This window comes from Zophobas morio, unplaced genomic scaffold (genome assembly GCF_036711695.1).
Source record: "Zophobas morio isolate AGI-343-1 ecotype UQ-CSIRO unplaced genomic scaffold, CSIRO_AGI_Zmor_V1 ptg000024l, whole genome shotgun sequence".
Lineage (NCBI taxonomy): Eukaryota > Metazoa > Arthropoda > Insecta > Coleoptera > Tenebrionidae > Zophobas > Zophobas morio.
In genome coordinates, this window is record NW_026972129.1 from 18439685 (window position 1) to 18511773 (window position 72089).

Consider the following 72089-nt stretch of genomic DNA (forward strand, 5'->3'; position numbering starts at 1 on the left):
GGATATACTTTTGTCTGTCTTAAACTTCTCTTTTCCTTACTGTTTATATTCCATTGGTGATTTTCACTATATTTTTTTCCTTTGGTCTTTTCATTTTCCTTATAATCCCTGTCAATAACCGGATTTCCTTCATGCGTTTGAGGTTATATTCTCCCCCATATATATATATATTGTATTATACTACAATTATCCAAACTCCGCCAATGTCTATGATTTGAACGCATTAGGTTATGAATACACACATGTTTATATTTGGTTTGGAGGGCACTTAGGAAACCCACAGGGGCGTATCAGAACTTGAGAAGTTGATGAAGCAAAGATGCGTTTTTTAGGAGTTCAAATGGAAAATTTTTCACAAGAAAAGAAATTTTAAAGACATTAATTACGTGAAAAATATGTACTTTTAAATTTAATTTGTATTTGATTAATTGTAATATCAAAAAATTCGGAAAAGATTTGCCTTAATTTCTGCTGTTTCATTTCCCATCGACATCCAATAGAATTCTGAAGTTGTGCTATTTTCGGACTTCCCTTGTTATGACTCGTACTTTTTTTTTGTGTAAAACATAATGAAATGATTATGATTTTTTTACTGTCTAAGAGGGGTGCTTTTAACAATAAATATAAGTACCCTACCTGAATTCATTCATTCATACAACCCATAATAGGAAAGTTTGAAAATGGCACAACTTCAGTTTCTAAGCGGTGTCAAACGGAAGCATCCAAAAAAATAAATGATGACGCTTTTTCATATTGATTACCTCAAAGATAATCCTCAATTTTTTCGTCAAAATCAAAACTAATGGGGCATATTTTTTTATTCAAATTTGGTGCTTATTTTAAATAAAACGAATAATTGCTTCAAAAATATCAAAAAAATATAAAGGACAAGATTATGCCTATATTTCTAGAGTTAGAAAATGTTCCGATTAACATTATTTCAGCAAGGACACGTATGTCAATTCCAACACGTGCAGTACAATGATATCAATAATAATGATTTAATAATGATTGTAGATAATAAATTATTTCTAAATTTTTTGCTAACTTAATAAAGTAAGTAATAAATTATTTAACCTTTTTATAACATGAGTAGCATATGCTTAAATTTTAAATATTAATGTTTATTCCCCTTTGAAAACCAATATGTTTGTATTAATATTATCTTGTTGAATATTATCCCTCGGCGTTTTTTTATGTTAATAGGAGACATCTTCCGCGTCAGTTTTTTTTTCCAGAAATGTGGTGATGTGGGTAGTTTATCAATAATTTATATTTTCCGTTTTTGTGGGCAATTCCCTCAGCATTTACCAAAATGCTCCTACGCCTCCCGTGCACGTCTCGAATAATTAATTATTATTGAGAAAAACCATTACCCACAGCGTCGTTTCCTCTGTTTTACGTTGCTTTTTAGTGCAAATTTAACGACGTACGTTGCAATAAAAATGGTTTCTGCTCTTAGCCTCAAGAACAAATTACATCTTCACATAAAAATCAAAGCTTTGAAAGTATAACGTTTATCTGCGACTCATAACGATAACTTCAAAAGATATTCTGCAGAAAATTTCTGAAAGGAAATAAGAAAATGCACAGTAATGTGGCACTTCTGTGACGAGGGTGCTTCAGGAAGATGTGATATGACACGGGATCGCATGCTGCTATGTCACCCGCCATCGTGGGTTTGACGGCTCTGAAAAAATGATATTCGACTGCAACAGAATGCGCGGAGAGACCATTTGCATCATATTTATTTCGAGTGTGGGAGTTGTGGCGATGAGCTAGACACGATCGATGAATTCTTCTTGAGCGTTAATCCCGCAAATTTGGCCCAAGTGATTGATGGTGAATTCTGACCAAAGACGAACACGATTAGAACTACATCTACATCACACACTTCACTGTGTCTTTCAATTAAAACTCGGCTCTATCGACACGACCGAAATTTATGGTCTTATAAGAATGTGCTGACATAAAAATAATCGACGCTAAAAAGCAAAAAGTGCAATAGTGAGATTAATGTTCGCCCTACTTCAGTTAAAATTATCACAAATTATCGCTGCAAGAGCCGTCACCGACAATTGGCTAACCGTTCGTTTTCAAGTTTTAGCACCTGTGGAACTCTGGAACAAATTCTGGTATGTTAACTAGTAGTCGAGGCGTAACGATGTTACGTATGTGGATATTGAAGAGTAGCATAGTTGTACGTTGTACGTTTGGATCTTTAAGCACAATACTATTATGCAACGGATTGCTAAAGCGTAACAATGTTATGAATGTGAATTATTGTAGCATAACTATACTATATGTGGAAAATCAAGCTGAATACGTAACGACGTTATACCTTGTACACGAATATTCGTTTCTAGGTATATATATTCTTGAAAATCTGACATTTATATTGCTACGTAAATTCTCAACATTAAATTTGTTAAGTTCCAATTTGTTTGTCATGCAGTTTGTAAATCTTATTTTTGTAAGTTTGACTTAAATGCGGTATGTCATTTGTCTACTAACTGTCAAAATATGACAATATCATAAACAGAGTATAGCAATTGTGTGACAATAGATTCAGGTTTCTTATTAAAATATTAGTGTTAAGTTATTTAGACAGAACTTCTCTTGGTCCTAAAGTACAATGAAACAAATATAGTTTCTTAGATGAATCATAAAATTTGATTTTGCAAATAATACTTTATTTTATGATATTCTCTTATAAGTTAAAAAAATTGGTCTAAAGAGTTTAGACAGTCCTTCCCTTGCTGTCGGAAACGTGACGACTGCATGCCTATTATCTTTTTTTTCGCATTACTTTTTTGTAGTGGGGCATTTAAAATAAATTGAGTATTAATTTTTTCAATTTTGTTATTATTTGGCATTGACATTTTTGTCATTTTTTTTCTGTGACTACTATGATTGCTTATTAAAAAAAATTAAATTGGACGAAGTCGTCGATGGGGTTTATAATATGTTGCCTATGTGAGGCGTGAACAAATCCCAGTATAGTACTTGTAATTTAATACAAATAGCCGTAACACTTATCAACTTGTAGACGTGACTGTGAAACACAAACTAAACTAAAACATGTTTTCTACGAACTGCCATAACCGGATGACAATGCCGACGGTCCAGACTTTTTTATTGCTCTGACTTCCGTTTATTGAATAAAACACTACATTTTATTTGGTTTCTGGATGCTGTAATTCACATTTGGTTAATTATAACTTGTCTAGATCTAGGGGAGCATCCTCTTTCGTCCCCCTAGCTACGGCCTTATGAAATATCGACAAAATTTGAAAGTACCAAATTACCCAATGAACTCCATTACTGTACGTCCTTAGGTTATCCTCGAAGAAAAACAACTTGAAAGTGTTTATGTTTATACATCGGAAGAATGTCACGTGGAAATTAGTTTGATTTTCAAAATAGAGGATCAAAATAATTAACTAGTAAGCTACAATCGACAAACTGTTCTGAATATCCTTTTTATAATTCTTATTAAATAAAGACGTTTGTATTTTCACTTTTTCGGGAAATTGGGGTGACTCATTCTTAATTTGATTAATAAAAAATATGAATTCTATGATGAATCACAAGTAAAAACTCATCATATTTTGCACATTTTGGGTAGAATTTATTCGGCAAACTTTTGAGGTGACGTCATCAATTTTTTGGAGGGAACAAGTAAATATATTTTGAATAAAAACTTATCAGGCTTATCATAACTATAAACCATCTGCAAGATTTCAAAGCATTCGATTTTGCAGATTCCAAATTAAATGTCAAAATGTTGATTCCTACTTTTGATTTTTTTTCCAAAAATCTGGACGTTTCGGGTAAAATCTCAATTCGGAGTCATAAACTACATGTGTAAGACTATGTTATTTGATACCATTTAAAACCCATTTACTATGTACCTACAATTTTGAATTGTCGTCATCACATTAGTGGTGGGGATGATTAGACAAATTTTGGTTAGCGTTTTACGATCTACATGATATACCTAATATAAATACAAAATTTGACAACAATCGGCCCAGTACTTTCGGAGATTATCTATCTAATAAAAATCCGGGACGGCAGACAGACAGACGGAAACGAGAGACTTATTTCTTCTTCTGCAGAGTCGGCTGACGGACTCGATTACAATACTTCCTTTGCTTACGCTCGGGAAGTAAAAAATATGAACGTATTGATAAACCATGCGTGTCGTTCTATAACACTTTGCACATTTCAGATAGGTATTCGGTAAAATTTTGACCTGACGCATGACGCCATGAAGTTTTTGGAGGCCTAACATATACTTTTTTATTAGCGATACTTACCTTACCTTAAAAATTAAAATTAAAAAAGATTTCAGAGCATTCGGTCTTCTAGTTTCTAAGCTAAATTGGAAAATGTTCTTATTTAAATTTTTTTCCAAAAAATCTGGAAGACTAAGTAAAATAATAATAAAGCGGATTCGTAAACCACAGGTATCGAACTGAACTGGTCCAGTAGTTTCGGGAAATCACGAATACACGACATTATAAAACGTCGATAAAATTAAATTAGCCTTTCGCCGAATGGACCCTTTAATACGTTACGCCATAGAAATAATATTATATGGAAGTAACTTAGAGAGAGACGCGCGTTCACAGTGGGACAGAGATAGGGCTCTCTGGGTGGCAAAACATTGACGCGAAGCTGCAGAGCACTGTGTTTCTGGCGGTTTCTTTCGTGCTGTCGCATGGTGTTTAAAGGTGTATTTTTGCAAATTTACGCTTTTTAGGCTCAAGTTACCGTATTTAAATGACTACAGTCTTCTTAAGTTGTATTTTATCGAACTATTTGTTAAACATCGTGAAATCGTGTTGTGCGTATAATTGCAAAGAACGTGCAAAGAAAGCAATCCTGTTTCATTTCATAGGCAATAATCACATATAGAGACGAAGGATTTCGTAATTATAATTTAAAAATTTTGTTAGATTTCCTAAACATTCCGAATTACGAAAAAAATGGATTGTTGCTACAAAAAGAGGGAATTTTATATCTATTGATTATTGTTTTAGTTATTTGTACGTGGATTTAGAAAATAGATTTTGCTAGAAAATTCCACCCTCTTTAATATGTTCAATTTAATTAGGCACTCTGTCACTTTTATCGAAAGTTTAATTAATTTCATCCTAAAAATTTCAGATTTACCAATGAACATACACTACAAAATTAGTTAACTTGTAGAAGATTATTGTATTAACTGAATTCGTAATATATTGTAGATTGTGTATACATTTTATTTTATTAAAAGACTATCTCCACCACTTAACATGATTTTTGTTGTTTAATATTTCACATAATTTTAATGTAAACTGTAAAAATATAGTTTTCATTAACAAACGTTTGTTATAATTGATTGTTTGAACAAATTCGTAAGAAAACGTATTAATTCCCGTTCAAATGAAGCGTTTTTTGCCACCCAGCACGTGCTAGTGGTCAGCCGTCCTTTTCCCACTGATGCCATAACAACTCTTGCTATTTCTTTCTTGTGTTGATTACACTCGCTCGCGTATGGAAACGTATACAAGGCTCCATCCACTCCTTTATTAGATCAATGCGTTACGCGTACGTTCAACAAGTAAAAAGGAGAAAAGTGATATCAGACGCAAAGGTTTTTTTCTTAAGAATTTTCAAAATCCTTAAAAATAAAAAAAATACAGATATGTCTGGACTGTTTGCTAAAGTAGAGGTAAAGGATCTTGCTATGCATATCTTTCAAGTGAGTTTTTCCGTGACAAAATTTGATGAACATTTTGTCAAGTAAGTACATGTATAACAATTTGGATAGGTGCAGTAAGAGTAATAAATAATAACAGTATTATATACTCACATTTTTCATCATTTTCCTAATTCATTAATTATGTTATGTCGCCCTGCGTAAGTAATATTAAAAACTATGAATACACTAATAAACCAAAAGTAAAGAGTCATAATATTTCGCGTATTTTAGATAAGATTTAATTATTCAACAAAATTTTGAGATGATGTCATTAATTTTTTGGGAAAATTTTGATTACAACTTCACCATGCTTAACCGCAACATGTTTGCGAGATTTCAGAGCGTTCGGGTTTGAAGTTTCTAGGTTCACCTATAAAATGTTATTCAATTTCGATTTTTTTTTCAAAAACCTGAAAATCCAAAACGGATTTATAAACCACAGGTGCAAGAATATCTTATTTTACAAAATTTAAAAAATATTTACTTTTGAAAATTTTGTTTGTTGTTTTTTTTAATATATAGAATTTTCCTGCAACAACAGGATAGTTAAACATGTTTTCAGTTTTGTGTTGGCAAAAGAAGACTTCGTATATTAAGAAAAAATGGACCAAATATAAGCCCCGCCCACCCACCCATTCTCAATTGTGATGAATGCTTTATTCATCGTGCGCTGAAGGGCGGCATTTATCTGCAAACTCTTTATTTCTCTACAAGAAATTACCATATGAAATATGTTTTTAAAATGGTAGAATTTTTTAGAGAAATATTGATGTTACAATTAAACTCCGCCCTTCGGTCTAACAATGAATGAAAAATTCATCACAATTGAGATCGGGTGGGTGGGAGGGGCTTAATCTTTGTTTGTTGTTTTTTTAATATATAGAATTTTCCTTCAACAACAGGATAGTTAAACATATTTTCAGTTTCTTGTTGTCAAAATAAGACTTCGTATATTAAGAAAAAATTAACCAAATATAAGCCCCGCCCACCTACCCATTCTCAATTGTGATGAATGCTTTATTCATCCTGCGCTGAAGGGCGGAATTTATCTGCAAACTCTTTATTTCTCTACAAGAAATTACCATATGAAATACGTTTTTAAAACGGTAGAATTTTTTAAAAAAATATTGATGTTACAATTAAACTCCGGCCTTCGGTCTAACAACGAATGAAAAATTCATCACAACTGGGATAGGGCAGGTGGGTGGGGCTTAATCTTTTTGTGTTTTTTTTATTTATATAGAATTTTCTTTCAACAACAGGATAGTTAAACATGTTTTCAGTTTCTTGTTGGCAAAAGAAGACTTCGTATATTAAGAAAAAATGGACCAAATATAAGCCCCGCCCACCCACCCCTTCTCAAGTGTGATGAATGCTTTATTCATCGTGAACTGAAGGGCGGAGTTTAATTGCAAACTCCTCATTTCTCTACAAGAAATTACAATGAAATATGTTTTTAAAAGGGTAAAATTTTTAGAGAAATATTGATGTTATAATTACACTTTCGTTATTAGAAAATTTTAATTTTTTACATTTTCAGAATTTCTATTACAAATTTAGTTTGTGTCTTATAACATACAGGAAGATATCAGATTTTGAGGAATGTAATTGAAATTTAAGTTTCTTGTTTGTATATTTTTCACCATTGTTGTTGGGGATGATGATTAGACATTTTTTTGTTAGAGTTTTACCATCTACACAATATTCCTAACATACATTTAAAATATGATAACAATCGATCCAGTAGTTTTGGAGATTAGGCAATTAATAAAAATTGACACAGACGATAGATGGACAGACAAACAGATAAGCGCAAATACGAGACCTATTTTTCATACCCTTGGGATCAACCAACGTCGAGAAAACGTGAAAGTAGCCGGATGCTAATCCTCAGCAAGGCTTTGATAACGTCATATAAACATTAGAAAATAAACCCGGAGATACAATTTGATTTGTGTTTTGGTTAAATATTTTTATTTTTACTTCTCTAGCGTAAGCCAAAGCTAAAGTGTGAAAGAACAGGCCTCCCGTTTTCGTGTACCTGTCGTCTTCTGTTGACGATTTCATCAAATAGATGATCTCCGAATCTACTGGAGTGACTGTTGTGGAATACGAAATGTAGTATCGCTAATTAAATTTATATGATCATCCTCACCAAAATTTTGCAAAGTAGACCCTACTTAAATTCCATAATATACAACTCGTTATTTATGGATCCTTCTTTATTTTTTTACCTCATCCACACTTTTGAAAAAAATTACGATATCGCGTATACCTAACCATTTTACAATTTAACTCGGAAACAAACTGTAAAACTGAATCCTTTGCAATTTTGTAACGTTTTAAGGTTATGTAAGTATGGTTAATCAATAATCACCAAAGAAAATTGATCTTCCTTTGTTATTTCCTCCAAAAAGTTAATGGATAAATTCTGTCCAAAATGTGCAAAGTATTACATGTTTATGCTAATGGTTTATCAGTATATTCGTATTTTTTAAAATTGCTTATACAGAGTGTCTCAAAAAATTAACGAACGAAGTGATTTATTTTACCGAAAAAATAATACATGTATCACTGGATCATTAAGGAGTTTTTCGAGAAAAAAAAATTGGTCGCGGATTATTTCTACTGAACTTTCCGTCCAACAAATTACTGTTTTTTGAAAAATTGTACACTCTGATTTAGCGACATGTTATTTTTACGTAACAGTTTTCCCATCCGCGCACCGTTTTCTGATAACCACGGTGACCAGTTTGCTAGAGAACTGTCCTATTCACCTCCGCCTAAAAAGTTTGTTATACAGTTGAAAGTAACAAGTACAAGACTATGTTAGTGCGATTGTCTGTAATAACGAAACAAGGATTATCATAACAACAACTTACCCAAAGTAATATTCAAAACTTTTTGCTCTTTTGTAGCTTAATTAATGATTTTAATAGCCTCCTCTATCTTGAGGGAACTAGTTTGGTACGTACTTAATGGTAACATTTTTCGATATATAAACATAAACAATCGAAGTTAAGCATGTACTCATGAGATATTTTCCCCGTTGGTTATTCGTAAATTTAATAATTAATAACTTTACGGCAATTTTGTTACCTGTAATTTAACAGTCCACGCCTATATTTATTGTAATTCGCAAAACCATATCTTATAATTTATCTGAGAAATATTAAACTTTAAGGGATATCTCGAACAAACTAATAAAATTTGTGATTTGTTTTGTTCAAAATCAAAGGTTTAGTAAATTGTTACCTTTTTTATTCCAAAACATAGCATATGACACCGATTTATCATATCCATTATGTCAAATACAACTCCTCTAATTTTTCAACTCGCTAGTGTTATAATTAATGTTATCTACGTGAATGATTCCCTTCAATAAATTGATGGTCATCCAAAAAATCAAAACTGCTTTTACAGTGTCTAGTAAAATCGATTCATTTGTGTCCGAAGATATATTGGACGGTGTTTAAATTTCACGTAAGGTCGCCATAGCCCGTAGGTAATATAGTTTTGCTAAACAATAATTAATTTTAGAAGCATACTTATATCAGACGACCCGAGCAGTGTAATTAATAACTAACAGCATTCGCATGCACGATCCGGTGAATCCCCGACGCCCTTCATTAATTAGCATAAGTGGAGGGGGTGGAGATATAAATGCGCATATACCCACAATAGTTTTGATTAATGAAAGCAATTCACAGATGCTTATTTATCGAGCACGATGTCGATCAAAAACAGGAACCAGGAATCGGCCTCTCTAATAACGGAATGGTCAGTGCTCGCCGTGATTCCATTACCACAACAATTATGTAAAATGGGGCTGGTCAATAAACATCACTTCACCGCAGGAATGCGACACCATTTGGCTATCACGTCAAGCGAAACTCGATGAACCGCAATTGTCGTGTTTGTTTGTCATAGACACCCTTATGAATGCAAATCAGTCTTCTATCTAGCGCTAACCAAATCTTAGTTTTTAGCTTTGGAAAGGTGACTTTTCTACCACGCTGTGTATATTTGAGATATTTATCAGCCTGTGCAATGAAATTCAATCCTTTTGGAGTGCTCTCCATTTAAAAGTCTCTTATCGTCGATGTTATTTTGTTGTCATGTGAGATTTTGTTAATGGTTTTTAATCCTCCAACCCCTCTGCTTCGTTGCTTTATATTTTCGCCGTTTTTTAGCGGCGTTGTATTCTGATACTATTGTTGTGTCTTTTACATTTATGACCAATGAATTTTAAACATTTTATCCGTTATGATGTTATGATTCCAAATTTTATTGGCGTAAATAAAAATAAATGTCTGATGTATCCGAATACACTTATGTCAAAATGCGCTTCGGTGCATTTTAAGTTGAATGAAAAATTTTATGGGTTTTCTACATATGAATACCTTGGCCTGTAAAATTTTATGTGTTTTATAAACATATATTTAGTCACATTCGGTTCAATTTTTTGATTATTATAAAAACAGCTACAGTTTCATTTTAATGTGAAAATGTATGCTGTAAAGGTTAATTAGAGGCATATAATAAAAAATATTCATTATAAAGGGTCGATGCGGCGGTAAAAAGGTCAGACTTTTTTGGTACACGAATGTTGTGGTCGATTTTAATGATAATAATTTATTAATGTAAATCTGACCAATTTTCGTTGCTTAGCAACACATTTATTAATTTATTTATAAAACCGACAATTGTTTCCAACAAAATGCAGTACAATTAATCGATTGTCATCAGTCATGGATCGCGTATACCCAGTTTAAAGGTTGAAAGGTGAGGCGGCGCAGATTTAATGAACATAACTATACGTACAGGATGTTTCATCCTTAACTGATCGAATTATTGGTCGTTAATGAACTTGACTTTACTATTGACCACTTTAATTTGATCGAAAATAATATCATTTCAAAAATCAGTGTTTGCACTGTTCCTAGTAAGCTTTATTTTATGCATTTTCTAGTTAAGATAAATCTAATATTTTAATAAATGTTTAAATGTGCAATAGAGGGTGTGCTGCATGACGTAAAATAAATGACGTAATAACACACAAACAAGTTGATAATGTGTGAATGAATTTGATTAGCACGGATTAGATAAACAGTAGTGGTTAAAGCATAATAAATGTTATACATGTGGTTGTTTGGGGCCTAACAGATGCGACCCTTGTGAATAGTTGAACCGTAGTAATGTTATATGTATTTGAATTGTTGAAGTAAAACGAGATTACACAATGTTGAAATTGTATGCGAAATAAATTCACCGAATGCAAAGTTTAATATTAAACCGTTGGCAAAAATTTCGATCAATAAACTGTTTTTCTTAGTTTCCTCTTTAAGAAAATATGCACTTCCTTCAATTTATGCAGTTTTGTATGTATTGTCATCATTTTTTTTATTATGTTTAAATGTCATTACTCGTTCATTCAGTATCACGACAATGTACATTCATCTAGGGTTTATTTAAGAAAATTTTGAGATAATGTCATCAATTTTTGGAAAATCTTCATAAACTATTTACAAAGCTTGCAAGACTTCAGATCAGCGGTTTAACAATTTCAATACAATTATGATTTATTTTTCCAAAAATCTGGATGTCTAAGGTAAAAACTCGACACGGATTCAAAAACCACAAGTGAAGGAGTATCTTATTCTATAAAATTTAAAAAACATTTACTGTTGTAAATATTGGAGATGACGTCATTCCATTGTCATTGTTGGGGACGATTATTGGAAAAATTTTTGTTGGTGTTTTATTATCTACACGATTTTCCAAATAGATGACAGGCATAAGGAAACGTGGGACCTATTTTTTCGTACTCTGAGGGTCATGAAACGTCGAGAAAACATGAAATTAGCCACTTGTCGGATGAACCCCATTACAATATTTCCTTGACTTACGATCGGGAAGTAAAAAAAGCAGAAAGCTGAGTTTTATTATTAATATTAATTACATAATACTGTTACGTTGTACAGGTATTTAAAATCGGCGTGAGTAAACTCAACAATTTTATTTTTTAGTAACTCGGATTTACACGACTAACTATTACAGCGATAATGTACAAAATAATTCCGGCACAACTTGATTGAACTCTCTTAAGTCTTGACTCAACTGGCCGAATCATCATCGTTCCTGAAGGTGGCCTCTATTTAATCCCATACTTCGGCGATCGAGGTCTTTCTCGAATACCCATCGCGACTTCCGCTTCCAAGCTTTTGGAAACGCCACTCGGCCATTGGCGTAGAAAGCTCTCGACGGTCCATAGGCGTCGTACAATACTAAACTTGATTTTTATATCTCAAATAATACACGCAAAATATTCATGTCATGTCACTACTATAAATATGCAACATCTAATATAGAGGTGATGAACGAAGCATGTTTACCGAGGCTAAAGGTTAATAAAATACAGGGTGCGTCAATACGCGTTCCTCGAGATCTCATTAATTATTACAACTAGAAAAAGAAATCATTGAACAAAGTTGTATGGTTCTTTGTGGGCTGTACTCAAAATTTTTTTAACAGTTCATAGTGTTCTGTTTTTAAGGCATAACACACAACTTAGGTTTTTTTTTAATGAAACACCCTACATATTCGTACATATTTTATTTTACCTTTTCTTAGGTTTTACAACCATCGTTTACTTTTGCAATTTAGATGTGACGTTACCAGACCATTCCAATTTTCTTGAAATTTTTTAATAATATAGGTACTTTACAAGTTCACAAAAAAATTGCAGCAAGCTTCCTAATATAAATACACGGCGGACTCGATTACAATACAAAGTAAAAATGGATAAAACGCAAAAAGATCGAAAAAATGAATTTGCAATGTTTGCACAGTTGACGTAGAAGCGGAACTAAATAATTTTACCGAAAAACTTTTTAAACCCCCTAGAATCGCGTATACTTGGATTCCTTTGGGAATTATATCCCTACTATTGACAAAATTACGAATAAGGAGTTTCGAAGCAGGTGATATGAACGCATCATCTACTTCCAAGAGAAATATTATTAAATAAAATATATATTAGGTATGTTATTTTAAGATTTATTAGAAAAATATATTTATTTCTATAGTGTGTATTTTTTATTATTTATTATTGATTCATTAGTAATTAACAATGAAAAGGATTAAAATCCAAAGGTTGTTGTATCAAAGTTTTCTAGAATAACTCTCTTGTCATAAACAAAACCAAATTCTTTTGTTTCTAGTTTATTTAAAAGTTCTTTAGTTTTAGTTTCTCTGGTAGGTAATTCGATGATATTGTGCACTGATTTTCTTATGTTTGTTTTCTAAAATATTATTTATACTATCGGAGTTAATCTTTTTGGACGTGTCATAGTTTAATATTCTAGATCCTTTTATTTTACAAACAACTTTACCTGTATTAGCCTTATTATAACAATAACTCTTTGGACCTGATGATACCCATCAGTCAGCAATCCTGTATCCTGTTTTAAAAGTGTTTTTGCCATTATCTATATATACAATGCTATCTGTATCATAACATACTACAGCTTCTCCTAATATATCTAACATTTCGCACAATCTTAGTCTTTCATTTGCAGTTGTAAAAGCAGCTATGAATACATTGGTACTAAAATCGTTCTCTACATAGCAATAATAGTTATTTATGTACCAAGGGCACAAAGAAGATGTTTATATTCGAGGGCAACGTTTACAAAATCGAGGGCCTTTGGCCCGAGATTTTGTAAGTTGCCCGAGATTTATAAACATCAAGTTGTGCCCGTGGTGCATACAAACTTTTATTTTTCACGAGAAAATCTAAAAAAAAGACTAATTTATATAATTAATTCGTAAAAAAAAAAATTACGTGGCGTTGATTTTGTTGTCAAGGAGATTCTATGTTTATTGCAAACACGGCGTCTATTCACGGTGTCAACACGTATATTTTCGACCGCGGAAATGAATGAGGAAAATTGTGAAATTCCAGAAAACATTGTGAAGAAAGCCCAAAAAGCCAATGAAAATGTGTTACCTGGAACATCAGGATCCATATATGACAAAGAATACAAAATTTTCCTTAATTGGAAGATTAAGAAGTGGCTTACTTCCAAGAATTGGTGAGTTATTCTGTTTATAAAATAATTATTTAACTGTGTTCTTCATTTTTAGTCAGAAAAATATTCACCCAGTTCCTTATGGTGAAAATACTCGATGGTCAAGACAACTTTAAGAGTAAACGACAACATAGACATTTCTAATTATCATCGTTTGACATATTTCTATAAAAAAAACCCAAAAGGTTATGTGGCAAAAAAATCCCAAGTTTTGACTGGCGAACAAGTCATGCAATTTCTAAAAGATGCTTCCGACAACAGATATTTACTTCAGAAGGTAAACTAAGTTATTTTTTGATAATTGTAATTAATTTAAATACGAATGTTTTATGCTGTAAAGGTAGTTGGAGGATGAGTGAACACAATTCAAGATTTTTATATAATACGTTATTCGGTGCTAGCAGAATGGAAGCAGTGGCAGAAATAATTCCAATAGAGGCACCTTCGAAAAGTTTAAGTTTACCTGAATAGTTTGGTATGAATAGCAAGTTTGTAAATTGTAATTTGTATCTTCGTTATTAAATAAATTGTCAAAAAATAAATAAGTAGTTAAAAATAAACAATAATTTTTTTTAATTTTTGTTTAATTCGGTTTAGCAAAATAGGGCATAATGAGAGGGCGTAATAACTCTTTATGCCCGCTCATTGTGCCCCGGATATAAGATGCCGCTTTACGTTTATCAAATCATGGATATAAAACAAACATTATATACGAGTGAAAAATAAAATATATTTGTAAAATATTTTCATTTACATCATTTATATGTATATTATCAAGTCTATCATCTAATAAAATTTCATAAAATCTTTTAACATCTGTAACATTTTTGTTTCCCCCATATTTCGTCTTTGGCCAAATTTACCCCATAAAGAATTTAAGCATATTTTTGCTACAGCGATTATCAATATTAAAATTAAATTTTATATCCCTAATTTTTCGACTGAATGTCATAAGGTAACGTTTATCTTTTTTCAGTAACAAATGATTATCTACACACCATTGAAAGACTTTATCCATGGTAGAAGGAGACATGGTATAGGCATCCGATGTACCAATTTAAAAATCGTCTGCGCATCCATTTGTGACGTTAGGTGGCATCAACGAACTTGTGACTCTTGTGAGCTTCGCTAAGGAAGTCTAGGGAATATCAGCTTGAGTTGTGATTGCTCTGTCCAGTACGTCAATTAGTTGTCGGCTAACGAAAGTTAATGAAATTAATAATGATAAAAATGTAATTATTGAAAGTTGAACGGTCCAAAAATGTGGTTTCGTATCAATTTCGATAAATGTAGGACATCAGCAAATGCAAATACCAATTTGCTCTTATCTCTTGAGTGTTGAAAAGAGGTTTTTGACATATTTATGCTCAGTTCTCTCCATAAACCTAAGTTCTGCGATCACATCACACATACGACTGCAACAACTGAATAATCACAAATAAATTTTTGCAATTTAAAGAATGTATTTTAAATTTCGCGCTAATTTCACCCCACTTGACGTCACACCCGATGCGTATGCCTATACCATGTCTCCTTCTACCATGACTTTATCAATGCTTTGTTGCGAACGGAGGCAGTCATTATATCATTCAGTAACACAATAGATCTTAAGGTCATCGGCAAATTAAAAAGAACAGTGAAAAGTTTCTGAAGTACAACTAACCTCGAATTTCAACAGATGATCTATTATACTTAAATACTGATTAATTATTTTTCACAGGCTACGCAGACTTCGATAAACCACAACATTCGTTTTTCCTCATAGTAGAGTCAATCTGGGTATGAAACCGTGCATTTTGGATAACCAACAGTTTATTTTAGTCTCGTAGAGGCTCTACTACCCTTGTTTAGCACATGAGTTAAGTGGTAATTAAGTTCCTCACTTTCTACTTCCGGACCCACGTAATTTGCGCCACATTTTTTTAAAAGTAGTAATAGATCTAGATACTTTAGTGGTGTTGTGCTTTGACCACCATCTTGAAAATACAATACATGCAATTACATATTTTTTTTATATGTGTAACCACAGAAGAGGACGCACACACAAACATTTTTCCAGCTTAGTACCATGATCGAAAAAAGCTCCTCTAATAGGCCGTGTAATTTATTTTTAAAATAATGATGCTGGGCATGCTTTGACTGTAACTGTCATTCGTGTGGGCGTGGCAAACACAAACATTTATGAAATAATAGTGTACATAACTTTGTTAATAAATCGTTTAATGGACACTAAAACAGTAATTATGTCATACAACAATACACTACAGTTAATATATTAAAAAAATACATAAATATGGCTAGTTAATTTACTTTGGTGGTGGCATTGTACAATAAGTTTTGTTCTTCTTGGCAACCGTTTTAATTTCTTTTACTTTGGAAGCAAATCGTAAAGAATGTATGCTTTCCAAAAAACACTCCTCAAAAGGTGAAATATTAACCAACATTAATGTCTTAGAATTACCACCAAGACAAGACTGCAGCAAAAATGTCAATTTCGAGTTTCTGTAAGGGATGTGTTGATCCTTATTATGCAATGCTAACATTACATTTCCCAGTGTAGACAAACTCTTATTTATGTTTTTGGTTTCGTTCAGTCTTTCTGGGCCGCTTGTTCTAGCACTTTCAGAACCCGCCAAATCCACTAAATTTATCGACCCTGAATATTTCGCTTTGGTTTCCGCATTATACCCTTCGAGATGAATTTTAGTTATTGCATGAGATCTCGAACTGTGCTCATTAAAATTTGTCGCTGCAACTGCCCTGTTCTTCTGCGCTTCTTCCATAACAACTTTCAGTTCTTCCGCTGAGGAAATTGGAACGATTTCGAGATTGGTGACTGTTACCCCGCGTCCTTCATTGTAGTGCACTTCGTAATTGTGTGTACTATTTGGAACAAGAAGGTCTCGTATATTTTCATTGTATATTTCAAGGAAACTTGCTGACACGGTGTAGGTCCAATCCGAGGTTGAAAGTTTCTCAATCTTTTTGAAAATCAAGTCCACAGTTCTTGGAATCATGCCTGCACAGTAAATCATACGTTAATAAAACTGCTTACACTAACTTTAAATTCAGCTTACCAAAATCGTTCGACGACCCTTGCATTGTGTATGTTTTTCCAGATCCGGTCTGTCCATAAGCAAAAACACACACGTGGTAACCGTCCAACGCTGACTGAACTAACTGCGCCAGCTCTTCAAATACTTCGGCTTGATTAGCTTCAGGCGGAAAAACTTTATCAAAAGAAAACTCTTGTTTTAGATCGACGGGTTTTCCGCTGATAACACTAACGCTTTCTCGAGCTTTTCGGATTTCCAGGGACGTTTCGTTCGGGAAAAAGATTGCGCAAAGTTGTCTTTCTGTCTCTTCACTGGTGACTGGAGGCCGAACTCTGCAGAAAACGCGGATATTCCCTTTCATATCCTGGATGGTGTTATGCAAAGATCGTCTTAGGGTATCGTGCTCCTCTAAATCTTGCTTTAATTTCGATGTTAAATTTTCTAATTGTTGGCACCGATTTTCTAAACGAATGTTGTTTGATGTTGATTCTTGAAGCATGTTTTCGGTGCTAGAAATTTTTCGCAAGTACTCCTTAGATTCTTCTTCAAGTTTATTATAGGCTTCTGAATGGAGACGACATGCGGTTTCCTGCTGTGACAACTTTGTTTTTAAAGCTAAATTTTCGTTAAAAAGATCTTCTGCTTTCTGTTTAGACTCCTTTTCAGCTTCTATTAAGATGTTGTGTTCTTTTTGAAGACTTTTATAACTGTCTGCAAGACCTTGGTACTCTTTTCTATGTTTTACAACCGCTTCAATAAGGGAAACGTTTTCTTTAGAAACAGACTTGAGGCGATCTTGCAACTTTTCCTCGTTTTCCTGAATAACTTCTATTTTCTGGAGGTTGCGTTGGTTTTCGGTTCGGAGACCTTCCACTTCTTCCTCTAGTTGTGGTACATCTGTAAACATGTTCAATGACAAACTTTACCACAAAATAATGTCTATATACTGACTTGCAACTTTGCTCTTGAGTGTTTTGTTGTCCTCCAATTCCACGGTGTATTTTTTTTGCAATTCTAAGAACCTGGATTTATAATCCCAACTTGGAATCTTCACTTTAGCCACCTTCGGTTTGTTCTCATCGTCGTTTTTTTGCAAGGCGGGCCTTTTTTGTGCAGGTTTAGTTGAAGCTACTTTTGACAGCATCATCTTTCCTATTGTTATTGGTTTTGATTGCAGTGCTAACAAATCCGATGCAGACTTCGAACGACGTCGAAGCATAGGTCTCGGTTGTACTTTCGAAGCCAAGGCAGGTTGTTTTAGTCCGGTAGCCGATGCAGCAGGTCCAAAGGGCTTGTTTTCAGAAATGGTTGCCAGAAATTTCGGATTTATGTCCGCTTTCACGATCCTAGTAGGTGGTTTAAGGAACGATTTTGGTATTCTTGAGTCCATCGTTGTAAACTGTGAAAATGAAAAAAACTTTTTTTGCTATGGGCTGATAAGCATTTTATAATGTCACCATAAAATTTATTATTACAATGCCTATTGCCTAGAATTTAAGAAAAAGAAATTTAAATCAAAGAATTCGGCCGCCATCTTGAAAATAAGATATATTATTACAACAATTGCCCACAAATATTACTAATAACTTTTCAGAGTATCGTTAATAATAAAAAAGTAATCAGAAAAAACATAACAAACTAACATGAAAAAATATGTAACAAAATAACCCGTGCATTAAATCCCATTAAAAAATAGTACCTCTTCGTGTTTTTTTCTAGCATTTCCTTATAAACGATTACTATTTACTCTATTTTATAAGACCGTAAGCTGTATAAATCGTGTACTTGAAAAGTGAAAATTTCCATAATAAAATTTTGGAATAAAATAAAAAAATATATAAAAAACCTTCACTTTCTTTCTACCAAATCCACATCTTCTACATTTGAAAACCTATCATTCTTTGAGAAAAAAAAATATATAAACCAAAAAACTGTTTTTACAGAGTTCAATTTCGAGTCTCCTCAGTAAATTTTCAAAATTAATATTCCAATACAAGATTAAGTCAACCACGGCAAAAAAAAGTTCTAAATCTTGTTTGCTACAGTTAATTATAATTCCCCATTAGCCGTCTTACTTCTTGTCCCATTTCCATCCCTCATAAATCTTCCCTTTTCTCCGTTAGCTAACTAAATTTTAATTAATTCAATGCTTTACCTTTTTCGTTAACTATCAGTTTACCATCTGAAACTAGTTTACAACATAAGTGTGGAATCCAATAATAAATCCATATTCTTGTGTAGGATTGAAAACACTTTTAAACGTCCCCTAGTTGTTCAAATTTTCCGCTCATAACTTTTTTAGTATTAACATTACACCGAAAAGTTGTTAATAAAAGTTGTAAATAATTATATTGTGTACAAAATTACTCCTTACAAATTTCTTGCCAGACTTACGGTTACGGAGATAATTTAAAAAAATCACCCTTACTTTCAAGATGGCGGCTTATTTCATTGACGAAAGCTCAGTTTTGCTTGGTCTCTGCAATCGACTTTTTATATTACTTTGAAAGAAAAAAAAAAAAAAACCGGTTACAAAAAGGTTTGATGTTTTCTTGTATTCAGTTCTTTTAAAAAGGATTCGAATCAATGTTAACTTGAATGTCTGTATGGTGGGTATTTTAAAAATCTACTACATGATTGGCTATTAATGTCAGCTGTCACTAATTTTGTAATTTTTGTCAGGAATGTACAATATAATAACGAACTGAATTGTTACAGATATTTTAGTGAGCTGGATTGTAATTGAGTACAATCAGTGCACAGAAGAAATGTTATAATTATGGAACTAGAGCATAATATGTTAATATGAGATAATATTACGATAATAAAAAGATAACTAATAGTTACTTACGGATTCTAAAATATAACTTGGATAAGCGAAGAAATTAAGGTTGCACACGCAAATTCAGGGTCGTTGTCGTATACAATAAAACAATAATGTTAACTTAAATCACTTGTAAACTGTTTAAAATAATTCCCGGATTAAGAAACTTGAAAAAACGACCACAATCCACATAACCAAGCGCCACTCGCGCTGTCTAAAATTTACTCGAATTGTCGTTACGTCGTTGAAACTTTAAATTCAAAATCTCGAGCTGTGATTGGTCGACCGTGGTATTAGGCGTCTGCCCACCGAACTAGTTCACTGTGTAATATTGGTTGCATATGTAGATCATTTCGATATGTATTATAATAATGGTAATTTATTGCTGCTGAGTAGTTTATTTTTTATATAAAACAATTTCTATAATTTTATAAAAAAAATATATACAAGTGCCATCCCATTCGATGCAGAAGTAAAAGAATTAGAGTTTTCTGGTTTCACTAAATTAAAGGTTAGTTTACACGTTGCCAATGTCCACGCAAGCTGAAAATGCAACCCAAACTACATTTTCAGAAATTTTGTAGATTTATTTTTCAATTTATTAAAGAGATTAAACAAGTTTTGGCTTTTGAATATTATTGATTGTCAGAGAGTAAAATGTATTCAGTTGATGTATTCTTGGCTGCTCAGCTTAATGCAGAACATTTTCTTGATATAACGAGTACCAGTACGTACAAAACTGGAAACTTGTTTTGGAGAAAATTGTTGGTCGCCTAATCACCTCTTAAAAAACTTCGAGAAAGAAGAACTACAGGCGTGGTAAATGAAATCACGATTTTGGAATTAGTGAACAATAATCATCATGTAAACAACTAATAGAGCAGCAAGTATTAATTAATTTAGTATTATTACAAAAATTGAAATCCATAGATCGTCCGAAAAGACTAATCCTTTGAAATTTTTAGAAAACATAAAAAATTTTATCACCACTTTTACTAATTGGGTCTCTTTACGGAAGAAGCAAAATGTTCAAATCATGGTGGAGTTAACAAGCATAACTGTCATTACTACAGCCAAGACAACTCGCACTAGTTTAAAGAAGCACATTTTCAAACGTTTGGTGTGGGATCCTCGGGAACGAATTTATTGATCCTTATTTTTTTAGACATATGTACTTCCAACGGAAATTCTTGTTTAAATTTTATTTAAACTAATTTACCATTATTTATCGAAAACGTTAGCACGGTGCCTCTGCGCATTGTCATAGCGGGGTGCAGGATTAGCTTGAGTGGACTGAAAATGGTGTCTGTTAATCCTTGGCCACCAAACTTCAGTTGACAACCTAGAACATTTGGAAAATAAAATAAAAGAAACCACCATATAATCTATGTCATCAGATAGTTTAATGCGGATAGAGATGGGTTTCTGGAGTTGTTTACGGCAGTTGCGAATTTTTTTCATGGTAATTTGTCGTTCAAAAATAAGAATTTTTCAATTAAGCTTCGCCCTTCGGCTCACAACCAATAAAAAAAATCATCAGAATCGAAATAGAGCGGGCGGGCGGGCGGGCTTTATATTTTGCCTATTTTTTCTTAATATGTGTACAATTATTTCGACAATAAGAAACTTAAAACATGTCTAAAATAGTAAATTTTTCTTGTAATCAACTTAAATCCTCTACTACTCTTCTTATTAAATAAACGAATATGTATGAATCCTATATTAGGTAAAATACCACATTTCAGTTTTTTAATCTTGATTAAAATATTATGAGATACATTTTGTAAACCCCACTCATTATGCTTTGTAAAACGACGCTTTAATTATAATCACGATATTGAAATTTGTTGTTGACCTCAACATCATTTTATTACAATTATGTCGCTAATAATATTATTTTATTCAGTTTTGGCCACATTTATTTAGAGGCTATCACAACATTAAATCACAGTTGGTTGTTTGGAAACAATAATCACTGAAATTGCAACAAAGCGCTTAAATATTATTCGCAGCTTGTACCATGAAAAAGCAAACTGATACTCTGCTATTTGAAACACTGGAGCGACTAAAAAACCAAAAATAAACCGAATCAATTTAACGGAATGAACGCAACATTTTCCTTTGAGTTTTTCCGTGAGTCCTTTGATGGAAACAAATGTAATTTTAGATTAAGTACTTGCACAATAGAATTCTAGTAATTCCTGTTGCCTGTAATGTCGTTAGCCAGCGTGCAGTCAACGTAAAGTGGGTTGATGTTATCAATTTCTCCCAATAAGCCGCCATTTTCGAAATTCAACCGCACCAATGAAGGTAATGGAAGTGTATCTTTTGTGAGAAAATCGGCTCAGGTGTCCCATATGACCCGATGGCTTATGTTCTTTTATAAATTGAATCTTGTCGATACTGTTTCGCAAGTAATAAAAGCAGTACTACTGACGACGATGGAGCCAGGAAACTCTAAATGCGTTTTAGGGAGTGCACAGGTGTTCTCTTTTTTAAGTTAGATTTAATATTATTTCATATTTTTTATGTCGTAGTTAATTTTTTATTGTTTGAAAGCATCATATAACAGCGGCTCAAATGCATAACGTGCTATTAAGAACAAACTACCTTGTTATATAAAACTTGCAGGGATAAGAATGTGTTGTAATTTCGTTACGAAATTTGGACTACTTTTTGATTTAATATGAACAACCGATGTAAATATGTACCTATATCGGGCGATCAATTCGAGTCAAGCTTGGAAAGGATTTAGCACACTGATTAATGCTAAAAAATGTCAATGACGCGCTGTAGTCTCATCGTGTTGAAAATAACCTACGTAGTTCCATTTCATCGTCGTGAAGGTGAGGTATAAAATTTGTAAAAATTTTTTGGTGATATTTATAGCTCATATTTTTAGGGTGTGGATAAAATTATGCAACATAATATATACAAAATAAGGGTGACCTTGACTAAATTTATTTTCAATTCTATTCGAAAATGTGTATTCCAAGAGTACATGTTGAAATAAATGAAACAAAAAATTTTAGGTTAACAATAATGACATTTTAAGAAATTGTTTAGGGAAAAACGTCAATGTTGACGTTTATTTTTTTTTGTTACAAAACACACTAATTCAAAACAGTTTACCACATATGAAAATTGTTGGGTTAACTGTGAAATTTTAAATAAACCATAGTTTCATCTTCTCAACTTCTCAAGAATTTCATGTCGATTGCATTAACTCCTTTTTTTGTTTTTTTTTCGCTGTCTATATTTCATACTAAGCATTAGAGCTGGTCTTATTACCATTTCAATTTGTTTCGATATTTTCCTTTTTCCGTTTTTTTTTTTCATTTACCTGTTGAATTATTTTTCCGATGCTTTGTACTATTTTTTTCGTAAATATTTGTAACTCTGCACTTATTCTATTATTTTTCTTTGTAGTCTTATGTTATGCATTTTCTTTTCTCTTGAGATTATCATACTTGTGGTTTCTTATTCGAGGTGTATTTTCATATTTATTTTTGATATCTCCCTGTTTAAGACTTTAAAATTCGTTTCTAGATTGTCTGTTCTTTTTGATATTATGGTCAATGCATATCCACAAATATTGTTTTGTTCAGGTACATGGTTGCATCTGCCAGCACCCCACTTTTAGGTTTTTCATTGTCTTCTCAACTTTATTGCTTGGTCCAATACCATTGATTTATGGGAGTCGACTCAGCCTTTATCCCTGCTTCACTACCATCTTTGTTTTAAATTGTTGGTTCTGAATATATCTATTTGTGTTCTTTTTATATATTTCTTTTGTAGTTTTTATTGTTCATTAATCTATTTATCTTTTTTCTAGGGTTATCCACATCTATTCTCTTCTTGTACGGTCAATCGATTTTTCCATGAGTATAAATAACATGTATCTTTTTCTTCTTGTATAAATTTTTGCTTGTCTAATCATAAATATTATGTGTCCTTTTTCACTTCTCCACCCACATTGAGAGTTTTCTATATATTGGTTTTAATCTTTTTTTAATTCTCGTTTCATTATTTTTGCTAAGATTTTTCCGGAGATTCTCTTGTCCCGTTTTTTATATTTCATTAATTTTTCCAAATCTTGTGTTATCTTTATATTCTGTATTATTGCATTTATTCGATTCTTTGATTGTTCTCTTCCTTTTTCTGTTATATATTACATACATATTTCATAGTTTTTGTGGTTATATTATCTCTCCTCGGTGCTGTCCCTAATTTTGTCTTTCGTGTGGCTTCTAATAATTCTTCTTATTATATTATTTCTATTTTATGTGATTCATTCTGCTCCTCCTGTTTTTTCTTTTCATCTAGGTCATTCTTCAACAATTCTTGGAAATGTTTTTTCATCTGTCCGTTATTTTCTCTTATGTTTCTATCTTTCTCTTTTATGTTGGTAATACCACTTATTTTTTTCTTTGTTTAGCTGTTTTTAAGTCTTCCGGAAAATAGTGTTTGGTTTCCTCTGTAATTTTGGGTCATTTCTTTATTGTCTACTTGATTTTTTTTTTGTCTTTTTTTTGTATGCCTCATAATCTAATAGGCTTTTTGTGTTTATATATCCTTTTCATCTACCTTTTTTTTATTCTTTGTTTATATTTCTATGGTTTCTCTTCATCTAGGTCATCCTTCAACAATTCTTGGAAATGTTTTGCCATCTGTCCGTTATTTTCTCTTATGTTTCTATCTTTCTCTTTTATGTTAGTAATAGTATTTATTTTCTTCTTTGTTTCAGCTGTTTTTAAGTCTTCCGAAAAATAGTGTTTGGTTTCCTCTGTAATTTTGGGTCATTTCTTTATTGTCTACTTGATTTTTTTTTTGTTTTTTTTTTTGTATGCCTCATAATCTAATAGTCTTTTTGTGTTTATATATCCTTTTCATCTACCTTTTTTTTATTCTTTGTTTATATTTCTATGGTTCACCATTCTGTTTTCTTATGTTTTTGTTTGTTATTCTTGTAGTGCTACAGCTGCATCCAGCAAGTTATTTTTGCATTGGTTATTTTTCTCGGTATTTTACATTTTTTTGCTGCTTTATTCCGTCTTCTTTTTTTACTTTTTCTTTCATTATCTCTATTTTTACCAAATAGTGATCACTTCCTATTTTCGCTTCTCTTTTTGCTTTTACATTTTGTACGACTTCATTTTCTTAAATTTAGTGTTCCTTATTTCTAAATCTGCCACTTAAGCTTTCCATTATTATCACATTTTCCTCTGCCCCATCCACTACTTTTTGTAGTTCGCTATCGAGCTTATCTTTAGTTTCTTTTGTTGCGTCTTCGTTTTCTCAAATATCATTTCTGTCTTAAAAATTCTTTTACTTATAGTCTTCTTAATGATGTTCTTTAACTTATCTGGTGTTATTTTTAATCCTACCCCTTCTTTCGCTCTTTCCTTTTTGGTCTACCTCGGACCAGAATATCCTTAATGCAATTTTGTACCTGCTAAGATAACGCTGATTTTGGCAAATAACATACGCTTTAAGAAAAGAGAGGATGGGTGGGCGGGGCTAGTAGCTGCTAAGATAAGAGTGATTTTGGCAAATGAGATCCCTCTAAGAAAATAGAGGGCGGATGGGCGGGGTTAGTACTTGCTAAAATAATATCGATTTTGGCAAAGGACATACCCGTCAAGAAATAGAGGGCGGGTGGGCGGGGCTAGTACCTGTTTAAATAAGACCGATTTTGGCAAATGAGGGTGGGTGGGCGGGGCTAGTTCCTTCTAAGATAGGAGTGATTTTGGCAAATGAGATACTCTTTAAGAAAAGAGAGGGCGGGTGGGTAGTGCTAGTACGTGTTAAGACTGGTTTTGGCAAATGACATAACTTCCACGAAAAAAGAGGGTGAGTGGGCGGGGCTAGTTCCTTCTAAGATAAGAGTGATTTTGGCAAATGAGATACTCTCTAAGAAAAGAGAGGGCGGGTGGGCGGGGCTAGTTCTTGCTAAGATAAAACTGACTTTCGCAAATGACATACCCTCTAAGAAAAGAGAGGGTGGTGGGCGGGGCTAGTAGCTGCTAAGATACGACGGATTTTAGCAAATGACATATTCTCTAAGAAAGTAGGGGACGGGCGACTGGGGCTAGTACCTGATAAAATAAGACTGATTTTAGCAAATGACGTATCCTCTAAGAAATTTAATTAAATTATTATAAGAAAAGACACTAGAGGCTCCAAAACAACAAAAGTCTCCCAAATTCAAACAAAAAAAATCCGACACTCAAGGCTTTTCAAAATTATAAAAAATAAAACATTAAATGCTCAAAAGATTTTTTTCAAGTTCATCCAGCAACAAAACACCAGACTCCTTTAAATTTATCCGGAAAGAAAACACTAGGGGACCTAAAATTAACTGCTAACATTTTAAACGTAGGGTTTTGAAAACTTTGACAATTTTTGATACGTCAAACATTTTTAACTGCTAAATATCTTTACCCCACTTTATATTTTATGATTTTTTCACCAATTCCTCTTCTCTTTCTTTTGTATTGTGTGCATTACAAGTTACTATATTTAACGTATTTCGTTTGTTCGCCTTTTGCATTTGTAACAGATTATTCACAACATATGAATGTTGTATGGGTTTGCTCCATTATCTCTTTCAACATTTCGAATATTCTCTGGATTTTTCTTATTTTTCGATCTGTCCCTCCTCTCCTTTCTTTGTAGAGACAAGGTTTCTCGAAACTTTGTCGCACATCGTTTGAAAGAGTTGCAAAAATTGGGATAGTCGACGATGTTGGAAATTCTTGCCGGATTTCATCCCAAATCGCTTGAATAGAGCACTCACCGTTTACCTTCTGTTCATTTCGAAAATACGACTTAATCATAAACGCTGTCTGCGGCATGGGAAATGCCAATTTCTAATGTAAACAAGGCGGTAACTATAAGCAATATAACAAGAAAAGTGAGGTTAAGTCAGGTCAATTCAGGTCAGGTCAGGTCAGGTCTCTTTTACTTTAAATTTAATTATGTCCTTTAATTTATCTGGTGTTCTTTTTAATCCTACCCCTTCTTTCTCTGTTCCTTTTTGATCTACGTCGGACTAGAATAACCAGTATTCTTAATGTAATTTTGTTATATCTCAGGGTTAGGACCTGCTAAGATAAGGCTGATTTTGGAAAATGAAATATCCTTTAAGAAAAGAGAGGGTGGGTGGGCGGGTTTAGTATCTGTTGGGATAAAACTGATTTTGGCAAATGACATACTCTCTAAGAAAAGAGAGGGTGGGTGGGCGGTACTAGTACCTGTTAAGATTGATTTTGGCAAATGACATATTCTCTAAGAAAATAGAGGGCGGGCGGCTGGGGCTAGTACCTGCTAAGATAAGACTGATTTTAGCAAATGACGTATCCTCTAAGAAATTTAATTAAATTATTATAAGAAAAGACACAGGCTCCAAAGCACTTTCAAATTCATTCCAAAGAGGAAAACCTAGAACCCCAAGGTTGTTTTAAATTTTTCAAAAAAAAAACGGGGTCCCAAAATGAACTCAAAAACAGGTCACGTCAGAATTTTCCAAAAATAGTACACCGAATTCCCCCAAATTATTTTAAATAATTTACGAAAAAAACCTCCATGATAATATACTATGGGTAAACAAGAGTCTCCCGAATTAAAAAAAAATCAGACACTCAAGACTTTTTCAAAATCATAAAAAATAAAACACTAAAAGCTCAAAAGATCTTTTCAAGTTAATCGAGCAACAAAACACCAGACTCCTTTAAATTTATCCGGAAATAAAACACCAGGAAACCTAAAATTAACTGCGAATATTTTAATGTTTCATAATTTTCTTCATCTTTCTTTTATACTGTGTGCATTACATCTTACTATATTTAACGTATTTCGTTTGTTCGCCTTTTTCTTGTTACGTTTTTTATTCATTTCCTTAATGGATGAATATTCGTTCTATTTGCCTAACTTCGCTTCTTATTACGTAGTCCCTTTGGGTTCGCTTGTTGTTTTCCTTTAGACTATTTTTTTTCCACATCTATGACAATTTTTTGGTGTTTAATTTTGACTTCTCTTTCCGGTGCGGCTGCTTGTTTCAATTTTTTAACGTATTTCATATTCCTTTTTGTCGATTCGTTTTTTTCCTTCCATTGTCATTTCGTTTGAATATTTTCTAGAGCAATCTTGCGTGTTTTTGGTCCTGTCGTGATTGTCTCCTACTTTTATTTCTGATTTTTGTGTTTCTTAATTTTTCTCTGTCGTTTGTTTCTATGATCAATCCAGTTAAGATTAACTTGTTTCTTGTTATATCTTTTTCTAAGTTCTCAATTACCTCTCATTCTGCATGTCTTATTCAAGATTATAGATATAGTTGTTCTTCATCAACTCTGTCAATTTATCCATTCTGTTTCCTTCTTCCTCATGTTTGTCTTTGTTCGGGGTTCTTATCAGCTTTTTATTCCTTTTGAATACATCCTCCTGTTTTTTACTCTCCCTTTTTCTTTTATTTTCCTCAGATGAGATTCATCCATATCCCCTTATCACTCATTATTATTTTAAATATTAGTATAAATGTTTTCAAAATATTGCTCTTCAAGTTGCATACGATAATTCAATTTCCTACGATACATGTCGTATATTTTCTGGATTTCTCTTAATTTTCGACCTGTCCCTTCTCTCCTTTTGTTTGTAGGGACAAGGTTTTTCTAAATTTTGTTACACATCGTTTTAATGAATTGCAAAAGTGGGGATTGTCGCTGATGTTGTTGGGAAATTCTGACGTAAAATTTAAATCAAAGTAAAAAATTAGTTTATTTTAGTTTTTGCCTTTTTGGGAGTCTATTTCAGATATGAAATTTACAAAATTATAGGAAATTAAGATGAATTTCAACTGCCAACAAAATCTTCTTGCTAAAACAGGCGGTTTCTTGAAAATTTTGGTAATTTATAATTGATGTTTTTGAAATTTTTATTTCTCTTCGCCGTTCAGTCGGAGTTCTGCACTCGGTCTAGCAAAATAATTTTAATTAAATTTTGGGTTTTTCTCAGTTTCGTGGCAGCGTGTTGGCATTTTTAATCCCACGCAGTTAACATTTTGTCAGTGATATACCGGACAGGTTCGAATTTAATTAAAATTTAAATATTTTGATGAAAAACATTAGATTTTCTTGAACGTTTGCAACACACAATCCGTGCAAATTGTTTCAGTCGGCATAAATTCGTGCGTAGCAAAAAAATCCCCTGCTCAATTATTACAACGAAAACCCAGCGAATCGTGAACCGCCCTTAAAAACGACGAACATGCCTATTTTCCTTTCTTATATACTCTAACGAATTTAATTGGAGTTGTGTGAGAAGTAAAAAAAACAAAAGGGAATGTATGTGGCAAACTAACCTTAACAAATCAGTTTCACACTTGTCTGCCAGAACTTTTAGAAAGCTGCGTAGTCACTTTTATACCACTTCCTTTCGTTCCAGTACATTAGCCACAATCTGTTTTCAGTTATAGTTCCATTCAACTCGACCGGCCTTCATAACTTTTCCTGAATTACAGTGCAGCATCCTTGCTGAAAACTAACGCTGTACTTGTTGAGCAAATCATGTACGATGTTCATACACGGAGTAAATCGAGAACAAATGCTCCAAATAGCGACCGGAAGGGAGTTTGCAAGCAAAGTTTAATTACTACGGAAGAAGCTGTATTAAATATTGTATGCGTCAAATTAAATCTACATAAGTTGTATTTGAGCTGGCAAAACATCTACGGGGTTAGGTAGTCTAGAACTTGGAGCATTTTAGGAGTGTTAGGATTTATACTTTACATGATTAATGGATATCAGATTTGATGTTCAAAATATGCAGCAGATTTATTGCTAGATACACGAATCGTGTAGAAGAATGAAAATAGGAAACAGATAGACAATAATATTGCGGTTTTGAATTAAAACAAGGCAGGGACGAAATTGTTGGCACAAAATGGTAGTGGATTAAATAGTTTGATATTGGAAAAAACCGTTTATTTCGGATTTTCGTTCTTTATTGACACGCTTTTATCAGTTTTACTTATTATGGTATCGATTTAAAACTTTGCAAAGATGTGTAATTTGGATGACGATACAATAATTTGGTACTATCGAGCAGTGGGTATCCACTCTAAGTACTATCTAAATTTTGACATGTCACAAAATTTGAGCGCAGTCGTACTCTTGACAGTAGTGACAAACAAAAGTCGTGTGTGAATATAGTAGAACAGGCATAACAGATGAAAAAATAAAAAGAATTGGTCGAAGATTGTTTCTATAGAACTTCACTCACAAATTTTATAAACATTTTGCAATTTTTGTTTTCTGATAACCTTTATAAAGTAAAAATCAACGGCGTAAATAACACTCCAGCAGCTTTTTTGACATGAATTTTTCAATTCTTCAATTTTTCATTTTTTTTGTCTTCAGTTTTTCAATTTCGAGTTTTCAAGTTAAAATTTTTCAGTTTTTCAATTTTTCAACCTTTGAATTTTTCAATTTTCTGATTTCTAGATTTAGATTTAAATAGGTTTAGATGTTTGTTGCGGTTTTTTATTTTCTTTATTTTTTAAACTCTTCTATTTTTCAATGTTTCAATTTTATAGTTTTTTGGTTTTTCAGTCTTCATTTTTTCGGTTTCTCGTTTCTTCAGTTTTAGATTTGCGATTTTTCAATTTTTTATTGTTCTTGTTTCTTCAACATTTAGATTTGCAATTTTTCAATTTAAAATTTCTGGAGTTTTCAATTTTTAGTTTTTCAATTTTTCGTTTCTTTAATCTTTCACAATCAAATTTTCGATTTGCAGTTTTTAATTTAAGTTTTTTATTTTCTTTATTTTTATGATTTTTCCATTTTTTAATTATTGGATTTTAAAACTATTTCATTTATTTGATTTTTCAATTTCTCAATTTTCAGTTTTTCAATTTCTCGATATATTTTTTTCTTCAATTTTTCGATGTTTCAATGTTACTTTTTCTCGACAATTTTGAGGACTATAATTTTTCGATTTTACATTTTTTTTAATCCAGTTTTTCGATTTATAATTTTTTTTCTATTTTTAAGTTTCTCGATTTTTCGTTTCTTCAGTTCTTCGATTTGCACTTTTTGGATTGTTAATTTTTCCAATTTTCAACTTTTCGAATAAAAAAATGGTAAAATTGTAAAATTAAAAAATTAAAAATGTAAAACGAAACAGTATAAAGTGAAAACTTTGAAAAATCTAAAAATTGGATATTAATGTACTTGAAAAATTGAAGAAACGAAGAATTGAGAAATCGAGAGATTAAACTTTAAAATTGGACAAGTGTAGAATCGAAAAAACAAAATATCGCAAAATCAAAATAATTGAGAATTAAAAAACTCGGAAAATCGGATAATTGAGAAATAAAAAAATTGCAAATTACAAAAATTTAGAAATTGGAAAATCGAGGAACTGAAAAAACAAAGATTGAAAATTTGAAGAATTGAAAAACAAAAAATGATAAAATCGAAAGAAACATTAAAAAATGTGAGCAATGAAAATAGGAAAAATTGTGATTTGAAATCGAGAAAATGGTAATTAAAAAATGGGATAAATAAAAAATCAAAATCAAGAACTTGGAAAATGGAGGAAACGAAAAATTGAAAAATCGAAAAATTAATAAAAGTTGAGAAACTGAAAAATCAAAAATGCAAAAATGAAAAAGTGTAAAGTGAAAATTTTAAATAATCTAAGAATTGAAAATCAAGAAAGATTAAAAATTGAGAAACTCAAAAATCGCAAAAAAGCAAAATCAAAAGAACGAAAACTCGGAAAATGGGATAATTGCGAAATCCAAAAATTGCAAAATTCAAAAATTTAGAGATTAAAAAACCTAGGAACTGAGAAATCATAGATTGCAATTTGAAGAACTGAATATAAAATTTAAAAGAAAAATTATAAAATCAAACTAAACATTGTAAAATTAAAAAGATAAAAAAAAAAACGAAAAACTGCGATATAAAATCGAGTAAATGAAAATAAAAATTGAAAATCAAGAACTTGAAAAATACCTTAGAGGAACCGAAAAATTGCAAATTAAGAACTTGAAGAATCGAAAATTTATGAAACCGAAACATCGAAACGGAAAAACTGACGAATTAAAAAAATGAGGAAACGAAAAATTGTGACATAAAAAATTGGTCGAAGGTAAATAAAAAAAGAATTTTTGGAAAATTGTAAGATTAAATTAACCCTTATAGGCTAAAAATAGAGATGCCTATGTAAGTGCTAAACTAAATATGCGTGTATTAGTGAGTTTTTCCATTACAAAATGACACGTAGATCAACAAAATGGAGTGAGTCATTCTTGGTTTAATCAATACAATAAACTGCCCCATTCATTAATACTTTTGTCACCCTCTATAGATAATTCTAAAAACTATGAGCGTATTAATAAACGACAATCACAGAGTCATGATGTTTTGCATATTTCAGAGAATTCGGAAAATGTTGAGATGACGTCATCAATTTCTTCGGACCGGACTAAACGAATAAATTTTGATTAACGATTTACCATGTTTGTAAAATCTCAGAATCAATCGGTTTTTGAGTCTCAAAGTTAAATTGCAATACAAACAAATTTACTATTTTAAATTTTGGAGATGACGTGTTCAAATTTTTGGTGGGGATTATTTGCCAATTTTTGGTTGTCGTTTTACCATCTACATGATACTCTTAATATACATACAAACTTTGACAACCATCGGCGTAGTAGTTTCGAAGATCATCTGTCTAAAAGAAATCCGGACAGACAGAAGACAGACAGACGGACGGACGGAAACGGAGAACTAAAATTTCGTACTCTAACTTACGCTCGGGAAGTAATAACTAATAAAAGGAGGCTATGTTAAAAATAGATATGTAGTTATAAAGAAAAATTCAGTGAACGAAGCTACAATAGTCCGCTCAAAATAGTTAGTTTAGTTATCTTTCGGAAAAAATCAAGTATTTCTGACTAATTAGTTTCTTGTTGGACCAATACTGGACACAATAGAATTAGGATGCAGCCAATTAAGCATGAATTGTTAGTGAGCTTGCAATATTCAACCGACCCAAGTGATCGTGTAAGTAAACATACGCAGCCAATAACCTGCATTATTGTTACATGAAAAGCTAATATCGCATTATTAACACCCCACTTAACATTATCTTGAGGTTGAAACGCACAGATCGCACAAATCTAACATATAAATTTGACCATTTGACGGTCGGGCATTATTCGAATTCGATGGCCGATAGATAATTCTGCCTTGGAGGTAAATAGCCGGGAAAGGACTGGAACGACGTGGTCAAAGGGTCAATACCGCAATGTTAGAGCTTCACACGGCGGTTTTCTAGGAACAAAATTAACTCTCTTGGACGTTACATCTGGACCTCGTTAATATAAAAAGAGATCCTGGGCCCCGTTTCAATGAAATTGCAACATTTGCCGGAATTTATCGGTCCTTAGACTGAATTATCTTCGACGAAATTAAATCTTATCGTCAAAAGCACTGTTTACAGATTAGGTTTCTTCGTTTTGTTCTCCACCGCTGCGGGCTTTAAGCGAACTGGGACATATTTGAATAATCGCTTAATTCTTGAGATTTGCGGATTCTTTTATTTCATTTTTTAAAGAAATTTACATAATGCATATTATCGGAAATTAGCATCTCGTTGTTTGAAGCGTACGTCTCGAAATGGATGTGTCAGCAAAACTCGACTTCTTATTTGAAAAGAGCTCTTTTGCGATTCGTTCTTACTTTATGGATTCTTTAGAATTTCAGATAATATTGCGAATAAAGGCTACGTTACATTAACTGAGGTTCATAAAACGTGCTTACACTTTCCTGAATTAAAGTGCCTGGATTAAAAATTCGTCGGAATTTTATGCATCACGCAAAAATTTAAGTTGAAATTCATTTAATTCATTTTTTCTTGAAAAATTAAAAAAAAAAAAACAATTTTAGGGGCAAAATTGTTACATTTTTGACCATCATAATTAAAATTCATAAATGAATGGATAGGTACGTATGTATATTTTATAAAATTAGGTAGGATTTACCATGCGAAATTTTGAGGTGGGAATAATTAAACAAATTTTGGTTAATGTCTTACCATCGTGTAGAACCTCCTGAATAAGAGTCAGAGCTCAGAAGATGTCTCCGTGATCCCTTGATTTAAAATTTTTTTTTAAATGCTCCACACTTCTGAAAAATAACACTGTTCGATAAATCTGTTTGTCCATTCCAAACAGACGCAGAATCCGACCTGAAAATTAACTAGATCGATTGAAAAAAATTAAAAAAATCGAATCGTAAAAACCGGACCAAGGAAACTTATGTCGTTCCGGACTTATAGGCCGTGAAATTTTAAATTTGATTTTTGAATATGAGTTAAAGAAATATTTGGTTTAAAATAGTGAAAATATCCAACAATTGATGCCAGAAACGGACTCAGTGGTGTCAGATGAATCTAGAAATCGAATTTCAGGGAGGTCGGATTTTTTTTAAGTTAATTTTTTCGATGGAATCGTATTATATTTTCAGGATTGTCAAGCTATCTAACTTTAAACGGACTCCGATTTGCCTGAAGAATGCCCTGTTTAGTAATTCGACCCTCCTAAATAAGAATCAAAGCTCAAAAAACATCTCCGGGTCCCCTTGATTTTTTTTTTAATTTTTTAAATGTTCAATACTCCCGAAAAGTAACACCCGCGATATATCCATATGTCAAGTCCAAACGGACGTAGAATTCGGCCTGAAAATCAACCAATACGTCTAAAAAGCTTCAAAAAATCGAATCATCAAAACCGGAACCTGGAATCTTATGCGATTCTGGATTTATGGGCCGTCGAATTTTAAATTTGGTTTTAGAGTATGGGTTAAAGAAAGATTTCATTTGAAATAATAGTAAAAATATTCAACATTTGAGAAACAGACTCAGAGGTGCAAAATTATTGTAGAAACAATTCCACTCTGATCGAAATTTTATTTTGACTTCACTTTTTCGATCATATTATATTTTAAGATTATCAAGCTATCTGACTTAAATGGTCTCCAATTTGGCGTAAAATTGGTCTCTTTAGTAATAAGATCCTCTTGAATGAGAAGCAGAGGTCAAAAGACGTGTCCTTGATCCTGTGTTTTTTTTTAACTTTTTAATTGTTCGACAGTTTCAAAAAATTATAGCGTCCGATGAGTTTATTTGTAGATGCCCAAGGGACGTAGAATCCGACCTGAAAATCAACGGAATCGACTAAAAAAACTTCAAAAAAATCGATTCGTGAAAACCGGAACCCGGAATCTGTTGCTGTTTCGGATTTATGGGTCGTCAAATTTTAAATTTGGTTTTTGAGTAGAGATTAAAGAAAGATTTTATTTAAAATAGTAAAACTATGTAACAAGTGATGCCAGAAACTGACTCGGCGCTGTAAAATTCGTCCAGAAACCAAATTTCAGTTTAATCGATTTTTTTTGACTTAATTTTTTCGAAGGGTTCGTGTTATATTTTCAGGATTGTTAAGCTATCTCATTTAAATGGACTCCGATTTGCCTGAAACTTGTTCTCTTGGTAATTTGAACCTCATGAATAAGAATTAGACTTCAAAATATCTCTCCGGAGCCCTTGATTTTTTAAAATTTTTTTTTATTGTTCGACAGTTCCAAAAAATTACAGCTTCCGATTAATCCGTTTGTAGATTCAAAACGGACGTAGAATCTGACCTGAAAATCAGCCAAATCGACTAAAAAAAGTTAAAATAAATCGTGGCGCGAAAACCAGAACCTAGAATCTTTTGCCGTTTCGGATTTATGGGTCGACAAATGTTAAATTTGGTTTTTGAGTCCGGGTTAAAGACAGATTTCGTTTAAAATAGTAAAACTATGTAACAACTGATACCCTGAAATTTAGTTAGCGTTGTAAAATTCGTCCAGAAACCAAATTTCAGTCAATTTGGAATTTTTTTTGACTTAATTTTTTCGAAGGGTTCGTGTATATTTTCAGGATTGTTAAGCTAAGTATCTCATTTAAAAGGACTCCGATTTGCCTGAAACTTGCTCTCCTTAGTAATTTGATCCTCATGAATAAGAATTAGACTTCAAAATATCTCTCCGGAGCCCTTGATTTAAAAAAAAATGTTTTTATTGTTCGACAGTTCCAAAAAATTACAGCTCCCTATTAATCCGTTTGTAGATTCAAAACGGACGTAGAATCCGACCTGATGATCAACCAAATCGACTAAAAAAAGTTAAAATAAATCGTGGCGCGAAAACCGGAACCTGGAATCTTTTGCAGTTTCGGATTTATGGGTCGACAAATATTAAATTTGGTATTTGAGTAGGGGTTAAGGACAGATTTCGTTTAAAATAGTAAAACTGTGTAACAGTTGATGCCAGAAATTTAGTCAGTGTTGTAAAATTCGTCCAGAAACCAAATTTCAGTCAATTTGGAATTTTTTTTGACTTAATTTTTTCGAAGGGTTCGTGTTATTTTTTCAGGATTGTCAATCTATCTCATTTAAATGAACTCCGATTTGCCTTAAATTTGCTCTCCTTAGTAACTGATTCGTTCTGGATAAGAATCAGAGTTCCAAATATATATTTGGAGTCCTTGATTTTTTTTTTAATATTTAGATTGTTCAACAGTTCCAAAAAATTGCAGCGTCCGATAAATCCATTATTTGTAGATTCCAAACGTATGTAGAATCTGAAAATTAGCCAAATCGACAAAAAAACTTCAAAAAAATCGATTCCTGAAAACCAGAACCCGGAATCTGTTGCCGTTTCGGATTTATGGGTCGTCAAATTTTAAATTTGGTTTTGGAGTAGGGATTAAAGAAATATTTTATTTAAAATAGTAAAACTATGTAACAATTGATGCCAGAAACTGACTCGGCGCTGTAAATTTCGTCTAGAAACCAAATTTCAGTCAAATCGTATTTTTTTTTTGGACTTAATGTTTTCGAAGGGATCGTGTTATATTTTCAGGATTATCAAGCTATCTCATTTAAATGGACTCCGATTTGCCTGAAACTTGCTTAAACACTCCTGAATAAGAATCAAAGTAGGCATGTGTCTCTGGAGCCCTTGATTTCTGTTTATTTTTTAATTGTTTGACAGTTCCAAAAAATAACAGATCCCGATCAAGCCGTTTGTAAATTCCAAACGGACGTAGAATCCGACCTGAAATTCAACCAAATCGACTAAAAAAAGTTAAAAAAATTGTGGCGCGAAAACCGGAACCCGGAATCTTTTGCCGTTTCGGACTTATGGGTCGACAAATGTTAAATTTGGTTTTTGAGTACGGATTAAAGACAGATTTCGTTTAATATAGTAAAACTATGTAACAATTGATGCCAGAAATTTAGTCAGCGTTGTAAAATTCGTCCAGAAACCAAATTTCAGTCAATTTGGAATTTTTTTTGACTTAATTTTTTCGAAGGGTTCGTGTTATATTTTCAGGATTGTTAAGCTATCTCATTTAAATGGACTCCGATTTACCTGAAACTTGCTCTCCTTAGTAATTTGATCCTCATGAATAAGAATTAGACTTCAAAATATCTCTCCGGACCCCTTGATTTTTTTTTATTTTTTTTTATTGTTCGACAGTTCCAAAAAATTACAGCTTCCGATCAATCCGTTTGTAGATTCAAAACGGACGTAGAATCTGACCTGAAAATCAGCCAAATCGACTAAAAAAGTCAAAATAAATCGTGACGCGAAAATTGGAAACTATAATCTTTTGCCGTTTCCGATTTATGGGTCGACAAATGTTAAATTTAGTTTTTGAGTACGGGTTAAAGACAGATTTCGTTTAAAATAATAAAACTATGTAACAATTGATGCCAGAAATTTAGTCACCGTTGTAAAATTCGTCCAGAAAACAAATTTCAGTCAATTTGAAATTTTTTTTGACTTAATTTTTTCGAAGGGTTCGTGTATATTTTCAGGATTGTTAAGCTATCTCATTTAAATGGACTCCGATTTGCCTGAAACTTGCTCTCCTTAGTAATTTGATCCTCATGAATAAGAATTAGACTTCAAAATATCTCTCCGAAGCCCTTGATTTTTTGTGTTTTTTTTTTATTTTTCGACAGTTCCAAAAAATTACAGCTTCCGATCAATCCGTTTGTAGATTCAAAAGGGACGTAGAATCTGACCTGAAAATCAGCCAAATCGACTAAAAAAAGTTAAAATAAATCGTGGCGCGAAAACCGGAACCTGGAATCTTTTGCCGTTTCGAATTTATGGGTCGACAAATGTTAAATTTGGTTTTTGAGTACGGGTTAAAGACAGATTTCGTTTAAAATAGTAAAACTATGTAACAATTGATGCCAGAAATTTATTCAGCTTTGTAAAATTCGTCTGGAAACCAAATTTCAGTCAAATTGGATTTTTTTTGACTTAATTTTTTCGAAGGAATCGTGTTATATTCTCAGGATTGTTAAGCTATCTCATTTAAATGGACTCCAATTTGCCTGAAATTTGCTCCCCTTAGTAATTGGATCATCCTGAATAAGAATCAGAGTTCCAAATATATATTCGGAGTCTTTGATTTTTTTTTAATATTTGGATTGTTCAACAGTTCCAAAAAATTGCAGCGTCCGACGAATCCATTATTTGTAGATTCCAAACGGATGTAGAATCCGATCTGAAAATTAGCCAAATAGACAAAAAAAAACTTCAAAAAAAATCTATTCGTGAAAACCGAAACCCGGAATCTGTTGCCGTTCCGGATTTAAGGGTCGTCAAATTTTAAATTTTGTTTTTGAGTACGGATTAAAGAAAGATTTTATTTAAAATAGGAAAACTATGTAACCATTGATGCCAGAAACTGATTCGGCGCTGTAAATTTCGTCTAGAAACCAAATTTCAGTCAAATCGGACTTTTTTTGGACTTAATGTTTTCGAAGGGCTCGTGTTATATTTTCAGGATTATCAAGCTATCTCATTTAAATGGACTCCGATTTGCCTGAAACTTACTCTCCTTAGTAATTAAACACTCCTGAATAAGAATCAGAGTCGGAATATGTCTCTGGAGCCCTTGATTTTGTTTTATTTTTTAATTGTTTGACAGTTCCAAAAAATAATAGAGCCCGATTAATCCGTTTGTAAATTCTAAACGGACGTAGAATCTGACCTGAAAATCAGCCAAATCGACTAAAAAAAGTTAAAATCAATCGTGGCGTGAAAACCGGAGCCTGGAATATTTTGCCGTTTTGGATTTATGGGTCGACAAATGTTAAATTTGGTTTTTGAGTACGGATTAAAGACAGATTTCGTTTAATATAGTAAAACTATGTAACAATTGATGCCAGAAATTTAGTCAGCGTTGTAAAATTCGTCCAGAAACCAAATTCAGTCAATTTGGAATTTTTTTTGACTTAATTTTTTCGAAAGGTTCGTGTTATATTTTCAGGATTGTTAAGCTATCTCATTTAAATGGACTCCGATTTACCTGAAACTTGCTCTCCTTAGTAATTTGATCCTCATGAATAAGAATTAGACTTCAAAATATCTCTCCGGAGCCCTTGATTTTTTTTATTTTTTTTTATTGTTCAACAGTTCCAAAAAATTACAGCTTCCGATCAATCCGTTTGTAGATTCAAAACGGACGTAGAATCCGACCTGAAGATCAACCAAATCGACTAAAAAAAGTTAAAATAAATCGTGACGCGAAAACTGGAAACTATAATCTTTTGCCGTTTACGATTTATGGGTCGACAAATGTTAAATTTAGTTTTTGAGTACGGGTTAAAGACAGATTTCGTTTAAAATAATAAAACTATGTAACAATTGATGCCAGAAATTTAGTCACCGTTGTAAAATTCGTCCAGAAAACAAATTTCAGTCAATTTGAAATTTTTTTTGACTTAATTTTTTCGAAGGGTTCGTGTATATTTTCAGGATTGTTAAGCTATCTCATTTAAATGGACTCCGATTTGCCTGAAACTTGCTCTCCTTAGTAATTTGATCCTCATGAATAAGAATTAGACTTCAAAATATCTCTCCGAAGCCCTTGATTTTTTGTGTTTTTTTTTATTGTTCGACAGTTCCAAAAAATTACAGCTTCCGATCAATCCGTTTGTAGATTCAAAAGGGACGTAGAATCTGACCTGAAAATCAGCCAAATCGACTAAAAAAAGTTAAAATAAATCGTGGCGCGAAAACCGGAACCTGGAATCTTTTGCCGTTTCGGATTTATGGGTCGACAAATGTTAAATTTGGTTTTTGAGTACGGGTTAAAGACAGATTTCGTTTAAAATAGTAAAACTATGTAACAATTGATGCCAGAAATTTATTCAGCTTTGTAAAATTCGTCTAGAAACCAAATTTCAGTCAAATTGGATTTTTTTTGACTTAATTTTTTCGAAGGAATCGTGTTATATTCTCAGGATTGTTAAGCTATCTCATTTAAATGGACTCCAATTTGCCTGAAATTTGCTGCCCTTAGTAATTGGATCATCCTGAATAAGAATCAGAGTTCCAAATATATATTCGGAGTCTTTGATTTTTTTTTAATATTTGGATTGTTCAACATTTCCAAAAAATTGCAGCGTCCGACGAATCCATTATTTGTAGATTCCAAACGGATGTAGAATCCGATCTGAAAATTAGCCAAATAGACAAAAAAAAACTTCAAAAAAAATCTATTCGTGAAAACCGGAACCCGGAATCTGTTGCCGTTCCGGATTTAAGGGTCGTCAAATTTTAAATTTTGTTTTTGAGTAGGGATTAAAGAAAGATTTTATTTAAAATAGGAAAACTATGTAACCATTGATGCCAGAAACTGATTCGGCGCTGTAAATTTCGTCTAGAAACCAAATTTCAGTCAAATCGGATTTTTTTTTTGACTTAATGTTTTCGAAGGGCTCGTGTTATATTTTCAGGATTATCAAGCTATCTCATTTAAATGGACTCCGATTTGCCTGAAACTTGCTCTCCTTAGTAATTAAACACTCCTGAATAAGAATCAGAGTCGGAATATGTCTCTGGAGCCCTTGATTTTGTTTTATTTTTTAATTGTTTGACAGTTCCAAAAAATAACAGAGCCCGATTAATCCGTTTGTAAATTCTAAACGGACGTAGAATCTGACCTGAAAATCAGCCAAATCGACTAAAAAAAGTTAAAATCAATCGTGGCGTGAAAACCGGAGCCTGGAATATTTTGCCGTTTTGGATTTATGGGTCGACAAATGTTAAATTTGGTTTTTGAGTACGGATTAAAGACAGATTTTGTTTAATATAGTAAAACTATGTAACAATTGATGCCAGAAATTTAGTCAGCGTTGTAAAATTCGTCGAGAAACCAAATTTCAGTCAATTTGGAATTTTTTTTGACTTAATTTTTTCGAAGGGTTCGTGTATATTTTCAGGATTGTTAACCTATCTCATTTAAATGGACTCCGATTTGCCTGAAACTCGCTCTCCTTAGTAATTTGATCCTCATGAATAAGAATTAGACTTCAAAATATCTCTCCGGAGCCTTTGATTTAAAAAAAAAAAATTTTATTGTTCGACAATTCCAAAAAATTACAGCTTCCGATCAATCCGTTTGTAGATTCCAAACGGACATACAATCCGATCTGAAGATCAACCAAATCGACTAAGAAACTTAAAAAAAATCGAATCGTGAACCGGAACCCGGAATATGTTGCCGTTTGAGAGCTATGAGTCCTCAAATTTTAAATTTAGTTTTTGGGTAGGGATTAAAGACAAATTCTGTTTAAAATAATGTAACTATTTTTTTAACAATTGAGAAACTGACTCAGCGTTGTAAAATTCGTCTAGAAACCAAATTTCAGCCAAATCGGATTTTTTTTGACTTAATTTTAATTTTTTAAATTGGGACAATCAGAAATTATACATTTTTGTCCGGAAATTTACAAGGGAAATTCTGTATATCTAAGATTAAGCCAATTTTTTGTTCTCGAGATTTATTGTTCATTGACATCTGCATTTCAACGTTCAAGTTTCATATTTGTTAACGCGACCAAGTAACCTATAATTCTTTTAATGGCATGAGAAATTTGACTCGACTTTAGTCAAATTGGTTTTCTTCACTGTTTAAAAGTCAGAGTAAATGTAAGTTTAACCGCACATTTTACTGTCACTTTGAAATCTTTCTAATTCTAATAACGACTACAGCCACAACAAATAAAACGGAACCAAGGCACGAAAGCTTTTCTGTGCGGTGAATCTATAAAACTTTTGTCGAAAAAAGCCCTCCCGGCCAGGCATTGTGCGAAAAATAAAAAACATTTGATACCCACTAACATTTATGACATAAAGCGTTCCGTTTGTTATAAAGTTTGCCCATAAAAAACTTTTTTCTAGCATGACCTTCCTGTCAATCAGATTTATTCAGTACTTCCTGCTGGTAATAAAACCCACATCACGAAAAAATTTCGTTTAAGTTTATTATATATAAAAGCGGCGCAAAAAGCCCACGCCGGCACACTCGCACACTGGGGATCGAAAATTACACAATTATATATCTTTTACACAATAAAATTACTTCCTGAAAGCAAACGTCCTTTAGAATAACAAAAAAGGTGCTGAAATGTTAGTTTTCCGGAAAATATTACTTCGTGTCAGATGAACTTCTTCAAAAGAAAAGTTATGAGTGAGGCACATCTGCTGAGCCGGCGTGAGTGCATTCAACAAAAGGATAATGTACCGTTTATTATGAAAAGTAAAAAATATTTACGTCAGAAATGGCTTGTCTCGTTTTGCTCTGCGCATTGTTTCCGGCTAGGATAACATGAAATATGTCGGTTTCCGCAGACTGCCGGCTTTCTCTGGCGGATTTTATTTAAAATGTTTTAAGATTGTTGACAAGAAATTTAGTTTGCCGATAAAAGGATACATATCTTTGAACTTTCAAGAGAAATACCGGCTCACAAGGCTAATTTTATTTTGCTGCAATGTAGCAGTTTCCCGAGAAAAAATTTCTGTTCAACAACTGAATGGAATTCCTGGCTTGAAATTTACTATTCATAAATCACTAACAAAAATACTGGGATCCCAAGTTTGTGGAATCTAGTTATGTTAAAGATTCTAGCAAAGATTCGAACGAGTTACAAACTCTTATCTAATATGTGAGAATTTTTTAAAATACTTAGAGGCAACCCAATTTTTAAGGACGATGATTGAACTATGGAAAAAAGTTGTTACTTGAACATTCTATTATTTTATTTAACAGATAATGGTGCATGTGCTTAATAAATTATTACTCTTTGGCTACCAATAAAGTGTATTTTGTATACACTTCGATATTCTATTCCGACTGGCCACAATGTACAGTTAAACGTTCATAATTATAACAATTTTTGGTGTTAACACATTTAGGGTATACATTTCTATAACGCACAAAGTAGTTTTTTGTCTTCTATCAATGTTGCCAAAATGTACTTTAAGAAATTTAACAGTTAAAGACAAATACAGACTAACAAAAGTTCAACAGCATGGGACGAACTCTATTAACTGATTATTTTGTGTGTTTTTATCGATGTCCGATTGTAATATCTAATTCCTTTTTGTTACTGACCGTAATCTGAAATCGCATTGCACTTTGACGAGTACTAACCTTTATGTTTATCCCGTTCGAAAATTTCATGACGTCATCTCAAAATCATTTGCTTAGCTTATGTCACTTGACATTTATGTTGTGTTTTATTTCTTTATTTCTTTATTTGTAGTTTGTAGTAACTTCCTTCCATTTTTAATTTTCTGCTTATTAGGTGATTATTTTTATTTCGAAACCTAATACATAACGGACCCTTTTGACATCTTGATAAGACATTAAGCTTAATGTAGCGAACACAGAATATTGACTAAAAGTTGTCTATTGCTTCCCTCTAAAATGATATGGATTTAACCGTTTCGTTATTGCCTGACGTTGAAACATCCATATTCCGTTGGATAAGGTATTATTTATACTCTTCATAAAATAAATATTTATTACTCTATTTTTTTGGAAGTACTTAGAAGAGAGAAATACTAAAAAATAAATAATTTCTTTATTACTTGAGCGAAATTCGCATGTTTATACAAACACATTTTTTTTTATTTTGGTAACAAAATATAACTCTCAAATTTTTTTGTCGTGTTCTTTTGATGCCTTTTTTTGGTCGTGTTTTGTCGTTTTTTATGGGTCTTTTTTGTCCTGTTTTCGACCTTCTTTTCAGTATTTTTATTTCTCAATTTTTCATTTTTATGCACGTCCCCCCCCCCCCAATCGCTTTTTTTGTAGTGTTTTTTTCTTCCATTTTTTGTGGCTTTTTCAGCTTTTTCTAGTCCTTCCCTTAACGCCTCTTTTCAAAAATCTTAATTTTTCAATATCGCCTGTTTTCGGCTTCATTTTGTGACGGCACAATAACACGTCGGTAAGCAGAGAAAGATAAGTGGCTTCGTGGTCCAGTGGTAAAGATACTTGCCCAGAAAGCATAGAGACGTGGGTTCGACTCCCACCGAGGCACAACATTTTTCTCTGCTTACCTACAATTTCTTCGAAAACAATTTTTTTAAAATCGATAAAATGAAAAATTAGGATTTTCGAAAGAAATAAAATTTCATTCTCAAACCGCATTTTGGTTAGGGTTAATACTTTATATTTTTCAAATCAGCTCAACGAGATCTACATCCCAAAATTTCTTGAGATTTTTTATTCAACTTTTCAAAAATCCCGATGTTTCGAAAAATCACCTGAAGACATTTTCTTGTAGATTTCAAATTGTAGAAGTGATTTTCGGCTTTATTTCTTTCAAAATTTTCAGAATCGATAAAATGAAAAATTACAGACAAAATAAAATTTCACTTTCAAACCCAATTTTTGGAGAATTTTGGTCCGAACCAAAATTTTTCCGCATCAGTTCATGATTTATATTCTACATTTTTTTTAGGATTTGTATTCAACTTTTCAAAGATTTCCATTTTTCAGTACATTTTCTTGTCGATTTCGGCTTGTAGAAGTTATTTTCGGCTTCATTTCTTCAAAAATTTTTGAGAATCAATAACATGAAAAATGAGAAGTTTCGAGACAAAAAAAAGCATTTCATAAACCAAATTTTTGGAAAATCTTGCTCCGAAACCACTAACGACTACGTTCTTCGAATCTGCTCGTTGATATCTATTTCCCAGGATTTTTATGTAATTTTTCGAAAATATAGTCCTAATAAAATAAAACATGTCCTGTCTATTATCTTTTTTGAAGAGCTTATACAGGATAGGCAAAAGAAAGTAAACAATTTATTTACTAATTGAGCGAAAATTTCTGTAAAAAAATCTAATTCATCTGCTCACACAGTGTTTTGTTATTGGCAATAGACAATACTTTCCAAAATTTATATATTCGAACCACAAAAAAATGTTGACAACCTGATTTTTCTCAAAAGGAAAGGTGTCTCATATATATGTGTAATTATACAGAATTTTCCAGAATTACAAAAAAATCCAATATGAAAAAAATTATCATGCTTGTCATAACTGTAAACCATCTGCAAGATTTCAAAGCATTCGGTTTTGCAGATTCAAAATTAAATTGCAAAATGTTGTTTCATAATTTTGTTTTTTTTTTTTCAAAAATCTGGACGTTTCAGGTAAAAATTAAATTCGGAGTCATAAACTACATATGTACCACTATGTTATTTCATACAATTTAAAACCCATTTACTATGTACAATTTTGAACTGACGTCATCGCATTAGTGGTGGGGATGATTAGACAAATTTTGGTTAGCCTTTTACCATCTACCTGATATTCTTAATATAAGTACGAAATTTCGCAACAATCGGTCCAGTACTTTCGGAGCTTATCTGTTTAATAAAAATCCGGGACGGCAGACAGACGGACAGATGGAGAGACAGACAGAGAGACAGACAGACGGAAACGGGAGACCTATTTCTTCGTCCTCTAGGGGCCATGAAAGGCCGAGAAAACGTAATTCGACTCGATTACAATACTTCCTTTGCTTACGCTCGGGAAGTAAAAAATCGCTTGTAGGGGGATTGAACCAATAATCTTCGTATTATTATCACTACGTTCTAACCAAAACCAACTGAGCTAGTGGGCGGATGCACAACGTCCTTCTTAGATTAGTATAAAACATATTTTTTTTTTGTAAAAATCTGGATACCTCGGCTAAAAATCAAGGCAGATTCATAAACCATAAATACAGGAGTATGTCATTTTCTACAATTTAATAAAATTCAGCACGTAAAATTTTGAAGTGACGTTAACGTCATCGAAATGTTGGTGGGTCTTGTCAACAATCAGTCCAGTAGTTTCAGAGATTATATGTGTAATATATATCGACACAAATGACAGACAAGCAGAAATGGGAGATCTATTGTGTCATTTTCTACGGTATATGAAACGTTGAGAAAGTAGCTGTAAGTTGATTAAAAACTGTAATAAAGTCCATTCCGTCGTTAGCTTACGATGGGGAGTATAAATAAAGGTCAGAGAATTAAATTTATAAAACATTTACGACAAATTTTATTGAAACTGCTAACATTACCTTGTGATTACTAAATACATATGAACAAAAATTTATTTACTTTTCTACTTCAAAAATTGCTGACGTCACCAGAATTTTTTTTAGTGTATATTACATGAAATGACACTCGTTTTTGCTTTACGCGTATGAGTCACTGTAAAAAAAAATTAAAAATAACAGAAAAATGTTCTACTTTACGACAGAAGGACGAAATGAACTCCTTTGAATTTTCAGTAATCCACTTTAGCAAATGGCATTATTTTATATATTAGTAAGAAATATATAGGATGGAGTAAAAATGCTCAACTACAGACTTTGTCCATCGAAAGGCCACTTTTCATTTTCTTCTCGTTGTGTTATGAACTTATGACATGATGGAATGTGAAAAAATAATAAAATCTCCCGTTTTTGTTTGTTGTCTGTCGCCTCTTTCGACATACATAATATTAAACAGATTATCTCCGAAACTATTGGACCGATTGTTGTTAAAGTTTATATGTTTCTTAGAAATATAACAATGTGATGACATTACCTCAAAATTTTGCATAGTAAATGTTATTTAAATTTTCTAAAATTACATACTCCTACACTTGTGGCTTATGAATCCGAGTTGGTTTTTTTACCCAGGAAGTTAAGATTTTTGTAAAAAAATCGAAATTGTATTAATTACATATTACGATTTAACCTTGAAACTGCAAAATCGAATGCTCTAAAATTTTGCAAACATTTTAAGATTATCGTAAGCATGGTAAATTGTTTCGTGAAAATAGTATGGTTTATGAATTCATTAATGTTTTAGAATTGCTTATACAGGGTAACACAAGAAAATTCCCGAACATTAAGAAATACAGTAATGTTGGTATTATTATTACACTGCACCTATCCAAATTGATATACGTGGACTTGGATTTTTATTAGACAGATAATCTCCGAAAATACTGGATCGATTGTTGTCAAATTTTAGATGTGTATTATGAATATCATGTAGATAGTAAAACGCTAACCGAACTTTGTGTAATTATCACCATCAATAATGGACATAGTAAATGGGTTTTAAATTGCATAAAATAACATAATCCTCTACACATGTAGTTAATGATTCCGTGTTGAGCTTTTAAAAAATCTAAATTATGAAATAACATTTTGCAATTTAATTTTGAATGTGCAAAACTGAATGCTTTGAAACCTTGCAGATGTTTTAAAGCTATGATAAAGATGATATTTTTTTAATCAAAATATATTTGCTTAACCCTTTAAAAAATTGATGATGTCAGCTCAAAATTTTGCCTAAAATGTCCAAAATATGATGAGTCTCTACTTGTGATTTATCATTCCGTTCATATTTTTGGATTTACTTATACAGGATGGGTCAAAAAATTAATGAATGCGTGAATTTATTTTATTGATTTAATCAGGAACTGCAAAACCGAATGCTTTGAAATCTTGCACACGGTTTGAAGGTATTTTAAGGATGATAAATTGTTAGTGAAAATATGTCTGTTTATTCCCCCCAAACAATTGATGACGTCATATCAAAATTGTGCCGAAAAAATCCTACCTAAAATGTGCAAAATATGATGAGTTTATACTTGTAATTTGTCATTGCATTAATATTTTTTAGATTTCCTTATACAGGATGACTCAAAAAAATTAATGAATCAGTCAATTTATCTTATTGAGTAAATCAGGAACGGCTCACTCCATTTTCCCAAAAATTTTGGGAATACAACACTGTTATTGTTATTATTACACTGTATCAACCCAAGTTGATATGTGTCCTTGCAAAAATGTTGATGACGTCATCACAAAATTATGTAAAGTAAAAACTCATTTGAAACATACGCCTCGCACGCTTCTTTACATTTACTTTAAAATTATAGACATATCTTTATTTCAATTTATATGGGTCCTTATAAAAAAATAAAATTCACAACATCAAATTTTATAGTTTCTCGAAAATGCTTGATATGTTTCATTGCTATTGTACTAGAGAGAAAATTTAACGTCACTGACATGTATTTTTGCTATATAAGCATAATTTCCTATTTGTTGTTTTTTTTTTTTTGTAGAATGAAAAAGTCTGACCCAATGTCAAGTTATTTGTTACGAGTTAGAATTACTTGTGTTATTGGGTTGTAAGTAATTTGTGTTGCTGCGTAGCAAATTCAATTTACGACGACGCAAAGTCAGTTTGGAAACTGGGTTCTAAGCCGATAAATTTAATCTGAATAGGTAAAATGGTTCTTTAATTATTTAACATAAAACAGAGGTAAATAATAACCACCAAATCAAAGAATAATTTTTATTCAATATGTGCTCAAAGCGCTCGCCTTTTATTTCGTTACAACAATAGCTGCAGACTGCAGTTCTTTATTTAAGTTTCACCAAAAGTATGGATAAATTGCACGAAAGGTTTTATAAAACAAATGTTTTTTCTTGTTTATTGACAAGAAATTTTCATGAAAAAAATATTCCCTGACATGTACAGGATGTTGGCTACGCCACACTGGAGAGGGCGCCGGCTGCTTAAACTCTTTACGTATAACTCTTTACTTTTTATATAATTTAAATTCATTTTACGGGCGTAGAATATATATTTGGCCTTTTCGTGTAAAATAAATAAGCGATCAATATTCGTCAAAGTAAAAAACTTGCTGGAAATGTTTTGTCATCGTTACATTAAATTCTATAGAGATTTGTAACTGTCTCCACTCTTAGTGACACATCTGCAGTGACGTGGACTGAATACGTCTTTTGCTGTGCATTCGTCTAATCCAAAGTGACTATTGATTTTTCTCGACTGGATATATGTGAACTCTTATTAAATAACATTGGAAAGACGTCGACATTGTAACTCCCATCGAATGGTTTAATCGAAAGTCTAATATCGTCAGAGGTATTTTCACACCTTGAATTTACCGAACCGCTTCAACTTCGCAAATACGACTATATTGCAAACATGAGCATCTGAAACCCGACAGAAGTCGATCCCAAGTTATATGGCATTCTCTGCTTCTGACAACGACAAACTTTGGAGTATGTGCCTTCTTTGAGCTTAGATTTTCAATCTATTGCACACTGACAAAAATATTAGACTTTTCACATAGAAGCACAATGTTTGTCCCGCACTAAAATCCAGAACAAAGATCGCTGAATCCAGGATCGTGCAACAAAATGGTATTTTATAAACGGAAATTAAACATCGTTCATCGGCACAATAAAACTTAATTCCGACAATCCGTTGATTTGTGCGAATTTAAATGTGAATACAAAAAGCAAATCGTTCGATATTAACAAAAATCGTCCGGAACTGTCGCTGATTATTATTTCGGATTTAAAGTGAAACAAAACAACATGTTCAGTCTGCAATTATTGTGTTGTATCCTAAACAAAAGCGATGGCGTTGTTGTATTTTCATTGTTGGCTAATGATATTCAAGACAGCGTGCTCTGTGTTGACGTCTCCAGGATTAAATCTGGAACTTGCGAGCAGCCCAACTTGTTTAAGTTTAGATAAATTATAAATCAGACCGTGATCACTTGTGGGTACTTTGGATGTAGATCTTATCTTCACTAACAAAATTTAAATTAATTTACCCACGAGCTACGACTTACAAAGGACACTCTAAACAAACTATAGTCTAACAACATTATACTTAAAAGGAGCTCCTCAACCAACAAAATGCTACCGACGACATTTCTCATTATGAGTAATGACGGAATGAGAACCAGAATTGTAAGTAATCTATTTCCTCGGATCCCGTGACGTTGTTTTAGCTTTGGACCTAAATAATGTAAACAAATTTACAATGAGTTATAATACCAGATTAAATTGCGCCTCTTTCTTCATCATTTTGAAATACATTCTTGTAGCTCATACCTACTATAGAGAATATAACGATGATAAAAATAAAAAGGTGCTTTATTAAATTATTTGGGTTATTCCAATTACTTGGTCACTAATTAGACTGTGTAGTACGTATTTTATTATGAATAAAATATATTATGGGAAATTTATTAACTACTATCTTATAAAAATATTTCATACGTTCTTGTTCACTAATCAAACAAGGGTTTATTGTGACAAAAATGGGTGACACAATTTTTTTTGGACTTTTTGTACTGAACTGTACGTTTGTTACTTGTGTAAAAAATAAAACAAAGCCTCGTTGTTTTCAAGCTCTGGATTTTTAGTATTACCTACATGTAACTCACGGACTTTATTTTGCAGTATTATTAACATAAAGTAATCTAAAATATATAAGTACTCCAAGAAAACTAAACTAAAATGATACAACTAGATCCCATCTCATTAAAAATTGCTTTAGTTTATTTATTTTATGTTAACTCCTACACTTTATAAAATATAGATATTATCAGTCACAATCTAAAAAAGTGACCCATGAAGAAATTTAAAATTTAAATAGTGTTTATTATTCAAAAAATTGAGATGACGTCATTAAATTGCTGGTGGGGTGGATTACATAAATTATAGTTAGCTTTTGTCCATGTACACGGTAGTTCAAACATATACAAGGTAGGTTACTAAGCGCGCGGTTTTCGATGTCTCATAAGTTATTAGAGATAGAAAAAAAATTCAAATACCACAGTTGTCCGTTTTTTTTTTAGGACTATACTCTAAATTTATTTTTCTCTATATGAAGTGTTCCCTTTTTAAGGCATAACACACATATTAATTTTTTTAAATGAAATGCCCTATATATTTTTACATATTCTAGTTAGTTTCTTTCAAAGTTTTTTTAACTACAGTTTATTTTTTAAATTTTTGTACAACATCGGCACATAATTACAATTTTCTTGAAATTTTTTGGCAATGCAAGGCTTCATGAAAAAAATTGCATTAGGGTTATTTTAAAATTTATGTTACAATATTTAAGGTACGTGTTTCCTTGTGATACAAATTAAATAAAATTTACTTTATATAGACAGTGGTCATAAAACATTCAAAAACTTTACAGTTTCAAATATCAATACTTCAGTTTTTGCAAATAGAGCACCTGCATTTTATTAGGTATTGTATTTGACTCATAACATATTAATTTTGAAAATTGAAGTAACATGGCCACGTCGCATATGAATTTCTCAAATAAGCTGTGGTTATACAGCCCAAGAACAGGTCAATTAAAATATCTAAAAACATATAGTGTTTCATTAAAAAAAAACTAAGTTGTGTGTTACACCTTAAAAACAGAATACTCCGTTGTGATGTCCTCTCTAATAGTCCCGACGGTGGTAGGTTAATAACACCAATACATATTTATTATCAATTTATTTACCCATATTACCACTACAAACCCAGACTTAACACTCCCTTGTTTTAGCTATCACTTACACTTTTATACACTATTGATGACCTAGTTCCTTGCAATGGACAAGCATTTGCTGACTAACGAATTGACACTTACTCATTCCATTACACCTCCCCCGGTCGGGAGAAAAATTTTTTTTTCGTGTTCTCACGTTCCAAAAAAAAATTTTTCCTTACATTATTCATGATACTTCTTAACTCTATTCTTATGTACTTCTATTAATTTATTACCTATATTAATTACAACATTTGGTGCCTTGTCTACAACTACAGTATATGGTCCTTTATACACTGGCTCACTCTTATTTCCTACATTGTTTCGTAACATAATTTTCGAACCAGTTGGATATCTTACAATTTTTGAAATTTGACTATCGTACAATTTTTTCCTTTTTTCTTTTGACAAAAGTAATTTGTTTCTAGCGTCATTACATGCGGTCTGAAGTCTATATTTTAACTCTAATGGATAATCGTCGAAACTATACAGAGGATCCGTCCGAGTAAGCACATTCGATGGCAGTCGACACGTTTGTCCAAATACTAACTCGAACGGTGTGTACCGTGTTTCGCTATGCACGCTATTGTTGTACGAAAAACACCAGAATGAAACCCATGAACTCCAACTATTTGGATGTTTTGCCACTTGTATTCTTAGATACGCACCTAAGTGTTTGTGGGAATTTTCTAACGCACCTAACGTTTCGTGGTGATACGCTGTCGAATTCAATTGTTTTATTCCTAATACTTTACAAGCCTCTTTGAAAGTTGACGATAAGAATTCTGTACCTTGATCTGTAACAATTTCTTGTGGAATACCATACCTTAAAATAAAATTTTGAACGAATGATTCTGCTACGGTAACGGCTTCTTTATTTGGTATTGGATACGCTTCAACAAACTTACTCAATTCACACTGTATTGTTAATATGTACCGATTATTTTGAACGTCTTGCTCTAAAGGTCCTACTATATCTAAAAAGATTTTTTGAAATGCCGAATAGGCTGTTGTTGTAATCGCCATTGGCTCTAAATTGTGTTTCCCATGCTTATACCTCTGACAAGAATCGCATTTCTTTACAAATTCCTCAACGTCTTTCCGTAATTTTGTCCAAAAAAAATACTTCCTTATATTGTTATACTTTCGGTTTATACCGGCGTGACCTCCTGTAGGCAATATATGAAAGTCGTTAAGAATTATTTGTCTCGCTTCTAAGTCATCTATTCTTTGAACGTCTTTAATTACGCTTATTTTTAAATCTCTGAACCTTACTTCATTAACTCTAGTCATTATTTCACGCAGAAATGATGATGATGCATCTCTTTTATTTTTAATTACTACTAGTTCCGGAATCTCATATTTCATAACAATATCTTTGAATACTCTCAACGTCTCACATAGTGCTGACGCCGATCGAATATCCCATTTCATATAAATAACATCTGATTCATTGTCGACAATTAAATTATGACTTTTATAAATAGAACACGTGTTGGACATTTTTGTTTTACTTGCAAGTATTTTGTCAAATTCGTTTTTATAAATAGGACGCAACTCGAAAAAATTTTCAGGTTGTTTTATCAATTCCACCACGCCAGGGTGATCAGTCCTTTCGGATGAAACTGATTCACTGTTCTCGCAGGTCTTACTTTCAGCTTTACTTTGCGCTCTTGTTAATACATTCATTGTACAAAAAACTCGGTGACTCATTGATTTGATTTCACTAGAACTAATTTCTATTCTTGATAAGGCATCCGCTGTTACATTATCTTTACCTTTTATATATACAACATCAAAATCGTACTCTTCCAAAATTAACCTAAATTTCGTCAACCTACTGGAAGGATTTGTCATTCCGAAAAGATATACTAAGGGTCTGTGATCTGTCTGAATAATGAATTTTCTCCCGTACAAATACGGTCGAAAGTATTCAACACCCCAAACTATTGCCAAAAGTTCTTTCTCAATGGTACAGTAATTTTTTTCTCCTTTATTGAGCGTTCTACTGGCATATGCTACAGGTTTGTCACTTGCATTTGTTAATACTGCACCTATCGCTGAACCTGATGCGTCTGTTTTTAAATTAAAAATATTTTCCTTTGAAAAATTTGGATATTCTAAAATTGGTGGGGTCATCAAACTGTTTTTTAATGTTTCAAAAGCTTTCTGACAGTCATCGTTCCATTCGAACTTTACACCTTTCTTTGCTAACCTATTTAACGGAACTGCTATGTATGCAAAATTTTTTATGTATCGTCGATAATAATTCGCAAAAGCTACAAATCTTTTCGTTTCTTTCGCATCCTTTGGCACCGGATAATTTTGAATAACACGAATTTTTTCGGGATCCGGGGAAATTCCGGTTGCTGAGATTACATGACCTAAGTGTTAAAATTTCTTTCTTTAGGAATTCGCATTTATTTGGATTAATCCGTAATTTTACTTGTCTTAATCTTCCCAAAACTTTAACTAGATTTTTATTGTGATTTAGTAGGTTGTTCCCAAAAATTACAATATCATCCATATAGACGAGACAACTAGTGTAATTTAATCCCGCCATTGCGATTGTCATTGCTCGTGAAAACGCAGATGGACTAATTTTAAGACCCATCGGCAGTCGTTTCATCTGATATTGCCCTTGGTTTGTAAGAAACGCGGTACAAGGACGACTTGCCTCATCTAGTTCAATTTGATAATAACCTTGTGATAAATCAAGATGTGAAAAATACATTGCACCAGACAAAGAATCCAAAATTTCTGTAATGCAAGGTAATGGGAATTTCTCATCTTGAATTTGTTTATTTAATTTCCGATAATCAATGACTATTCTCCATTTCTTGATACAATTATCTGCGGATTTTTTTTTAGGTACGATTAGCAAAGGGGCGGACCATTCTGACCTAGCTTCTTCGATAATTCCGTCTTTTAACATTTTACCGACCTGTTGATGTATTTCGTCTTTTTGTGCATGTGGTAACCGATACGGCTTAGTGTAAACTGGAGTCGCATTACTTTGTAACCTTATGCTTTGTTTATAAATATTAGTAACTGTCAGTTCATCACCTTCTAACAAAAATACATCGGAATATTTGGCACAAATTTTTTGAATTGAGATTTTTTCTTCGTTATTTAAGTCGTCAGTTTTTAACAACTTCAATAATTTGTCAACTCGCGAAACCGATTGCATAGTTTCTTTTGCTTCACAAATGTGATAATTGGTTGCTTTCTCTAATTTTGGTCGAAAATTTTTCAGTTTAACATTACCGTCTCTAACGTTTAATATTTTCACAGGTATCAAGTTATCTCTAGCGCAGACTATACTTCCGGCTATGTAAACTCCTTCGCATATTTCATCAGGAAGGACCACATAGTCGTCATTATTCTCGACATAACAATATTTGATAATTTCGCATCTGCTTGGAATTTCTGTATAAAATTCGCATTGCGATTCAATTGGAATAAAAATTTTCCGGTCATTACTCCAAAAGGAAAATTCATTCTTTTCGTAATTGATAATTGCATCATGTTTTATGAAAAAGTCAGCACCGATTACACCATTCATTCCACATTCAAACTCCCTCATCAACAAAAATTCCTGTTGCATTTCAACATTATTAAAACTAAGCAATAATTGTACCGAACCTTGCGAAACTGTCGAACCAGCAATACCGTGTATTTTAATTTTCCGTGTTTGATCAATAACCTCATCTTGCGCAATAGAATTTTGAAAAATTACACTAACTGTTGCACCTGTATCTAGCAAAAATTTTAGTTCTTTCCCGCGATAATTTACTCGCACAAAGTTCACTGCATTCATACTTAACACTATGGTATCATTAGCTTCACTGTCAACAATTTTAGACTCGAAAAAACTGACTTTCCGAATTTTCTCTTTCAACTTCTCGTTCAGCTGATGCATTCATACGAAACGCTGATTGATTCCGGTTACTATTATCTCTAGTGTACCTTCTATCATGACCTCTGAAGTTATTTGCTGATCCTCTAAAATTACTTGTTGAACCTCTGAAATTTCTTGTTGTACCTCTAAAATTATTTGTTGGACCTCTGAAATTATTTGTCCCTCTAAAGTTATTTGTTGTACCTCTAAAATTATTGGCTTTACCTCTGAAATTATTTGTTGTACCTCTGAAGGTATGATTACCGCGATTGTAATTCCAATTATAATTTTGTTTATGTAAACGGTGTATTTGACATGATGTTTCCGATTTTGGTGTTTCTTCATCCTTCGCGCCTCTTATCGCGTCACTTAATTTTTCATAGTTCCTAGCTTTTATTATTGTTCTTAATTCAAAATTTTCTAATCCGTTTGCGAAAGCGTTTATAGCAATTTTTTCATTGGATTGTCTTAAAATTTCTAATGCCTGTCGGTTGCCATCGGCCTGAGTTATCGTCAGGTCTACCAATAGTTCCTCGATCTATCTACCAAATTCCTCCACAGATTTGGAGTACTGTTTTGCTTTACTTAACTGAACAGATAATGACGCTGGAGACTTTTTTGTTAGTAAATAGTTTCTTATATCTGCCATTAAAAGACAATTTGTCGCGTAGCTGGATTTCAACCGAATTTTCGCACTTTCCGATAAACGCGTCTTTAGAACGTAAGTAGTTAAAAGTTTTTTCCCATTATCGTCCAACATACTATCATACATCTCAATGCCGTCGATTAATTGCTTTGTAACTCTCTCCGAACCGTCCATAACAGGCAGCAAACTAGCCGCTGTTTTTAAATCGAATTTCTCTGTCATTTTAAAATTTACGCCCGCAGAATTAACACTATCGGAGCTATCAGAACTCTCAGCCGAGTCAGAAGCTGCTTCAGTTTGCCCTAATCGTGCTACCCTACTACTTAAAATTGATTCACCTTCTTCTAACCTTACTTCTATATCTAAGACAATGCGTTTTGCCTTATTTAACACATCTAAAACATGCACTTGACTGTTAAAATTATTCTTAGCAACTATAAATTTCTGCCGCAATTCTTTGAGTTTCTCACTTTTACATTGAAGTACCTGCACATCCCGACGTCTTGTGATATTGTCCTTCTTCAAGTTTCTTCTGAATAAGCTTACTTCTATCTGTAGACTTTTGAGTTCGTCTAAACTGGTCATTTACACTACTACACTTAGGAGAAAAACTATTTACAGGCCTTTTTTTTTCTCACTCCCGCACTTCACACTCACACACTGGTGGAGTCCATTGGGACAGGATTCCGACGCAGACATCTTCTTCTCCGATGGTATCGCTGTTTCTCCTTCTCCTACACTACTTCTCGACTTTGGGCCCTCACAACTTCTTGAATGATCTTCTTTTCAAGCCACTTCTTACAAATTTTTCCTACGAAGATGGCTACTACACCTATCAGGATCACTACTATAACAATAGTAGTGACCTCGTGCACCGAAAGTTTAGTAGTTCCCGCTGCGGAGTTCTGGATGTTACCTGCATTGCTATTTATTATAATATCCTCTTTGGACTGCTGTGAACCTCCCATTGTGCACTCCAAATACTATTGCCGTATTAACACACTTTTTTTTTTTCCCGATTGGCAGGGTCGCCATGTGATGTCCTCTCTAATAGTCCCGACGGTGGTAGGTTAATAACACCAATACATATTTATTATCAATTTATTTACCCATATTACCACTACAAACCCAGACTTAACACTCCCTTGTTTTAGCTATCACTTACACTTTTATACACTATTGATGACCTAGTTCCTTGCAATGGACAAGCATTTGCTGACTAACGAATTGACACTTACTCATTCCATTACACCGTATTGCTAAATAATATATATAGTCCTCACCGCACAAGTTTGGTCTTTGTTTTTTCTGTTTCTAATAATTTATGAGATATCATGGAACGCGCGTTTAGTGACTCACCCTTTATATCAAATTTGACAACAATCGGTCTAGTGGTTTCGGAGATTATCGATCCAATAAAAATCGACACAGACGACAGACGATAGACAGACGGCAGACAGACGAAAACGGAAGACCTATTGTTTCATACTTTAAGAGTAATGAAACGTCGAGAAAACATGAAGGCTTTTGTGCCCTTTGTGCCTTAAAAATGGGAGAACCGATATAAAAAATTGAAGTACAAGTCCAACCAATCCCGCTTTGAAAAACTGCAAAATTTGATTTTACGATTTTTTTTGTGATAACTTGTACAAAATAAAAAAATATGAATGCATTTACAACCCATTATGTTTTGTACATTTTAGATGTGATATATCCTTCAAAATTTGGAGATGACGCTGTCAATTAAGTGAAGTAATAAACGCATAAACTTTTGCAAAGTTTCAAAACATTTGGTTTTGCAGTTTCAAAGTTAAATTATAAAATATGGTTGTACAATTTTGGTATTTTTTGTAAAAATCTGGAAGTCTACGCTAAAAACTTAATACGGATTTATAAACCACAAATACATAAATATCGTCATTCCACTGTAGGTGATGATAATCAGACAAACTCGTAAAATACTCATAAACTTCGACAACAATCGGTCCAGTAGTTTCGGAAATTATCTGTCGAATAAAAATCTACACAGACGATAGATGGCAGACGGCAGACAGGCGGAAACAGGAAACCACTTTTTTCGTATTTTAGGGCTCATGAAGCGTTGAGAAAACATGAAACTAGACATTTGCCAAATGGACTCGATTGCAGTGTCTACTTCCTTAGCTTACCCTCACCCAGTCTGTTTGACTTTGTATTTTTTCTGTGGCATATTGGAACACTTATGTATATGGAAGTATTTCAAGTCCAAATCAAGATACACAGTGTGAGTCATTAAGTACACGATCCTCTATATCTTATTAATTGGTAGAAATAAAAAAGTATTCATAAAAAATATTTTCAAATATATATAGAGCGTTCTATTTTTGAAGCGCGATATACACCTTAGTTTTTTTTAAGTATACCTTGTAGTTTTACGCATTCTGATTGGTCTCTTCTTAGGGCATACAACTATATATTTTTTTAATTCGTTGCCATTTCACAAAACATCGCTGTTTCAGTAATTTGTGAATAGTTAAATAAAGGCATGAGCTTTATTGGAATACTAATATATTCTATTATATACAGTGTTTACAAAAAATGAACACCTGTGTTTTAATATTGTGTCTTATTGTAATTTTCATTTTTACTTCCCGAGCGTAAGTGAAGGAAGTATTGCAATCGAATCCGTTGGCCGACTCACTACTTTTACGTTTTCTCGAGCTTTCATGACCCCTACAGGACGAAGAAATAGGTCTCCCGTTTCCGTCTGTTTGTCTATCCGTCTGTCCGTCTGTCCGTCTGTCCGTCTGTCTGCCGTCACGGATTTTTATTAGACAGCTAATCTCCGAAAGTACTGGGCCGATTGTTGTCAAATTTTGTACTTATATTAGGAATATCATGTGGATGGTAAAACGCTAACCAAAATTTCTCTAATCATCCCCGCCACTAATTAATTCGATGACGTCACTTCAAAATTGTACATAGCAAATGGGTTTTAAATTGTATAAAATAGCATAGTAGTTTATAACTCCGAATAGACTTTTTACCCGAAACATCCAGATTTTTGGAAAAAAAAATCAAAATTATGAAACAAAATTTTGCTATTTAATTTTGAATCTGGTAAACCGAATGCTCCGAAATCTTGCAGATGTTTTAAGGTTATAAAGAGCATAATACCTAAAGTGTACAAAATATGATGAGTCTGTACATGTAATTTATCATTCGATTAATATTTTTTGGATTTGCATATACAAGGTGAATAAAAAAAAATGAATTCGTAAATTAATTTTATTGATTTAATCAGGAACTATAAAACCAATTAGCTTTAAATCTTAGAGATGTTTTAAATTTATCATAAGCATGATAAATTTTTGATCACAATGTATTTGCTTATCCCCCCTAAAGAATTGATGACGTCACCTCAAAATTTTGCTGAATAATTCCTATAAAAAATGTACAAAATATGATGAGTCCGTACTTGTGATTTATCATTCCATTAATATTTTTGGATTTGCGTATATAGAGTGACTCAAAAAAAAATCAATGCATTTCAAGAGCGAGGGAAGTTCTGTGGAGACAACTTTCGACCAATTTTTTTAGAGTTGCAGTTATTGAAAGATTACTCTCTTTTATTTCTGTTTTCTTTTGTTATAGTGTTTTTCACATTTAGAGTTGTGTGACTCTTCAGTTTTTTTAACAGGCAGGGTGTCCCAATTAAAAAAACCGAAAAATCAGTATTTGATAATTGTATCTAATATTTTCAATTTTTTACGAAGACCTGTATCTTAAAATTCAGTTGTCCTGAAATCGCAACAAATCGCGTAGGCTTGTCTATCTGATCATAAAAGATCGCAATTCTGATGTTGAAAATTACTCTAATGTGACTTTTTATGGTAATAAAATGTAAGAAAAATCCATCAAAGAATGTAAAGATATGTATACTAGATGTTTCTTTTAAAGAGTTGATCTTATGTTATTTGAGAGGATCTCCATTGCCTCTGAAGCACAATCAGTCAAATCCAGTCTTTTAGAAAAACATATGACTAATATCCTAGTCACAGTGTAGGAAAAATAAAGTGGCCCACGAGAGGATAAATAATCAGCTGTTTCTGTAGCGCCTTGTATCTTCCAAACAAACTGTCAAAATAACCCGAGAAATTTTTGCTGCATGTTTAGTAAACACCTTGTGTATAAAATTTGCCAACAATCGATTCAAAAGTTCGATAATGAGACATCAAGGAGCGTACGCTTAATTATTACTCACTCTGTACATGCGGGAAACTTTCTGTGAGTATTAAAAAATCGGTCTAAAGTTATTTGGAAAAAACTTCCCTCGCCCCTTAAACACAATCGAACAAATTCAGTTTTTTAGAAAAATGATAAAATTCGATTGTACAAAATTTTATGCATTTTATGAAAATCCTTAATAAGTAAAAAATATAGATAATACCAGTCACATAAAAAAAACACGGTAGATATTTGATGCATGTGTGATATCGGCTAGATAAAACACGTAGAAAATATTGTACAAAACAATTTTTGTAGGATAATTTTGTTAAAAATCAAGGCGGTTTCATAAACCACAAGTACAGGAGTACTAATTTATAAAATTTAGGTAACTTTGACTACGTGGAATGATGAAGAAACATCATCAAATTATTGCTGGGATGATTAGAAAAATTTTAGTTAGCATTTTACTAACTACGCGATATTCTTAGCTCATATATAAAATTTCACAATCATAGGTCCAGCAGTTTCGAAGATTAAGTATCCGTCTAATAAAAATCAACACAGCCAGACAACAGACAGACAGAAACGAGGGACCTACTTTTTCGTACTCTAGGGGTCATAAAACAAACTTAATAACGAGTTCCCATGATTCCGTTTATACAAAAAATCTGGGACGTAATTTACACAGAAAATCGCTCTCTTGAGAACAGTAATAATTAATGAGACAGAAATTTTTGAATTTTACAAGCTGTGAAACGTTGATTAAACATGAAATTACATCTACCCCTAAATGACTTTATCATAGTAATTTCCGTGGCTATTGTTAGTAAATAAATTAAAATCACTCTCAAAAATCTGCACTACAGTTAGCAAAAATTATATAGAAATATATTTATTTGTTTATATGTAGTAACTTCGCACGAATAAATTTTCACACTTTAACACATACACTGCCAGTGGGGGGAAACAACGAATTCCAGAAACTCCCAGAGTGGTTTTTGCGGTTCTTTCGTAACCGCAATGACCATAACTTACAAACTAATAGAGTGTCCATGTAAAAGTAATTGTTTTCTAGTCGGGCGGTCGTAGGAAGGAGAGAAAATTGCTGTTTCAATTTATTCATTATTTATTTTTTCGCAGAACTTTTGTGAAATATTTTTCTGTTGTCATAATTTTGTGTCCTGCTAAACTGGGAACGTCAATACATCGATGTTTAAACTATAAATAAATTTTGAGAGAAACTTTGGAACTCAAATATGTAAAAATATTTTAGAAATGAGTTTGTAAAGTTTGTCCGGTGAAGACCGATATTTTAAAATATCGGAGACTCGGTCTTTAATTCTTCCGAGAACATGTCTCCAGGTAAACATTAAAGATAATTCAGGAAAGTTCGACCTTAAATCTTCCGCGTTCATAAATTACAAAATGGTAAAAGTGTTGCTCATCTTTTCACTGCTCCAACTTTTAAAAATATAAAGTGTTATCCGCATAAGTTGCAGTCTTAAAGGATTAATTTAAAAAGTAGTAAAAAGTGAATATAAGGTGCGATAAAATTTATAGATAAAGAATAAAATTCCAAATCCTTGTTCAAATAACGGTATAACTACAACCACTTTTAACAGTTCACATTTGCTTTCCGACTTGAATAATTCAAAGTCATAAAACAAACTTTATAAACTCCGTGTAGACTCATCGTTCATGCGTCCTTCCAACCGCCAAGGTGCTTTAAAACAATAAACGTAATCTCACAAATTGTGTTTACTGCCACCACCGCGTAAATTCAATTCTTGATATTGAAATGGAATACCGATAACCAAGCTCCATGACTAATGGCAGGCATTTTCGCTGAACAGAAGTAATAATTCAATACTTTCATAATAAATGTTAGCATTTTAAGTTTTTTACTAGTCGAACACATCGACCAGCGGCCCGAAGCGGTCGACCTCATGAATCTTGACATTTTTCTAACCCCCGAGAGCGATAATGTTTATAACTAGCGACCAAGTGGCGTCCTAGGGACGCTTAAGCGTTATGTTGCCTTTGGCTTTGCAATATTCGCTCTACCTTGTGTAGTGTTATTTGCCCGTTGATTATGAACTCTACTGGATAATCTCCTATGAAGTGGAGATGGAGAAAAGAAAAAGAAAAGAGCTTGGATGTGCTAATAACTTAGTGTCATATTTCGCGAGATTAGACGGGACCAATGGATAAAATGCTCTGATTCTGAGTGAAATTTCGAGGTTTCATTTTGGTTAATCACGCTCTACGTTATTGCGTAGTTATGTCAGAGAGTAGGAAAGCTCTCATCTCCAAGTCCATTATGTAAGACATTGTGTGGAATTTGCGTAGTTGTTAAGGCAGTTGTGGAAAAATAAGTTCTTCAAGAGAGGCACTTTTAGAGTGTGGTTAAGTATGTTCTCGTATTAGGCCAGAACGAAAGCAGATTGCTACATCAAGGGAATTGAGGACAAAAACTGTATTTTCTTCGTTACTACTTTAAAGACAATCCGGAAAATAATGTATTACAAAATATTCATTACGTTTCTGAAGCTATTCATTATTTGTAAAATAAATCACAACTTTTATATTATCTGCTATTCTACTAACAAATATTCGTGTTGTTTATTGTTCCCTTTTTTTTAAGAAAAGTATTTATTAACAACATTTTTAATTAACCCATATCCATAGACATAACGAAAACGTCTTCGATTCTCTTTTCTCCACTGGATAATTTGGAAATGGGAAACTCATTTCTGATTCAGTTGCACTGCTATGGCAAGTCAATCAGGTAAGCTAATGTTTTCTCGACGTTTCATAACATCAACAGTACGAAAAAATAAGTCTCGCTTTTTTGTCTGTCCGTCATCTTTCGTCTGTGCCGATCTTCAGTATTAGATCGATAATATACGAAACTACGGGACAAATTGTGTTAAATTTTAGATATATGAGTATGTTAGGAACATCATGTAGTGGTAAAACGCTAACCAAAATATGTCTAATCATTCCTACTAACAATTTGATGACGTCACATGAAAATTTTACATGCCGAAATACTATTTAAGTTTTATGAAATAACATACTCCTGTACGTGAAATTTACTAATTTGATTCAAATTTTTATCCTAGGCATCCCGATTTTCCCAAGGTCGCGAGTTGAATCCCCTCATGGCACACGTTTTTTTTTTCTTACACTGTGACTGGTATTATCTGTTTTTTACTTGAAGAGGTTACCTATGTGCCGATTCACTATAATGTTCTTTTACTATTTGAAGCAAATTTTTCTGTGATGAGGTCGAAAAATTAATATTATAGCATACACTTTTAAATAAATGGTTAAATAAAATATTAAATTATGGCCTACGAAAATTGAAAAATTATTTTTTAGATAAACCATATTATAAAAAAAAATTTAATATTTTTATTAAAAATAAATTTATCAGTATCAAAGATATAATGCCATTTGTTTTTTTCTTCTAGTCTTTCTTTTAATTAAACAACTTTATGTTATACGCGCTGTTATTGTTTTTGTTGTTGTTTTATTCTCTTTTAAAATATCTAAGAAGTAAGTATAGTATACAAGAGTGGTTTAAAGGTATTTAGACGCACTGCCACGCCATAAATAGACTCATCATATTTTGCACATTTTAGACATAATTTATCTAACAAAATATTAAAATGATATTATCAAGTTTTTGGAGAGGATAAACATATGCATTTTGGTTAGCGATTTACGATGCTTATGATGATATTAAAACGTTTGCAAGATTTCAGAGCATTCGCTTTTGTAGTTTACAGTAAAGAAATAAAGGCGGATTCATAACAGACAGATATGTTATTTTACAAATTTTCAATAGTATTTGCTTTGTAAGTCTTGAGATGACGTTACCAAATCGATGGTGGGGGTAATCAGATAAAATTTTGCTTAACATTTTGCCATTCACACAATATTCCTAAAAGACGGAAACGAGTGACCTACTTTTTCATACGCTACGAGGTGTGAGAACTCGATAAAATATGAAACTAGCCACTCACCCTGTCACAATACAATTTGTTAAGGATACGTCATTTGCTAAAATCAGTCTTATCTTAACAGGTCCTAGCCCCACCCACCCGCCCTCTCTTTGCTTAGACAGTATCTCATTTGCCCAAATCAGTCTTGTCTTAGCAGATACTAGCCCCGCTCACCCACCCTCTCTTTTTTAGAGGGTATCTCATTCACCAAAATCAGTCTTATTTTAGCAATAGCTCCGCCCATTCACTCCCTCTTCATTCTAGCGATTGCTCTTAATATTGTTTAGTCATTTACCAAAATCAGTGTTATCTTTGCAGGTACTAGTCACACCCACACATGCTGCTCTCTTTGAAACGATTTTATCTCTGTTTAATGGAGATCCACCGTTCATTCGAAGTATATAAAATAATGAATCACTGAAACGGAGGTGGGGTGGGTGGGCGGGGTTACTTATATGTTCTTTTGTAGAGTGGGAATAGGAACTAATAGAACGTAGGCTAATAAAAAAAGAAAAAAAATCGTAATTTTTTTGTTGCACTATGTGCTACATTATTTTTTATTTCAAAAGAAAAAAAATGGCAAAATGCTTGCTAAGTTTAACTTTTTTCTAGTTTTATGAGCAAGTAGTAGCCCTGCCCACCCACCCCTTCTTCATTCCAGTGACGGCTCTTTATATTGTTCAGTCCTATCTTAGGTAATTTCACCACCGCCCACCCACCTTTTATTTTTTAGAGGGTATGTCATTACCCAAAATCAGTCTTACGTTAACAAGTACAAGCCCCGCCCCCCTATTTTTTCAGCGAATTGCTATCTCCTATGCAGGAGAATCTTGGAGGCACTCTTTGCTCCTCGCCACTAGATGGCGAATAGCAAAAACAACATTTTTTTTTATTTTGAGAATTTAATTTGAATAAATCACTTTATTTTTCAAAAATGCTGGAAACCCAACAACACATTTGAAACTAAATCCATTTTATTCAGTTCATCATGACTCTCAGAATCTTTATTGGACATAAAAAATCTTAATTTGAGTGGATACATTAGATAATGAATTCCCCCTAATTACATTTAGTGGTTTTAAAAACATTTTCAAGTTCATTAGCTGCAACTGTCGACGTATGAAGCTAATTTCAAATTCCATTGACTTAGTAAATATTAGTTTCTCTACAGAGTGTGTTTGTAAAGGCTAAAAAAAAACAAGAAAGTTTCAGAGATGACATTTGACAAAACATGTTGAACAAGTTGGTTTAGGGTTAGTATTTTACCTGATGAACCTTTGTTTTTTTTTTACATAGTTTAAGTAACAGCAGAATGACATTTTTAGATAATAAACACTCTTTCCTGTTACATAAGTGTTTACAAGGACTTCTTTCTATTAGGGACTAATTTCAAGTTGATTTGCGATATCGCAAGTCGCGCTGCTATGGAAGATGCGATGACAGTAGTTGCGATAGCAAATCACAATAACTGTCATTGCATCTTCCATAGTAACGGGACTTGTGATATTGCAAACCCAACTTCAAATTCGTCCGTAAAGAAGAAAACTGTGTTTTCCCTTTAAATATTGCTATATATAAGGTGTAATAAATTGTAGATCGCCATGTAATAGATGTTGTTGAATGCTTACTGTACAAAGGAATCATGTGATCACTGTTTTGTTTAATGCCATTTAAATTTTTTAACATATTTTACTGAGGCAAAATTAACTCATTAAAAGATTTTTTCCAGACCTTAGGATCAGACTATATATTTTTTTGAAAGTAGTTATATAGCGGGGCCCCTAGCTCAATAAATTTGAGCTAGCAGCCCCTTACTTTTTATCGAGCGTTTGTCATCGTCTTGTCCTTGGTTGACCTGATCCCTTGTTCGGTCGGGTTCCGGTAGTGTCATATACAGCGGTCATTGTCCTTTTCGAAAAGGAGCGTAGGTTCGAATCTCACACCTGACAATTTTTTTTTGCGTTTAAATAAAACACATTTTAATGTTATCTTATTTATTGAAGAAATACAGAATACAGCCATTTGTGAATATTTTTAGCATTATTTAATGGACATGAACATTTTTTATTAATAGATATATGGTTAATTACATGGGATTGGAATTTCTTTGGTCAGTTCATAAATTCAGTAGAATTTATTGGGTTTGCTTTGTAATTCAACATAATGAAGACTAGTTGAATGAATAATGAAGAATAGGTTGAATTGTTGGTGTTTTCTAATGTCTAGTTGACTGATCATAACTGCATGTTAATCAGATTTATTGAATGTCTAGTTACTAAAGTTCGTTTACCGAACACATAGAGTGATCACGTGCCTGCAAAGTGAGCGTTCAAGCTTACACTATAATATAAAAGTTGAATGTACATAGAAATTTAGGCGGGATGTTTGAAGATATTTTTGTGTATTTGTAAATGAATCTTATATTCCTTGTTCCTAAAATACTTCTCATAAAAGAGAGGCATGGAAAGCAAAATTTCATGTGTCTGTCTCTCGTTTCTTTCCATGGGTATCGAAGACCAGGGTAAAAATCTAAATACAATAAAATACATACAAAAAAAATGTTAATTTTGTGGTGTCCTGAATTGAAATTTAAATTTCGCGCTGAAAAATTAAAGCGAAACCGCATTTAAAAAAAAAGGTCAGTCTATAAGGCAAGCAATAATGTTAGGGGAATGTGATCCCCAGGGGTTTGTAATGCAGAGAGGCAAGTAGATTTTTGAAAGGTCACAGCGGACTTCCTTGGATTGTTTCAGTAAAAATGAATATCATTCGATGCCACAGTCCTCATCACCAAGTTAATTACTGTAAGACCAGTTAATTGGCGAATTTCTAGTCTAAACTTCGACGATGCCGCCAACACTTGCTATTTTTGTTTTAATGCCTGTAAATTCACAGTTTATTTTAAGACTTTTGACTGTTCGTAGCTCTAAGACAATTTAAACTACAATCATGTAGATATAAAAGCACGGAAGGAGGGAATTAAGTTATTTAGGCTTCACTTTTTTGTTTATAGCGATAATATCTAAAGTTTCTAAAAGTTTTACTTAAATTATTAGAGATTTATAATAGTAGATTTATCAATCACGATATTTTGTAACAAAATGTAGCAAAATGTATCTGTCATAATAATTTAAGTTATAATTCTTTGGTTTGGTGTAATTCGTAACGTAAGCGTCATGAGTCATGACCAACTACGAGCCCTAACAACTAAATATTGGGACAACAAAAAATTTTTATAAAAAAATCACCAAACTTTTTAACAAAAATGTAATTTATTTTAGATAATTAAAATTTTAAAATTACTTCGTTTTGAAAAACTGTTAACGTTTACAGCACAACAAAAACTGATTTCTAACTCAAACAGTGACATAAAACTCTAAAACAACGTAACATTTTGTGACACATAAATATTGGGACACAGCAAATTCAGTAACTGGTCATATCTCCTTTTGCCTTAATAACTGCAGGAATTCTTGCCATCATACTTTCAACTAATTTTCTGCAATACACAGGAGTTGTTACCGTATCCTACACTCGCGAAATTTCCTGTTGAAGATTGACAATCGCTTGTCATGGATGATTTCCTAAATATTTTTTTATTTCACGCCATACCGTCTGTACTAGATTAGGATTTGGGCTATTCGATGGTCAGGGCAAACATTTATATTATTATTCTTTGTAATAAGTGTTGTAGGTGTGTAACTTGAAGCATCATCCTGTTGAAAAATATAAATATCAACAGGATAGACTGCTTCAGTAGTTGTTAATATTTTTTTACAAAGTCTCTTGACATTTGTTTGAATTTGTAATTTCCCTTCCATGAACGTTGTTAACTGGTCTTTAAATTCCGTTAATAGACATGCACCCCCAAACCATTTTTCCGCTTGCAAACTTGACTGATTGTTTAAGATAATCCATATTAAAATTCCTTTTTTATTTCAATAACTCTTTTTCGACTATTATCTCACCCATACATCAAATTTGAACTCAGCGTTATCTATTACTTTTCTCCAATTTTTATTTTGGTTATATTAACCAATTTTTCTTATGGGCAGTTTTTAATTGTAGTTTTACTTTAGCCTAACATAATATAAATAAATAATAAAGTCAATCAAAGATAGCTTTATTTAAGATTTACAATGTAAAAACCAAGGCCTGATTTGTGTATCCATTCGCGACAATATTGTCTTGAAACATTTAGTTGGTTATCGCTATTCCAGCAAGTAGAAATTTCTCTTGAAGTACTCCGTCGTCCACTTTTATAAATTTTCATCAGTTGTCGTTGATCACGCGGCTTCACAAGTGGTGGCCTACCGGGAATTTTACCTTTTATTCCTATGGTACCTCTGTCTGCGTAACATTTTACGATGTTTACCATCGACGACTAAGCTATTTAGAACAAATCTTCACTTTTTCTTATCGATTTTCCCATGCAGTACTGCGAAATTATTATTTTCAGAAATTTTACTAAAACTAGCCCACCACTAACTATTTTTTTCTAAGTGAAACCAACACTAGTATGAAATGCTACGATCCCTATAATAATGGCAGCATTTACCAGCTACTACGTTTGTATTTCGATGGTATACTTAGCAAATTTTCTCGGGTGTCTCAACATTTAAATGTCAGCAAAAATGGCACATTTTTTATTTAGGTGACAATTTTTGCGCTGGAAGAAAATTTATTAATTTGCAAAATACCTCACTCTCTGCCAAAATAGATGCCCATGCAAAATTTGCATTTAGACCAAACGAATTGAATGATATCAAAAATATATACCGGATTTTTTTGAGAAATTGTCTGTGTCCCAATATTTAGTTGTTAGGGCTCGTAGAGCAGAAGTTTAAAAAATCACCCGATAAAAGGGTTAAATCAAATTAAATGGGATGTAAAATAAAAGTTTATTTTTATGAATATAAGCTAAATCTTCTTCGAGCTTTCCTATTACTTGAACTGAATTCAAATTTCAATCTCCTTAACACTTTTGCAACAAGTTTTGATGATATTAATTAAATTCTGCATTAAAACTTCCAAACTAGCTATTAATTTGCATCTTATATTAGAAATTGTTTGTGTGTTTAAAGGATTGTGTTTGTTGTTATTCAGATAGTTTTGTAGTAATTTATTCTATACCTCGACGTTTATATTTTGTGGAGTTTCGTACGTAAATCCAGGTAAATTACAATGGAAGTTGATATTTTTTTTTGGAAATATTTACATAAAAGTAAGGACTTGTTATGTAGTTATTATTACTGAATTCAAAAATTGTGACAAAAGTCCACACTTTGGTTCAAATTACACAAAAAAAGGACAATTTATTTTTCGTCAAAACCAGAATAAGTTTGCTGACCATGGAGGGTAAAAAATTAACACTACTCTTTCTCTTTCTCTCTCAAGAACATTAAAAATACAAATATCAAAGATATCACTTACACATACATGAATACACGTTGAATAGGTACGAAATAGACATGTATATATATCTTACTTTGTCTGACACATTAAGTGATCGTTTAAATGTCTTTCACTTAAGTTTAGCAACTAACACAATTACACAATAATCTTTTTTTTATACATTAGAGACTTTTTCATTGAGTTTGTTTTAAAAGTCCTGTAATTGATTATTTATGACAAAGCGTTAAAAAACGGTTAAGCGGTTAGACAAAATTAGATAATAACCAAGCGCACAGCACCAGCTACGAAGTCGAGAAAGTGATTTTATAGACCTAATCTTAACAAAAGCACCCAATAAATTGGGACGTTCTCCCTTTGATGCGTTCATAGTCTCTCAGACATATCTATTACACGAAAAGGCGTACCAAACTTTCGACTTGGGAAACATTCACTTTAATTTCCACAAAAGTATCTATCTACATAGCGAGGTTCTCATTTCAAAGAGCCATCGAGCTTATTACACACATGACAAAACTAGAGCCGTAAGTACTTCTTGTGAAACGAATAAGAATTGTTTTTCCCGTTGTAAAGGCATAACATTACAGCGATAATACTACAAACAGTTGTTTGCTAGAATACTATGAAAGGGAATACTTTCACTGACATTTCGCCTGAACATTAGCCTACGTCTGATAAAGCAAATAGTTTTAGGTATCTCGTGTCATGTATTTAATACCAACTAAAGCCTGATATGTGCATGAATTTGTGTAGTATCTGTATGAGGAACGCAGTTTATTGATTCTTTTTCCTCGAAGTATTTGTATAAGTTTCTTCGAAGAATTTATTATCTGTTTGGAAGCCGAGACGCTTCTCAACATTCTCGTGAGCAGAGGATTCTTTGTTATCCGGCAGCGCCATTTTTTGTTTTTGTAGTTATTCAGCTAATGTCATCCACCAGAAAAGACATGATATTAACCGACGTTATAATGTTAGCAAAAAATCTTTCAAGTTATTTACAAAGAGCTTTCTTCGTGTTTGTAATAGCAACGTTTATGTTCATCAAAAAAATATAAGTAATTAAAAAATTAAAGAATAAAAGAATGTTACCAGAGAACAAACAACTCCACAAACGTCTGAATGATGATATTATTTTTCGCACGAACTTTTTCAGGCTCGAATTTTGAAAAAAAATGCTAAATGAAGCCATTTGCTGAAACGTGTGAAACGGTAAATTAGCCATTCGTCAAAATTATTTTTTACGAGAATGATTTTCTTGGGTTTTGTTCTAAAAATCAAGCTAGTTCAATGTTGATTTGACAAGTAATTACAAAACAGGCTTTATCTGCTGACAGTTAATGCAAAACGCGTTTCACTCTTCAAACGTGATTACTTCTTTTCAAAATAAATTGCTAACAGTGGAAGCAATTACTGTCCAAAATGTTAAGCCTTTATCAACTCAATTTTAATAAGATGTCGAAATCCATAACGTTAATGACTTCTTTAATGTTAATTTTAATAAAGGGCGTTTTCGTTTTAAAACACGACGAATTTCTTTTCCGAATATGGGAATAAGGATTTTTAGGAAGTTGTGTTGCGCTGTGACCAACATTTTTTAAAACTTGCCTCTACTATTCGCATTTGTAGATTTATTTCTGGCAAAATAAATTTATAATTATGTATATGTTCTAGGAAGGATAATCGTTAGATGTACTGTACTCAATACAATTTTCTCAATCATTAAAATTTTGTGACAGTATAGTCTAAAATTCCAGTTTTATCGGATTTTTTTAAGGAATTCGTATTATTTCAATTTTAAATACAGCAAGATATATTTTGCAACAATTTAAATTTAAATTGAAAACTGCTTTGTTACATAACTGACCATATTTTGCTTCAATTATATTTGAAATAGTAGTACACCTTTCAAAATACGTAAAATAAACATATTTTAGCATAGAGTGTTGGCTTCCCGTATTTTGAAAGCACAAGAGCTTTCAACATCTTCTTTTGTTTTTAAATATAAGGTTTTTCTTTGTAGACTCTCGATTCCTTTACGATTGCTACGATTTTTGTTGATCTCACCTTATAAAGAACCATCTAAACATTGTACGGATCAGTCAACAACTTCACACTTTTAATAATGATAATTGATAAGAAACATGTAACGATCAGCAAACCAAACATTTTTTCCTGTCTTGAAAAAGTTTCTGTATGCTGAAATATTTTCGATGTTTCTAGTTTAAAGTGTACTTTTCGTTTTCTGTTGCGTTTTTTAGGAAAAAATTCTCAAGGTTGGAGATATTAGTTAAATTGCTCCTAAAGTATTTCAGCAGAAAGTGCAACGGTTATTATTATGTTCATTAGCGGTGTGCATCTATTATTATTATATATTTAAGT

General features: G+C 32.5%; 1 protein-coding gene, 1 long non-coding RNA gene and 1 other non-coding gene across 3 annotated transcripts; 2 read left to right on the plus strand and 1 right to left on the minus strand.

Moving 5' to 3' along the window:
• Nucleotides 1-13606: 13606 nt before the first annotated feature.
• LOC135135669 (uncharacterized) lies at nt 13607-14293 on the plus strand. Its single transcript, XR_010281618.1, has 3 exons — nt 13607-13848; nt 13901-14122; nt 14186-14293. It is a non-coding gene; the product is annotated as an uncharacterized LOC135135669 (long non-coding RNA).
• A 1765-nt stretch (nt 14294-16058) lies between these two features.
• LOC135135346 (carboxy-terminal kinesin 2-like) lies at nt 16059-19954 on the minus strand. Its single transcript, XM_064064373.1, has 4 exons — nt 19753-19954; nt 17853-18300; nt 16923-17798; nt 16059-16864 (listed from the first exon to the last, which is right to left on the minus strand). Exons 2-4 carry the CDS (start codon nt 18289-18291, stop codon nt 16152-16154), a joined length of 2028 nt encoding a protein of 675 aa, XP_063920443.1. The 5' UTR covers nt 18292-18300; nt 19753-19954; the 3' UTR covers nt 16059-16151.
• A 24164-nt stretch (nt 19955-44118) lies between these two features.
• Trnas-aga (transfer RNA serine (anticodon AGA)) lies at nt 44119-44192 on the plus strand. The gene has a single exon. It is a non-coding gene; the product is annotated as a tRNA-Ser (tRNA).
• Nucleotides 44193-72089: the final 27897 nt, after the last annotated feature.

What these genes read in the sequence shown, in the direction of transcription:
- LOC135135346 (XM_064064373.1), bottom strand. Translation starts at nt 18,291, where the DNA reads ATGGACTCAAGAATACCAAAATCGTTCCTTAAACCACCTACTAGGATC. An exon ending in ACTCAAGAGCAAAGTTGCAA is followed by an intron (nt 17,799 to 17,852) that starts GTCAGTATATAG and finishes ACATGTTTACAG; the next exon opens with ATGTACCACAACTAGAGGAA. An exon ending in AGGGTCGTCGAACGATTTTG is followed by an intron (nt 16,865 to 16,922) that starts GTAAGCTGAATT and finishes TTTACTGTGCAG; the next exon opens with GCATGATTCCAAGAACTGTG.